The sequence below is a fragment of the Vigna unguiculata genome, chromosome 9, assembly GCF_037176805.1.
Source record: "Vigna unguiculata cultivar grain cowpea cultivar isolate G323 ecotype 2 chromosome 9, ASM3717680v1, whole genome shotgun sequence".
Taxonomy (NCBI): Eukaryota; Viridiplantae; Streptophyta; class Magnoliopsida; order Fabales; family Fabaceae; genus Vigna; species Vigna unguiculata.
Window position 1 is genome coordinate 41,577,135 of NC_140800.1, and position 63,039 is coordinate 41,640,173.

The 63,039-nt window shown below is 29.6% G+C and overlaps 5 protein-coding genes and 1 long non-coding RNA gene across 6 annotated transcripts in view; 3 read left to right on the forward strand and 3 right to left on the reverse strand.

Moving 5' to 3' along the window:
• Positions 1-4,349, reverse strand: part of LOC114162384 (Phox (PX) domain-containing protein) — a 10,176-nt gene extending 5,827 nt beyond the window's left edge. Inside the window, exon 1 of the mRNA XM_028046253.2 lies at positions 3,928-4,349. Coding sequence (XP_027902054.1) covers positions 3,928-4,017 — 90 coding nt within the window. The 5' untranslated portion in view covers positions 4,018-4,349. The remainder of the gene's footprint in view (positions 1-3,927) is intronic.
• A 10,118-nt stretch (positions 4,350-14,467) lies between these two features.
• On the reverse strand, positions 14,468-15,296 carry LOC114162610 (uncharacterized). The gene has a single exon (XM_028046554.2). It carries the CDS (start codon positions 15,246-15,248, stop codon positions 14,694-14,696), a length of 555 nt encoding a protein of 184 aa, XP_027902355.1. The 5' UTR covers positions 15,249-15,296; the 3' UTR covers positions 14,468-14,693.
• A 7,527-nt stretch (positions 15,297-22,823) lies between these two features.
• On the reverse strand, positions 22,824-27,192 carry LOC146883978 (uncharacterized). Its single transcript, XR_014984389.1, has 2 exons — positions 26,835-27,192; positions 22,824-25,641 (listed from the first exon to the last, which is right to left on the reverse strand). It is a non-coding gene; the product is annotated as an uncharacterized LOC146883978 (long non-coding RNA).
• A 5,157-nt stretch (positions 27,193-32,349) lies between these two features.
• On the forward strand, positions 32,350-41,197 carry LOC114163879 (TRAF-like family protein). Its single transcript, XM_028048254.2, has 10 exons — positions 32,350-33,849; positions 34,258-34,728; positions 34,843-35,144; positions 35,804-36,526; positions 36,610-36,888; positions 37,063-37,224; positions 37,493-38,431; positions 38,524-38,739; positions 40,125-40,385; positions 40,514-41,197. The coding sequence occupies exons 1-10, from the start codon at positions 32,520-32,522 to the stop codon at positions 40,856-40,858; spliced, it is 5,028 nt and encodes a 1,675-aa protein (XP_027904055.1). The 5' UTR covers positions 32,350-32,519; the 3' UTR covers positions 40,859-41,197.
• Positions 41,198-50,115: 8,918 nt separating this feature from the next.
• LOC114164128 (synaptotagmin-4-like) lies at positions 50,116-56,160 on the forward strand. Its single transcript, XM_085667004.1, has 13 exons — positions 50,116-50,408; positions 50,552-50,654; positions 50,747-50,799; positions 50,886-51,006; positions 51,241-51,368; positions 52,002-52,103; positions 52,448-52,522; positions 53,214-53,293; positions 54,065-54,215; positions 54,325-54,555; positions 54,897-55,181; positions 55,378-55,491; positions 55,829-56,160. Exons 1-13 carry the CDS (start codon positions 50,304-50,306, stop codon positions 55,973-55,975), a joined length of 1,695 nt encoding a protein of 564 aa, XP_085523130.1. The 5' UTR covers positions 50,116-50,303; the 3' UTR covers positions 55,976-56,160.
• Positions 56,161-56,778: 618 nt separating this feature from the next.
• Positions 56,779-59,043, forward strand: LOC114164129 (uncharacterized). Its single transcript, XM_028048663.2, has one exon. It carries the CDS (start codon positions 57,770-57,772, stop codon positions 58,883-58,885), a length of 1,116 nt encoding a protein of 371 aa, XP_027904464.1. The 5' UTR covers positions 56,779-57,769; the 3' UTR covers positions 58,886-59,043.
• Positions 59,044-63,039: the final 3,996 nt, after the last annotated feature.

Here is a 63,039-nt window from a genome sequence, read left to right on the forward strand (position 1 = left end):
TATATAGATGATATAGGTGGAACATATGAAAGAAACAAAAAGGAGAAAGAAACAGAAAGACGGAGAAAGAGGAGATAATAAAAACAGAATAGGGATGTTTTAGGTAAAGAGGAGAGAATAGAGGTCAAAGAATATGCGTACTGCTTTTCTGTTGTTAACATTCAATCCAGATTCAGCTGTCTAGAATACAACAAGCCACCTTATTTATGGGTAGCTAAGAAACACCTATGAGCTAGCAATAGCTGACTAACTAGCTAGCTATAAACTAACAATAGCTGACTAAATAGCCAACTAACATCCTTGTCTTATTTCAATTTACATATCAATACCCCACCCCCAAAAGAAGATCCTCCTCCTCAAGGGTCTTGCATTTCAAATGTAAGGACTTGTTGAAACTTCATATAAGAAACCTAGTTAGCCTCTTTGTCAGGAAAATCACGCCACTGCACCAAGATTTCATATTGTTAAAGTTTTTTATACATCCCTTATGCATTTGTTGAGAATCCCTTTAGGAAACATAGTACATGGTATAGCTGAACAGTCAATGGGAGGATGTATTTGCTTAATAGAGGGTTATGGGTACAACTTTTCAGAATCTTATAGGTCCATACCTAGTAGCAAGTTTTTGAAGCATCTTGTTGCTGCAGAAGCTTTAAGAACACCCACTGTCCAATCTGTAAATCCTTATAAAGCCTTCTCGAATCTGTTTTTTGCTTAATCACATTACAACAATATGTAGGTGATGTTTAAGAACTCCTCTTACTGATTCTCTTACTGCAAATATTCTGTCAAGTGCATCCACCACAAAATTACTTATGCAATGGTTCTTTCATGTATTCTGTCAATCTGATTCATGAAATACTAAGGAAGTGTTGCATGTGAAAGGAAAACAGGATGAGCATACTTTCTCATACAATCCATAATAACCCAAATGGTATCCATGCCACTGAATTTGGAAAGGCCCTCGATAAAATTCATTATAATACTCTACCAAATCTGACTATCAATAGGATGAGGCAGAAAAAGTCCAAGGGCAGTAAATATCTCATATATACATTGTACACATGTATCATAGTGTTCAATAAAATACTAGACCTCTTCAACCATCTTTTTCCACAAAAGAGGAATTTCTAGCATTGATATGTTGCTTGCACTCCTAAATCACCCCTTGGGAGCAGGAATTTAAGCCTAATTCAATCTTACAAAACCAGCTTGTAAGGTGAGGTTTACCCCACTTATATACCGTACAATAGTCCTACCTCTGGTCGATGTAAGACTTCCAACACACACCCTCATGCCAAGACATATACATCTCTAATATGGGACTAGGCATTGTTGGGTGGTCCAATAGCGCGTAGCAAAATAGATCCAACAAACAACACATAAGCTCTAACTTGGCTCTGATACCATGTTAAGAAGTGGACTTTAAGCCTAACTCAACCTTACAAAACCGGCTTGTAAGGTGAGGTTTGCACCCACTTATATATTACAAATTGGCCTTATCCCTAGTCAACATGAGATTTCCAACACCATTATGAGAAATGTTGCCAATTACCTTTGGAACTCCAATACTCAACAACAAACATCACACCTAGTCTAGAATGTTCCTATTAAACCTCTCAGTTAGGCCTATTCTCCTTACAGAAATTGTTGAACAATTCCAAACAAAATTCAAGACAATTATCTGTTATGAACTACTTCACCGTCATGTTTTGGTTCCCTATTAGAAGATTGATACTGTGGGGCCAGTGCTTCACCAAAAAATGCCAAAGGTTTCCCCTGTTGCAAAAGTACGGCGTCATAACCATCTTCACAAGCATCAGTTCTCACTACAAAATCCTTTGAAAAATACTGGGACTGTTAAAACCGGTGCTGAAACTAGCACATTTTTCACTATTTAAAAGACTTGTGATGCTGACTTTGACTAATTAAACCCTTTTTTTCTTGAGTGAACTAGTCAATGATTGGGCCAGAGCTCCTTAATTCTTGATGAAGTGCCCATAAGACAACCAAAGGAAAGCTCCCTGCTGCTTCATATTTATGTATGATTCAGTCTTCTAAGAGTAGTCAGCACAAATCTTTCCTTCACTAATGATATGCCCTAAATACTTCACCTTGGTGGCTGCAAATGTGCACTTCTCTTCACCAAAAAAAAATCTCTCAAGATTTGCATCACCATGTCATACATGCAAATCCTTAAATCAAAGGTTAAATTTTCATCATGCAAATTTTCCTTTCAAAATGCTTCCGCATTGCATACGCCTTCAATCTTCCTCCCTCTAGCTTCCTCCACTGCAAATAGTTCGGCCCCATTCTCCTTCCATCCCAACCTCTTGTCTAAATCATATTCCATGAAATAACAATTGTTATCAATGAGGATTTTCAGTGTTTTCCATATAATTTGCGCTTGTATTCTCATTAAGGTAGTCAAACTCAAGATTATGGTTGAGATAGTGAAAGACTCACAAGATCATAAATCGTTGGATCATAAAATGGATACTAGATTCTACTTTACATAAATATAACACATATAACCATGCAAATAACATGAAAAAATAAAATAGATTAGTCACATAGTTGAACTTTAAAAACACTCAATCAAACTTAAGTTCACCATAACCATAAGAAAGAATGTCAATCAAGTCATAACTATGAAAAACAGAGGACCAACAAGAAGATGTATTGTCAAGGTGGTGGTTTCCACACCTAATTTCAGGACAAAGGAAGATTTAGTACTTAGAGTAGAAGACGTTTCAGATTTTGGGTATAACACATCATTCATGCATGATTCATTGAGAAGACAACTATGTCGTTCAAGTTTTAATGATTTTTGGACACTGGATTTTAAAATAACTTGTGTTGGGTGTTTGGCTTTTATGTTTTAACATTCCAGAAGTCCCAAAAAGAGAAAAAATATCAATTTTAACCATGAAATAATTGATTCAGCTGTCTAGAATACAATAACCTCCCTTGTTTATAGGCAGCTACCAAACAGCTATGAACTATCTATGGCTGACTAACTAAGGAACATCCTTGCTTTTTTTTTATTTATTTACACACCAATAAACTGCACCACATTAACAGAGACAATCTGTGTGGGATTTTGCATGGAAGGAAACTGTGGAAGTCGTAGAGAGCACGTCCACCAAAGCACACAAGCAACTTAATTCTAGGCTTCAAAAACATGTTGTATTTTACCTTAAAACTAATTGACATTAAATAAAATTGCACAATAGGTATGTAAACTGCATCCAAGTAATTGAACACACCAGGCTGGACTTTCCATGGAAGGAAACTACAAAAACTATGGAAACATTGGAGATCTCCTCCACAGACCATAGAAACAAAGAAAATGAGTTATAGGCTTTGATGTCATGTTAGATTTCTTCTTATAACCGATTAGCATTAGTGAATTTCCACAATAGACATATAAATTGAATCTCAGGAAATAAGACATGCATATAAGACTTTCCACTGGCCCAAGTGAATTTGAGACAATTTTCCTCCCTTTTATGCGAAGTTATAGTATGGCCTAGGACGGTAATATATACCGTATAATCCTGTCAATGTCCATTTGACATTTGACATACAGCTGCTATTTTTTCAATTTAAGAAAAAGAGTTTATTATCTCAGCCAAGCTTCACATGGAGATTGGTAAGCACCATTGGCACATGGTAAACAGAAAAATGGCACACCCTACTGGCTGAATAAAATTCACACTTACTATGCTTGCAAATACAGTCATCAAGATCACACGCATAAATCAAATCTCGACAATAGAGACCTAGGGAGCAACAATTAACTCTTTGATCGTCGATGATAACAGTGAGAAAAGTATTAACAAGGAGGTTGATTGATGAAAACAGAACTCCTTCATTCGATCGCGGATAAAACTAAAAATAAATTAGAAGAATAAGACAACTAACCCATTTACGAGGCGCGGGACTCCAATCCATGCCGAGAGGCAGCGGCGAAGTTCCATCGTGTCTGTGCTTTGGAGGACTTCGTCTCTGCATCTTATCCGACGTCGACAAAAGTCAAAAATTGGTTCTCTGTTTCTACAATTTGAAGATCATAATATGATATTCCGAGTTCAACGATGAGAGAATCGGAATTTTGATGCAAAGTGAAAGTAAGGGAATCACTGAGAGCTAGGGTTCGGACGATCGGATCGGACAAAATGGAATTCCTTCCGTCGTGGGTACGGTGGAGGTGGCGCACGTTAAGAGTAAAAGCGGCAACGTGGCTAAGAAAAGCCGCGAGCGCAGTGCGTGTGTTTTATGAATTGTGTACACGTGTTTAGTCCAATGGAGATAGTCTAGTGCTTTTGCTTTGGGGCACAAATGGCGACAAAAATTAAGAGCCTATTTCATCTCTACATCAACTTTTCTTTTTGCAGTTTTATCACCTGAGTTATATTTTAGAATTAATAACTATATTTCTAAATCTGTTATAGATAATATAAAAATACATTTTTGATTGCATAATTTATCATAAATCTCTAAATCTTTAAAATTAAAAATATATTTTAGATTTATAAATTATATAATTTAAAACATGTTTTTAAATTGCTTACCTTTAAAATATGTTTTAAATTAGATAAATTATGCAGGAAGGAAATTACAGTAAAAAAAAAAAAAAAAAAACACCACACCTAACTGTCTTCTTCCATCACCCAGAAGAAAACCAAACCGAAATGGGCTGGGCTTGAATTAAGTATGCATGACAACAGTTTTCTTGTTACACCTCAACATCCCAAAATCTATTTGCTGCACAGAATTGCATTTTAAATTCTTTTTGAAACATTTAAGAAAATATTATCACAAATATATTAAAATATTTAGAAGAAAATCCCAGATTTGAAAAATAAATTATATTTATCTATACCAAAGAAAGATTGTACACAATTTTATTTTTTAGTTTTATTTTTCTTAATAATTGTTTTCTTAAATTTAACTAATTATTCATCAAAAATACCTATTTAATAAATAAATTTTTATATCTATCCATATCTATCTATAACTATATATAAAGGGGATTCCCTCTTTTGTGTCCACATTTCATAATTCCAATTTTACCCTTTACAATTTAATTATTTATTAAATTTTTAAAAATTAACGGTTAATTTTACAAGTTTTTATAAAACTATTTATTTATCTCCTTTTTCTTTTTTCTCATACTATTCATCAACAATTATTTTTTTCATATTTTCTCCATACATTTCACTTTAATTTTTATAAATATACTTTTATTTTGTTCATTAACTTAATAACATTACAATATCATCAATTATAAATATAATTCGAAAAATGTGTACACGCAGGCGCGATAGCGCCTGTGTTTACACTAGTGTATAATAAAGGAAATTTATCATTTTGGTGTCTACATTTATTTTCCAATTTTATATTTTAAATAAAAAAAATTAATATTTTTTTAAATTAAAATAATTATTTTATCAATTTTTATTTTTAAATTACTATTTATTTAAATTTAACCAATTATTTCACTTTGACATTTTTTTAACCTAATACTTTTTTAATTATCAAAGTAACCAATAAATAAATAAAAAATATTTACAATAAAATAAAAAATATTATTTATAATTAATTTTATAATTATAACAACATACAATGATTATAAGTAATAATTATTATTTTTTTGTTATTATAAAAAACAATAACATGTGCATAGCATAAATATTTTCACTATTCAATGACAAAATGTTTTTTATTTATTGTGTATATATTTTTTTTTCTTAGTTTTACTCTTTTAATAACTGTTTTTTAAATTTAAATAAGTACAATTTTTAAAAATGAATAGAAAATATCTTTTGGTTTACACATAATTGTCCTTTTTAGTAATCATTTTCTTAAATTTAACTAACTATTCATAAAAAAAAACTACTTATATAATAAATATATTACATATAATAAATTTACAAAAAAAATTATACTTATTTTTTATAATTTTTTTAATAATTATTTATAATAAAAAATATTAAACACGCTTGAACATGGGCAATTTTTATACAACATGCTTAAATGACAGTTGAATTATTTATGCTTAAAATTGATGTTTTCAAATTTAGTTAAAATATTGTACTTACCATTCAATAATTTATTATTATCAATAAAATAATTAATAATTATATAAAAAGGAAATTTACATTCAATTTAACTGTAAAAATAAAATAGTTAGATATTATATATAATTAATTATTTAGCTTATAGATATTATAATTATATTTTATTATAATAATAATAATAATAATATATAATAAAATTAAATCTATTTTTAATTCTTATACCTGAACAGAAAATTAAAATTCATCAATATTTAAAACTTTTATATGTTTTGGTATTTTCAGTTTTAAAAATAAATAAATACAGTCATCAATAATTCAGTTGCGCTTATTTTGTTGTGTCAAATGTTGTTTTGGAATTGATGTTAAAGTTGTTTATATCTTTTACTCATTGGATCTCAAATGTTAATTTAAAAGACAGTTTAATACGTAAAATGTTAAAGTTTTAACACCAAACTATATCAAAATTTTAGACATTAACAATTTCACTTTCCTATTAAGTTTTTTGAACTACAATAATATTTAATCCTATATAATATTAATTTATATTTAGAGATATTAAAATTTTCAATAACATATATTGTTTTTTCTGTTTGTAACTAAATATACCTTTTGACAGGTATGCTTCCTATAGTCTAGTTATTAATTTTATATTTTCAATTATATTGTATGATAAATTTGTCATATTTTACTTTACCATGTTTATAATTAATTTGGCCATTAAATGAAAATATTATAATTTATTCTTATTATCTATTATGAATTAATGTTATGTTAACTTAACATTTACCTATGTACTAATAAAAAATACATATCAAGTTTTGGTTTATTTTATTTTTATCTACATGTTTTATTTTCTTTAAAAGAATTTATTTAAGTTCGATTATTTATAAAAAATGACAAATGCCGCCATAACACATAATAAATAATAAGTATTTTATAATTTTTTTTTAAGGAATTTGTGCAAATCTAAGACAATTTTTTAATTCACGACTAAATTAGATACAAAGTTCACAAAATTTTTAAGAAATTTTTTTTTATCAAACAGTTGGTGTGCAACAACAAATTAACATAGTATATTTACAATTTATCAATATTAGACTTCAATCACTTTACTCTCATATATTCTAAATTATCTCGATTTCATATTCATGTTAAAATCAACTCAATACTCAAATTCTATTCCTAAAGTCTTTGAGCCTATGATTACTCGTCAAGTTTCAATGCCTTGAATCCTTAATAAGTGAACTCATGCATTAGTTTTAATAGTCAAAGATTATTAATGAACCAAGTTCTCTTCTTAAATACAAGCATCCATTTGGTATTCAATTTCAAGTCTATATCCTAAAGATATTTCCTAACACCTCAACAATCATAAGCATGGAACAATCCACATTTAGAATGAAACATGGAAATCAAACACTAACTTTAATTGGAAAAGCATGGAAATCAAACACTAACTTTTAACAACGCAATTTTACATTAAAATTCAGTATTTTATATATAATCTCAACAAATAGGAATTATTCTCCATGGCGGATAACCTGGACTTTTACAAAATTGAAAAAATTGAAACTATAAAGTAGAAGCAATCATTGTCCCAAAGTTCTCGACAACTGCTTAATGCTGCAATTGCGCCCAATGAGTCAGCCTAGCGCCCAATGGTGATTTTTTGGCCTTCTGGAGTGGTTAAAGGCAATATATACTTGTAGGTGAGTCATTTTTCCATATTTGCAATGTTGGGTGCGATTCTAGTGTCCCTCAAAACATAGGTATTTATCTTAAAATTATTCTCTTTTTTTTTTTCAATCATGCTTCCTTGAGTTCTAGTTTGTTTTCCTCCACCATAATTGCTTCCTATTAACTTTTTCCACACACTCAAGATAGATATTAGAGGTAAACAAGCTTAAACATACTAAAATATAAAACAATGCAAAAACAAGATAAATTTGGAGATTAAACAAAATAAAAGTTACGAAGATGTTGATTTTATTCCCAAAACTTAACAACAATAAAAGGTAGAAAATAACATTATCAATTATACATTAACATGTTACAATAAATAAAAATTTCATCTGCTAAAAGTTATAATATTTTTTATCAAAATTATCGATGAATAAAATATATTAGTAATCACCAACATTTATTGATAAAATTAAAATTATCGACGACTCATTGATAAAATAAAATGCATCTATAAAATGTTAGTTAACTTTGACTGATGGATAGAAAAATATGTCAATAATTATTTGTCACAATTATCAACAACCAAAATTCATCAATAATTACTAACAAATTTTGATCATCGGTAAATATCAACTTGGTCTTCTTGTTTCTCCTTCTCCTTTTTTTTTTCTTTTTCTTCATTCTTATATTCTTTCTCCTCCATCACTAGTCATTATTGTCCCCGTTTGCCTCCATGGTTATACTTTTTGCTATTACCGCCATCACCCCAACAATTGTCACTGTCACTGTCACATACTCTTCCTTCTTTTCTTCCTAGTCCTCCTTCTTCTCTACTTATTTTCACCAACTTTTAATTATTTTATAACAAATATTTGTTGTGGTTTGACTGCAAAATTAGTGTCCATTTTATTGACATATTTATCAATGGAATTACCAACAAATTTAGTGACGAAACTTACAAAAATTGAATTACCAATGTGTTTTCAAAAATTTCAGTTAGACAAATTTACCAATGTATTTTAAAAAAATCCATTACCGATAAATTTACCAAAAAATTTAAAAAAAAAATTCAATTACCGTCAAATTTACAAACAAATTTTACCATGACATGGTTAAAGACTAAAGCAAAAATTTTGGTGTCCATTTTACCGATGAAAATATTCGTCAATAACAAACACTATAAATTACTAATGGAAGTTATTGACAAATATATTATTAACTGTTATATTTTTGTTAGTAATTAAAATTAGAATTTACTAACAAATTTATTAGTGACGAATATTTTTGTCGGTAATTAAAAATTTAAAATATGTCGATAAAATTTGTTTATAAACTATGTTTTGTCGACAATTTTTTTTTTGTGTGTAATGTCGGTAATTTAGGATTTCTCTGTAGTGTCATTTTGGATTTTCTTGTAGTTAAGACATTCTTTAGGACAAGGAGTTGCAACCAAGAAAAATTATTTAAATTTCTAACAGACCTTGGGATAAAATATCTAGGTGCAAATGTCACTTTGTTAATCGATTTAGGGATTATGGTTGGTTAAAAATACGTTTGAATGCTCGAACTTAAATGATGAATTTTTTTTTATAAGTGATTGTTTGAAATATTTTGAATTGGATACTCTTATGAATATGTTGATTTAGAGACTAAATTAAGCAAGTTAATTATAGAATTTTCTTGACTCTAGTTTTAATTTTTTTTCCTTATGATAGTTTATAAAATTTATATGAGAATAAATAATCATAATTTGAGTTAATGGAACAAAGTTTAATTGATATGAACAAAAGATGACGCTTAAACAAACTAGGGTTTAGATTGATCATTTGAATTGTTTAGAAGTAGTATTATTGAAGTGTTTTTGAAAATATATTAATTAATTTGGTTTAATTCTACAATTGAGGTTAATTTCTCCTATATTTTCATTGAAGTGGAGGATTTTTTCACTCCAAAGAAATAGAGCGGATACTCAAACCTTAATCTCTGACATATTTTCATTCAAGCAAAAGACTTTTCACTCAAGAGAAAATAAAGTCTAAAGTAACCTTAGTTTCAACCTTATATTCGCTCAAGCAAAAATATTACCATAGCTCAATCCAACTTTTGTCTAGTTTTCATAAATTAAGAAAAAACTTTATTTCCGTCTCTTTAAATGATTGAATACGTATTATATATGTACAAAAAAAAATATTTGATTGATTTGTAGTTTTGTTTGAAATAGTTATATTGTACTATAATAAAAATATTCAAGTTCCCATGGATAACTACCCACGAAATTTAGTGTACCCGGTGACATCCATACATAATGTCATTACCTACTAAAAAGAAACTAACGTGTGTTGAGAAAAAAATTCTTACATATGGATATAGGTTGGGGAAAAACAAAAAAGCATGAGTAACATTATTAAATCTATCGATAAAATTAAAAAAAAATATATATATATATATAGAAAAAAGTAATCCGAAATACCCAACATCCAAACTAAATCTCTCGATGCATTTAAACTTCATTTAGAAATCCAAAATATTGAATTCCAATTCTTCAAACCAAAGTATGAATGCTTAATAAGATTAATGAAACTTGTATGAATTTGAGTTCATACATTTGGATGATTCATGAACCATTGTTCGAGTTGTCGATTAAGTATTAATATCTAACTTGTAACAGATATCTCCTAGATTCACTTATGTTATGAGTCACACGAACTAAAATATCAGGTTGTAAGAAGCTAAGGGAAGAGTTCTTATATATCATTTTGGTAGATGTATGGACTAGGATTGTGATTATTTTTCCTCATGATTAGTGGATTTGCTTGTAAATCCACATTTTGGATTAAATAAGATGTTAGTCTATCGTAATATGTAATCCATAAGGTGTGAATCAATACGTCGCTTGTTGAATATTTGTTATAAATAAGATCTATGTGATCTTTATAATTTTGGAATATTGACATTTTGATGAAATTGAGTTATTTTTTGTTATCTAATTACAATATTTTCTTTAAACACTATTGGAAGTCCCACATCGATTAGAGATAAGACAATTTCAATATATAAGTGAGGTGCAAACCTCACCTTACAAGTTGATTTTGTAGGGTTGAGTTAGGCTTAAAATCCTTTTCTTCCAAACACATTTTCATAAGTAAAAAATTATTTTAATAATTCAGTCATGGTTTTTTTATTTTGGTAAACTGGGAGGACTATACACGGGTAGATACTAGTACAAAATTGAGAAAATAATCCTTAAAAACGAATTGAGATTTTTTTTTACAGATATTTATGTTTATATTTATTTATAGTATAGATAATCTAAGTTTTAGGGCGTCACATAATATCTTCATTTAAAATTAACATAAATAAATAAAATGAATTTATTTATACAAATATCCTTTAAATATAAAAAACAGTAGATAGTTATACAATCTTTAAACTTATTGGACCATTTCAAGAGTGGTGGGCCTGCTCATTATTATTCACACATCGGAAAAACGTTGAAGACCGACATTCATTGGTAGTGGCTTACTCTTAAGTCACTCCAACAACGTAAGTTAAACTAAACTACCAATCAAATACAAAATTTTCTGACACGAAAATATAAATTAGACATCTTAACTAAAGTTGAATAGTAATTTTTTTTTCTTAAGCTAATAACAATTTGAAAATTTCAACCGTTTTTTGTTATTTGTATACTTTGATGAAACCAATAATGATGTGAAATAAGAAGAATTGATTAAAATAACTTGTTTAAGAAAAAAAACGAATGTAAATTTAAAGAAAACTAACAATAAAATACAAAAGAATTGCAGAAATTCAAAGCCAGACAAAGGTTTGATTTTCAACATCACAATCTTCACAACTCCACCACAGAACATGTCTCCTCCAATTAAGGTACACACATTCATCAAAATTAATGCAATTCAACTTTCAAACACACAGCGTTTACTCTGATTTTCTATACATTTTTTTTACCTAACATGTGTTAAACAGAGCCACAATTTTGCATCTTCATCTTCAAAGATGATGGGACATGTTCTTGATTCCAAACTGGGCCCTTCAACGATACTTGAGAAAGAGCCGAAAAAACCAAAACGCAAAAGACATTGGATCTTAAAGAAGGAGATTTATTGCCTTGTATAACTCCAAGGGTAAAGTTTATCTTCTTCTTGGGAGCAAATGAGAGACGCCAATAACACAAGAAACTAGTGATGAACAACCTTTGGTTGAAAGAGAGAAAAAGAAGAATGAATTAGGATAGTGATGAAGCAGATGATTCATTGATTTTTCACAGCTTTCTTGAACTTTTCTTGAACCGTGAATTACACGGTTTAAGAAAGTCGTGAAAGATCGTGAAGAAAACCATTGACAAAAGACATCACTTTCTTAATTAGCTTTTTCTCATAGTTTATGTGAACCACACATGAGGAATCTCAGGAGTTCTGGTTTTGGTGCGTTATTTCGTGTATGGATTTAAAACCAGATTAAGGTACGAGATATATGTTCAACTTTTTTTCGTTTGGAATTTTGACATTGAGAATAAGTGAATATTTATTTATCAATGAAAAAAAGGAACATGCTAACGTAAAGTAACTTGTATATGTATTCTTTCATTTTTCTTTTTTTTTAATTAATAATTCCTTTGTAAACAATAAACCTATGTGCTTGAAAAAAATCTTTTATAGAAATTATTAATGGGACCTAATCAGTTTGTTATCAGTTTTTTTTTTTTCTTTCAATTTATGATTAAATCACTTGTATAAATATAAAAATACTTTCATTTTATAAGTAAGTATTATTTTGATAAGTTTGAAAGTCTCAAATCACTTCCCACTTAGACTCAATAATATTTTTTTTACTGCATCATCCGAAAGAAAAAACTAGGATACTATTCCGGGTTAAAGTATATATAATAAGTAGATTTGGTGTGGTTGTTAGTAATCACAATGTTATTTCAATAAATTTAAAATTATTAAATATTATTGGCGTTTGTCGAAATTAATTAATGATAATTTATATATTTTTATAAATGTAAGTTTATAATAATTATAATAAGATATATTTTTAGAAAATTATGTAAAATATTTTTCTTTTAAATATTCGGCTATATAAATTTAAAATTTTCAGAACATACATTGAAGCATTTATGAAATAAAATTTATTTTTAATTAAAAATCGAAGCAAGTAAATTCTAGAATTTATTAGGTCGAAATGTCGGGATATCCATCCAAAAGTAGTGAAAATTGCATTTTGTCTTATAGGATTGTCAATAATCGAAAACGACGGTTAATTTCATACCTTAGGTTGATTTTAGTTGTTTCTTTATTTTTTTATTTTAGCGTGACTATAAGTTTTTTTTATTAAGTTTAGGCACTTTATTTGTTAAAATAAAAATATAAAAGCTTTAGTTTTTTTTATTAATTAGAATAAATAGTGAAATATAGGAAAATGGATTTTATTATAATAAATTTTTGTCATATTAAATAAGGGGACAAATGAAATTTTGTATAAAAATGTTGAAATCCAACAAAAAGAATTGCAAACTTAAGCAACAGTCTAAAAAATTTAGCGAAATAAGTTGGATTAACAAATAATTTTTTAAATTAATGAAAAAGTTATAAATTAACTAAAAAACATACCTATATGCAAAATTTATTTATATATTAATTATAAATTTTAATATTAAATTTATGAAATCAAACATGATCCAATTTTAAATATTTAATAAATTATAAAAAATATTGTTAGAGAATACTCAGAGATCATTTTGTGATATGTCTTAATTTAACCTTTTTAAGCTTCATCGGGTCACATCAAATCAAGTTTAAGTCATTTTTGGTAATTTTCACTTTATTTCAAGGGTCGTATAAGATCACACTCACAATAATGTTTGATTTGGTTGTTGATAAAAATATATATTTCCAAGACTAGAAAAATACTTAATCTTAGTCTTATGATGAATGTATGAGCTCATGAATGAAAATGTTCCTAAGTGATATTTAATAAAAATAATATAATTATTATCACATTTACATATCAATATTGATATAGAGAATAGAAACAAAGGAGAGAAGAAAGATGGTAGAGACGTTCTTCTCAAACAAGTATATACCAGAATACCATATTAAGTAACATGGAGAAGGAAGAGTTAAAGTGAGTGTTATCAACTCAACTAAATATATTTTTTTTAATATATAGATGACTTGAGTAGTTGTGTGTGGTATGAAAATTTACTACTTTTTATCTTGAGAAGATGTATGAAAAAAAAATTGTAATTTTCTTATGACCAAAACTGCATGTAGGGTTTGAATTGTTTAACGAAATAGTTAAAATGGAATGAAGAGAAGAGACGGAAAAAAGGAAGAAAAATACTTTCTTCAATTATTATTGGAAGGAAAATTTTTTAGCAAACAACTTATAATTGTCATTTTCAATAAAAGGAAAATTACCTTTTTGTCCATAGGTGAATTAACTAGTGAACAAAAATATTTTGATAACTAAATATTGACAACTAAAATTTAATTGTTAGAAACTATTTTCCTTAACTAATTTTCCATTTCATAATTGATTGAATTATCTCTTGTACACTTTAAGATAGATTTGCAAAGATAACCACATCCCAATATATCTTCTGAGACAAAGTTAATGTAAAGTTAAACTCTAGATAATCCACATTCAAAGAAGTACGAATATGGACATAATGATGAAATAAGACAACATTTCATTATACATAGGAGCTAGGAGACAAAGGCAACCAGGCTTGCCCTGTCGGTAATTCCACCTTAGAAAACTGATGCAACAAACATTAATTAACAACAATAGTACACTATACGAAGAACACGGCGATTAAAACAACAACAATTGCGAAATAAATGCGTATACAAGCAGTACATGAATCGTATAAAGTGCATGGTATATATAAGAAGTGACCTAGGGACACTGGAAGCCAGGAGGAACAGTTTTCTGACACGCACTAAGGATCGCGCTGAGCGTGACTGGAACATTGAGGTTGATTCCAAGCACATTGGCCTTAATGGCAGTGCAGAGACAAAGCGCAGCTTCCAAATCCGCCAAGTCTTTGATCAAAGCGCAACAGTCACTCGTAGGAGGAGTTCCAATAATAACGTTCACGAGTCCTAAGACCTTAGCACAAACACCTAGCTTTAGGGTATCTTTAGGGCAGGTTGGTGATGCAGATGGAGGAGGAGGGCAACTGGGCTTTGGGGTGGGTGGCGTGGGCTTCGGGGTGGGTGTGGGTGCGGGTTTTGGAGTGGGTGGTGTGGGCTTCGGGGTGGGTGTGGGTGCGGGCTTTGGAGTGGGTGGTGTGGGCTTCGGGGTGGGTGTGGGTGCGGGCTTTGGCGTGGGCTTTGGAGTGGGTGTGGGCGCGGGCTTTGGAGTGGGTGGGCAATCGGCTTGAGATTGAGAGAATGAAGAGTAAGAAATGAGAGAAAGCAGGAAAATGGTGAGGAGTTTGTGGGAAGCCATGGCATGCAATGTGTTGATGTTGAATGGGAATGGGAATGGGAAGGGACGTGAAGGTATTTAAAGAGAAAATGGTACGAAGCGTGTGAGTGAAAAATTTGATGGTTGAGTGGAAGCGAATGAAGAATGTGATAATGGTTCCAGTTGTAGGTTTTTGTAAGCTTGTGAACCAGTGGTTCATTATTATTATTATTATTATTATTATTATTATTAATAAAATTATATTAAGAATTCTATTATTTAATTCCTGATGTTATTTAATGTGAATTATCGATTTATTTAAAAAAAATTGTGATATATTAATTAATTGTCTATGTTAATAAAAAATAATAATTATAATATTATTGTACTTATTATTATGATTGGGCCTTAGATATTATCTCTCTTAATTCTTACCCTACTGAGAAACTTAGGCCATATATCAAACAAGGAAATGGTTTCATAATGTTTGTGGACTATGTTTATTTTCATGCAAAGTACAAGTGAGAACATCAGAATCACAAATTCAAAATTTCACATGGGTGGTTTGTGTGCATTGTGGAAGAAGTAAAAATGGATCCAATAATTTCCATCTCAATAAAAACAAAGTTGCATGATAAACAATTTTTTTAAGCATGTATATTGAGATATAAAAATTTATAATAATATATCTATCGTGACGGTAGAAAGAAGAAAATTGAATACAGAATTAAATGAAGGATGCAGTCATTTCCTGTTATCACACATTTTAGGAAAAAAATGATATCTTTGACAATATTTTGCATGCCTCCACCTTCTTTGAGTGGTTGCAATCAGGTATTGAAAGAGTCCAAATGAAACTAGAATCACCCAAGATATTTAATGAAAATAGATAAATTCTCTTAATTACAATGTTGTATTGCTAGTTTTTTTTTCTAATTTAATCCTTATTATTGGAAAAGTATTAAACTGTGTGTTATATTTTTAAACCTCTAATTTTGCAAATATATATTTTTATCTGGATATAGACTCAATTTTATGAGAAGTGGTTTGAATAAAATGATGCAGAAAAAATTAAAGAAATTGTAAAGGAAAAGAATAAAAGGACAAAAGGGATATTTGCTTGTTTCTTTAGCTATTTCCAGGCTGGAAGTAACGAGCAAGGGAAATTTTTTGAGAAAGATAGTCTCCGATAAAGAAAGAATTGAAAAAGAGAGAGGTTGATATGATATTTAAGATAAAAAGATGACAACAAAAGAGCGATAACTTATATACGTTGATATGTTATTTACAGTATGTTTAATTATAATTGTTCCTCAAATTGTTGGAACAAAGTAAAAAGAGAAATTCCTTAGTGTTATATTTTCTTGGTGGGTTAAATATATTTTTAATCTTTTAATTTCAGTGAAAATTAAAATTAGTGCTTTTAAAAAAAAATAATTCATTTTAATCTCAAAACTTTTTAAATATGCAAATTTAGTTACCTGAATCAAATTTTGTTAAATTTATTTTAGATTTCAAACGTGTTTTATGATAGTATATGAGTTGTTTACCTGTATTATCATGAAACGTTCTTGAAATGTTTAGTGAGCTTAATAAAATTTGATTAAAATAACTAAATTCATATATTTTTAATATTTAAAAACTAAATTGGGCTCAGGTTTAGGAGAGGATTAATTCCAATTTTCAGCAAAAGTTTTCGGACAAAAGCATAATTAACCTAATTTTTTAAAAGACAATACAATGAAAAGGAAAAAAAAATTAAATTGAAAAACAAGTAAAAAAATTGTATTAGATGTCATTAATGTAATAAAATAAATTTTAGTGTATATTTAAAAAACAAGTTGTAAAATAAGTTCTTAAAAATAATTTTTAAAATATGAATTAGAGTTCAAATACATTTTAAATGAAAATAAAAAGTTAGTATCAAACCAAAAATTACATTTAAAAATATAATATATTAAAATAAATTATGTTATTAATTGTTTAAATATTTTTATTTTATTATTACATAAAAACATCTATTAATAAATTAATTAATCAATTAACTTTATTTTAATTTCAAATAAACTTTAGTGTTTATGTTTTATCATATAACAATGTATATTAATAAGATATTGAATTATATCTATAAGAATTAAATATATTGTTGTTCCTCACACTATTTTCAGAATTAGAATTTCATCCCCATATTACTGTATTGCATTTAATGAAAATGATATAAGTTATCTTCTTGATAAACAAATACGTTTTTTATATAATAAATGAAATTTGGCGATAGAGTATAATATAACATTCACATCAAAGAAAATATTTTACATAACTTTGTAGACAGACACAAATTAGTTATACGTTTTAGTTTTAGTTTTAGTTTAAAAAGAAATACAATTTTTTAAATAATTGAAAACTAAAAAACATATTTAACTTTATTTATAAACTATTTAATTATATAATAATAATATAATATTTACAAATATAATTGATTATATTTTTTAATTATAAATTTTTCTCTAATTTTTTATTAATTTATTTTTTTTATTTTTGATTTTTTGAACAGGACTTATCAAGACATATATAAAACTAAATATATGCTTAGAATGTTGATCCCTTTTACTTGATAAATGAAATATTTTCATATAAATATTAATCAGTGAAATTAAGACTTATGTCGATTTTAACAAAATGCATTAGCATCTAATTAATTAAATCGAATATTAGTTACAGAACACACAAATACATCTTCACTGATTAAATTATGAGACTGGGTATCACGATTTATCGTCGTTAATAACACCACACACACGTCTCGTTGCCGTCAATTATTTACACGTAGTAGCATAATGGATAACGGAACGAGGTCACATCACATTCCGACGGAAACTCTACACTATACGGTCCCCACCTTGCAAAAATGGCATTTTCGTCACAAACATTATAACCCATTCTTATCAAACTTTCTTTTTCTTGTTTTTGTCTTATGATTCTTTAAGTAACAAAAATTGTAAAATGCAATTTATAAATTAGAAGAACAAAAAATTAAATTGCGAAAGTAATTTAAATTTATTATAAAAATCTGCGTAAAAATATCTAACGTTAGGTTTAGATAAAAAAAATCAAAATCTTCGACAAATTAAAATATCAAATTTAAATTTCCTTTACATAATATTTTATCTTACTTTTAAATTCAGGTATAGATAAATTAACGTTGATTTTTGAATTCTTAGTTTACACGAGGCATTTTAAACTCTATTATTAAAAAGTTAAATTTTATAAAAATAAACATTACATGTAAGACAATGTTTCTTCATGTGTCCAATTTATTCAAAGAATCAATTCACCAAATCAAAATTTATCATTGTTAAATGATAAAAAAGACATGACTATAAACGTGTGAGAAAAGTATGGATTAATTAATAGTTATTGGGATAATGATTTTTTGGTATTTGGATTCTCTATTTGATGTTGGTGTGTTGTTCTGGATTGTGTTTTCATAATATAACAATTACTACTAATTTTGACATTTAAAAATATAATAAAAAAATATTTAAAATATTAAAACAATGTATTTTTAATGTTTTACTGAGAACATCACCAAAAAGATCAGTAGAAGATCTGATCTCGATTTTTGTAGACTTTGATGATTATCTCATGCATGAATCAGAATAATGATGTCTCAATAAATATATTTTACATAACGTTTATTTAATAAAATAAAAGTCCATAACTAACATTTCTTAAAACATAGTTAATCAACTTTCAAAATCTTTTGAAGCTCAGTATGAGAACTTAAGGTAAGTTTAAACTTATTCTCATTCTTATATCCTTTTTACATATTTTATAAATTATTGAAGATCAAATTTCATAAATATTTAGGTTATGAACACATTATTTTCAAGTGTTCAACAAAAGAACCATAATATTGAAAGAAATAAAAAATAATAATAAATTCTTCTTCTTTTTCACCGTCTTCTAATGATAATGAATGTTTTGTACCATAAAAATTAACTTATTAATAATTTAGAAATATTATTAGACATGTCTATAACGATTCTAGTGTATCATAAAGACATTTTTTCCATAAAAAAATGTTCAATATAAACTATGCATATTAGTTATTGTTGGAGGTACTGTACAAATATACTGGCCAAGACAAAATATAAACTCTCGATACGATATGACAATTATTTTGTTTCCATTTTTAGATATTATAGATTTCCTTCTAAACTTATAGTGTTTTACTCATATTTTCCGTCTCTTAGCATTTATGATAAAGAAATAGAGAAAGACCGAAAAGAAATAAATAAATAAAAAGAAAAATAATAGAAAAAGATAAATATAGAAAAGAAAGACCACAAAGAAAAAGAATACGAAAAACTTTAAACTTTAATTTTTTTTGTAAAATTCAAAATCTTTCAACTTTAAGGATTCAAAATATCCTTTATTTCAAATTTATAATTTATTTTATAAATTTTCTAAATAAATAAATTGTCTCACTACATAACATCTTCGACTCTCAAAATAAAGTATTGGCTAAAATTCAATTATTTCCAAATTTTTGTTTAAACATTGCAATTAGATCTGTACCAACGAAATTATGTTACGTGTGAGTTGGTAGTTTTATTTTGTTTTTATTTTATTTTTTTATTATTTAAAAATAAATTAAGTTTTTTTTTTCACACGTTAAATGTGTGTCATATCATATGATGAAGTCGTGTGTGTATCATTATTTTATATTCAATCTAATTTTTATATTTATTTTTTATTTTTGTAAATGAGTCTTCTCCAAATTATAGTTTAATTCTATTTATTTACAAATAAAAATAAATGAATTACAAAACTTATTTTATTATTATAAACATTGTTTAATTTATAAAATTAATTAAAACACTTTCACTACATGGTATTGAATAAAAAACAATCGTTATAAAATAATAGAATATTAAAAAAATTAATATTAATTGGTTAGTTTTGAATCCTAAGTAAAAATACTATATTAATATAATAGTGAAATTTGTAATTTACATACAAAGACTAAAATAAGTAAAACACACACAAAAAGGAAATCACCAACAACACTATATATTGGGCAAATTGACTATAACCAACTAAAACTAAATTTGACTAATTTAAACCCCTAAATAAATAAATAAAAACTAGATGTAAGATAATAGCTGCCTTTACATAAAGGTATTTTTTTATAAATAAATAAATAAAATAAAATAAAATTATATATATATATATATATATATATATATATATATATATATATATATATATATATATATATATATATATAAAATCCAAAAACGTCTAAACAGATTGATAAAACTCTCAAAAACTTCAACACCTTCTTTTCTTTACATTACTTCAACATTGGTAATTGTCAATTGACTTTTATAATTTTTTTCTTCTTCTACCCGCTCTTTCAGCCTACCAACCCAACCTTATAATACTAAGAAAAATAAAGAAAAAATTGAATCAATAATAAAGGAAATAAGATCTTACCTTTTTGAAAAAAATTATTGGTCATTCTTAATCTGTTATTGTTTGTGTAACCTATTTGTAAAATTGATGATTAGTCTATTAACAATGTTAAAGAAAATGTTTATAAGATTGAACTACTTACATATACAAAATCCTGAAGTGAAGAATAAATGAATCACTTTTAATTTATTTACATTTAAAAAAAATCATTCTTTATTTACCTTAATATGATATTTATGATATAAATAAACCAAGTGTTAAAAGAAATCAAAATAATATTTTAAAATTAAAAACTAAAATCTAAAAATAAAAATAAAAATACTTGAAATATATAAATAAAATGTTAAAAATACTTTATTAGTCTTCATATTTGTTCAAAAATTTTAATTCAATCATCACATTTTGATTGGTTTCAATTAGAATATTTTTTTAAATATATAACAATTAGATTATTTCTAATAGTGGTATACTAATCGTATTAAATATATAATAACATCGATTTAATTTCAATCTAGTCTTTATATTTATTATTTAATCTCAATTTAGTTATTATATTTTATTGACTTAATCTCTATTTGGTCTTAATTTTGTTAAATGAACCAATTTTATTGTATATAAAATTATTTAAAATATTCTTTTTAAATAAATTTAAATTTATAATTTTAAAGAAAATTTTAAATAAAGTTTAATATAATATATAAATTTAAATAAACTTAATATTGTCAACGATTATTTTAAATAGAGTTAGTTTGAAAATAATTCCAGAAATATCAAGTTTAATAAAAATATGAATATAAAATTTTCATAAAAATTATATTTGTTATCGAGAGTGACGAAATTTGTTAATTTCAACAAAAATTGAGACTAAATTGATATTAAAATAATGACAAATAGGATGATTAAATTGAGATTAATAACAGATATAGAAACTAAATTGAGATTAAGTTAATGACATGATGTTATATCACATTAACAATATCATGTGACATAATACTGATTTAACATGTGACAATTAAAAAAAAAACTAAAAGAAAAATCATAAATTAATATGTAAGACATATTTAACCTTATTAGCATTGTATTAAGAGGAATTAAGATGAAAATCAAATTCAAATTTTAAAAAAAATATGAGAATTACGGAGTATTTTAATCTAAATAAAAATAATATTTAAATATATTTATAAGTAAGTTAAAAGAAAAAAATATATATAAAAAATTAAAGAAATTATGTTAATATTCTAAAGTAGACGATTGCAGAATTTTTTTTTTCAATGTTTACTTCTATCTAAGAAAGTGACTGATAGTTTAGCTAATTATGACAGCTAGCATGTTAACGAGTAATGTGAGTTAGCTTATACCCTGTGATAAATCCCAAGTTATCTGTTTCGCTTTCCAATACAGCGATTGAATATAACATTCTTATTATTATTATGACGATGATGGGGATTAATCATCTTTATTTAAATAAAAGAAACGCTGAACAAGACAGAAATTGACATAGAGGATTCAGAAAATAAAAAGAAATTGACAGAAAAGCAGAGCAGATGCAGGACAAGATATTGCCAAAAAATTTCATACTGTAAATTCCAATATCAAACATAAGTTTTAAAAAGGCTTCGGTTAAAAAAAACCAGTCTCATTTAGAACTTCATAATGTACTATGGAGTTGTAACGTAGAAATCAAATTATAAGGTTCTATACTATCTCAAGAACACACTAATTCAACTATTTATGCGTAGTGTCTCATTTTGCAACTCATAATGTTGCACATCTTGTAAGCCCCAATTGCTAGCGTTAAGAAACACCAAGTTATGGTTTAAAGCTATTATTATAGTGTTTCTTTGTTAGAGTAAGATATCATTATATCTTAAACCCACTAAATAATCAAAATACTTGGGTTCTACTAGATTTCAATATCTTATTTACCCATCTTCTATTAATACTTTATTTACAGTTTCACTGATCAAACTAAAAAAAAAAAACTCAACCATTGGGTTCATAAATATCAAAGACATTATGACACCGGTTTTCATGTCAAGATGTGTCACTTCTGTTAAAGATTTCAAAGTTTAAAATAATTCTAAATCTGATGATAAGTTACTGTGCCATTTTAGCAGAAATATAAATCTACTTGGCTATTCTACAAAACATTCTATTTTCACGAGGAGAATGTAGAAATACAATATACAACTTGTAAAATCTAACCTAACCCCATTCTTCCCTTTGTATATAACAGGTATAAAAAACGCCCTCTCACCCCTGCAAAATGGAAGACCGGATCCTCTCGATCAGCCTTGAGAAATTAAAAGCTAAAAAAAAAATTGCAAGTTTGGCAACACATTTGAGCATTACTGTTCTTGGTATATATATGGTTTATCACTATTTCATGGCGTGACAGGAACCAAATGTATGAACTGTTTCGTGAAACTGAACTTCTGCCTCAGTCCACTTTTCCAATTGCAGTTTGCCTCTCTCACTTACTCTTCCAAATGATAACACTGCATGACCAGAGATCGATCTCTGCACTCAATTCAAAATCTTCACGATACTTTATGCACTCTATCACCATACACCAAGAAATTCTCCACATTTAAGTTTCTATGTCAAGCACCTCTACCGTGAGAGTAATCTCTAATCCACAACATATAAGCTGCTGAAAATATTTCTTGCTTCAGGTTCAGTTAGTCATCAAACAGTTCCCGACTTGGAATGATGTTAAACAAATGTCTATGATCATGCATTTCAGCAAGCCCGCTAATTTGGAATGAAAGTGGCAAAATTCACAGAAGCAGTGTGGTAAATAATTGAAATCCATCTATTCTAGGATTATTACACTAACCATTCATGAACATTATCGTACTTATTACAGGGGTTGAATAATGTCACCGTGAAAACATGATACCAAATGAATTCAACCACATCTATAACACTGAGGGTATCATTCTTGCATAATTCTGGCTTCGTACCAATTCAAACAAAAATTGATTGTTTTGCTCTTCTGATATCCATATGATAGAGCAACTAGTGTTGGAGATTGATATTGATACCGTAAACATGAACTCTTTCCATATTTTAGTTAGTAGTAAGTCTTGATTTTATGTATAACTTTTTACAGAAAATGTTGATATGTTATTATTATAATTTTATCCAGAATTCTAATTTTGTAGAAAATTATAATAGTTATTGTAATGTCTCTAACTATATAACTTAAATAAAACCTAAAACCTGAATCTAAATATATATATACCAAAAGGATTTATAAAATATCCAGAAAGATTAGTTTCCAAAAATAATTATTATATAAAGTATTTCTAATATAAAGTAATGTGCAGTATAACACCTAAGTCCACGTTTGTGGCAGTCATCATCGTCATTATCTGTGCACATGTTAAAACACATTCATCACTATAGCTAAACTATAATATAACAAAGAGAATAAGTTAACAAAAAAGAAATAAGACATACACTTTATTTAATTTAATAAGTAAATATTATATAGAGGTACGACAACATCATCCATAACACCAAACACATTCTCTACCTCAACAAAGACCACCAAAGAATAACATCCCTAGTTATTACCTCACCAAAGGTCCACAACCACATTATTCGTCTACTAAAAATCCACATCCAACTCTATATTTCCACAAAGGCATCACAAATATATTTACAAAAAAAAAAATCCAAAACTGGACGACTTTCGAAAGGCAATAATTGAAATAAGTCCTCCTAAAACTATACTTGACTTATGACTAAAGTCTATCGGACATCCACAACAACTCACAATCAGGGAAGCTCCTGGCACACACTCTATCAAACATTGCAAGAACCTTCATCGGCTTCTATCTAACTAACAGATATCTTAATCTACATGACTTGTTAGTTCTGAATATTTTATTCTTGTGAGAGTTCCATAACTCAATAATCACACTGTACTCAAACTAAACCATATTAATACCTAGGTAACTAACATTCACACAATCATATCATATATTTCATCTCAAACATTTTTCAAACACATTAAATTCATCAATTACTCACTTTTATTCAATTATAACAATAAAATAAAATCACACAACAACCACCTTATTATAATAGAATCAAATTATAAACATTATCATTTAAGAATTATCTACAAACAAGTCAAAACATCTTTAAAATAGGAGAATATCACTTGAAGGAGGTTTGAGCGATATTCTATAACACAATAGAGGTTGCATTCAGTCCTTTCTTTACTTAAATGACAAATTGTCATCGCTTGTGCAATACTCTCTCACATGAGCAAGGAGCTCCAAAACTGGAAGTCGAGCATTCAACCTCTATCTCGCTTGAACAAGATATGCAAATGACAGCAACTCAATCTACATAACAACTATCTAAAAGATCTTGCACTTACCAAAATAATGTGGAAGCATTATTACAAGTTTAAAAACTGAAACGAATCAAAATCTTAATCAATTCAATCTATCACGTGACCCTCACTTAAATGGCCAAACCAATCAAAACTAGGTGATCTAATTCAATTTCATCATTAATTCAAATTCTATGACTATCTCTTCTTTGTTTCACACATGTCAAACTAAACTTGAAATAAAGCAATTACATTTTACAATAACATTCTAACTCTCCCTTATTATCATATAAGAATTATCAATTCTGAACATTTCCACATTGGCAATTCAATAATTTCTCAAGTATCTAAAATATATCGTTTACATCTTTAACAAATCAATACCATTAAATCACCCAAGTATTTCAGTTCAAATAATTTAAATACAATTACTAACTTCCCTTACCTCAACCTTCATTGTGCTCTCAAAAAACTATTCATTGACATAAACTCTTGCATGCAACTATAAGTAAAAGAAATAAAGAAAACTATCCAAGCTAAAATTCACCAGATTTGATGTTTAGACTCTTGTTTCTACCAATTTGGAGGCTTCAACGTCATACACTGGGAAAAATTAGAACTGTATTGGAAGGAGGTAGGAGAAGGAGAAGAAATTGGATGTTGAGAGAAAAAGAGAATAACGAAGCAGAGAATAGCTTACGGTGTTGTTAATGAACAGGAAAAAACTTAACTCTTTTCTTCGATTACAAAACCCCTTCTTTTATAAGCTCACTTCTCTCATTTAATTATTTCTAATTTTCTATCCATCTTACTTAAACAATCTAAAGCTTACAAGTTCTAGCCAAACTAAATTCTACAATTTACTTTCATTTTAAATTTCTTTACTAATCACACCACTCCATACATTTAAACATATATAGTATATACTGCTATACAAATATTATGATTGAATTAAGATTTAACCACATTAACTTTTAAGTAATACATAAAACTCTATTCTTGTCGTTATTGGTAAATATTTTCTCATCATGTATAGCTTTGATAAGTTTATATTTTTTTCTTTTTAGGAATCTTATTGTATCCCTTCTCACTACCTCCTTTAAGTAATACATAACTAAAACTCTATTCTTATCGTTATTGGTAAATATTTTCTCATTATGTATAGCTTTGATAAGTTTATAATTTTTCTTTTTTTAGGAATCCTATTGTATTCCTTCTCAATGAAAACGATGCGAGGAATGGACCATTTTTTCGCCAAGCAGTAGCTCTAAATGGGGCTGTGTTGCGAGTGCACCAACTTCAGCTCAACAATTCCAAACAGGACTAAAATAGTTTCATTTTTCCTTCTGTAACCTCCTATACTCTTGAAAACCTGCAAACAAAACAATTTCCCAACATTTCTGTTTTCTTGCATAACTTCACCTCCTCGCGTATTTCACTTTACCTCCTCACATATTTCAATCCATATTCCTTACCACAGTACTTTAGTTGGAATCTTCCAAACCAACACTAGTTAACGTACAAATTTTGTCTAGATACTGTTACCTTATATATTCTAGTATCGTTAGTACTCTTCAAATGGCAACTACTCATTCTCTGCTTAGATGTTTCGCTTATAACAAATCTCGGAAGTGAAAATGAACAGAAAAATCCAAAGTTCAAACACATCAGTCCATTGAGAAAAAATAATCAATGCTGTAAATATTAAATAATGATATGAAGAGAGAAAAACTTTTACAAGTACATCAAGAAATTAAAACAGTGGAAGAAATAAAAGAATGGCAAAATGAACGTACCACGGTTCGTATTATAAGACCCAAGTCTTTCTAGTCTCGTCGATCTTTCCCCTTCAGGTGCGTGCGCGCGCGCCATTTTTTTCTGCAAATCTTGTTTTTCTCAACCTTCAGGTAAATCTCACTACACAACACTGGAATTTGAGTGCTGATTTTAGTTTTTAGTGGAGCGAAGGTTTTAATTGAAACACAACGCTGAAGCATTGTGGAAAGGAACAGAGACAACTCATTTTTCCTCAGAAGATAAGAGACTATGGGAAGAGAAGAGACACCCTCGAGATGGTGTTTAACAGATCGGAAAGAAACTAAAGAGAATAAATAATTGGAAAAGAAAAAAATATGAAAACAAGAGACAGGAAAAAAAAAAAAAATCACCAACGTTTCTGATCAATGTAGCTATTCAAACAAATCTTATACAAATTTTCGCTTTTCTTTAATTCTAACGTATAAACAGAACAATAAAAATTACACACACACACACATATATATATATATATATATATATATATATATATATATATATATATATAATTTTAATATTATTTTAAATTAACACCTCAATTTATTTAATTAACCTATAGATACACTTCAATTCTTTGCATAGATATAATAATATTTTAAAGATAAAATATATTTTTGTTTTTTAATAAAAATTAAAATTAGTCTCAACTAATAATTGATAAAAATGTGATAAATAATCTAAATTAATCAAATATTATCATAAAATAAATTTGAAATGTTAAATAGACTAAATAAATTGATCAATATTTTAAAATAAATTTAATTTCAATTTTTTATTAAAATTAAAAAATCAAAAATATATTTAATCTATATTTCAATTATAAAATTTGAATCCAAACTTAGAGCGATGAAATTCTCTTTATTATTACACCAACACGAATAAAATGATAAAAACATTTATTACTTGTATATTCACTACGTATATAAACGAATGTCTCTTTAAAAAAATCTTACTAATAAAATTTAAAGAAAAAAAAATACATATGCTAATTAAATATAATTACACAGTAATTATTTTAAAAATTAATTATAATAACGTTGTAATTAAATATATTTAAATGTATTTATTTATAAAATTGATATAATGACATTTTAATTGTTACAATCTTGAATAGAAAGAATTGCATCCTAATTATTAGATAATTTTTTATTCAGTGGTAAAAGCTCAATCCAACCATTTGTATTGAGCTAGAGTCACAATTTTACTTTAGACAACATTTTCAAGTTGTTGTTAAATTAAAAAATGGTGTAATTAACCCTTTAAGGTATATGATTTTTTTTATATTATTCTAATTGTAAATGTAATTTTGTTATTGCATTTAAAATTTTCAACAATGTACATATTAATATATATACATATTAATATATATATATATATATATATATATATATATATACTTTATTTTAGTAGTTTATGTCATCAAAATGTGATGTCACAAAAACAATTAATTTATTAATAGATATAGATAATTTACAATACAAAATGCAAGAATCAACTATTTTTTTTTCCAAATATTCACAATTCTAAGCTAAGTTATACAAATAAAGACCGCATGTAATAAATAACTACATATTTGTATACTAAACAACAAATATATCCACATATATATTTTTAGATAATAAAACACACTAATAACAACAAATTGTGTTTGATTCACAATATAATATTACAGAAAAATTCAATTTTGTCTCATTGACATTAGAATAATTTGTCATACTCAATGTCTTTTAAAAAATACATATGAAGTATGTCTTACGTGTTTCATAAAAAACGATATTGGTAATCTAAGTTTGGCTTCTTATGTCAGGATAACTCCATCGTAGTTTGCAAAACTTGATGTAAGAACCTGGTTAAGTTTCTCAATCTCATATTAATCTATACAATTTATATTATAAAAACTACGATCACAATTGATACTACATCACTAGAGGTGTCCATGCAATATATAACATCATGCATACCCATTCATCATATTTAATCACATGTTCATTTAATATGTATTTAATTCAACCATTTCATATATGTATACACATATCTAAGTAAAAACATATATCTCGATTACAACACCGTAACAAAGTCTTAAGTGATATGACTTCACTAAATGAGCAAATACTTATTATTTTGAAAATATGACAATCTCTAATAAATTTAGGAGTTAATTTTCTTAGTTTGATAACTCTTGAAACACAATTAAAAGGCATGGGTAGAATGATCACTTGTAGAAAACTTAGGAACTTTAATTATGAAATATTTTTTAGTTTCCACTTTCATGATATTAGCTTTTTTACACAACTTCTCATGTGCCTATAAATGGTTTGAGAATTGAAAATTAATGTATTAGGACCCCTAAAATTAATCAATTTATCCCTAAACTTGTGGTGCCAAATGATTTCCTCTTATTTAAGGATTTCTCTATATTTTTATTGCAAATCATCATCCAATGCTCCATCTATGTATGTCATTGGTTTTCCTGAGTTCTACATGGTGTAGCTTTCCTTATTCTTTTCTTACTGAAAGTATTTCTAAACACATTATCATCATAAAATATAGATTTTCTATGTTGATCTTTTGAGTAATATGGTTTATGTGTAAATTTCATGTTGAGTGAAACACCTTTCTATATTGCTCATGTCTAGTCTAAACAAAAAATAAATAAAAATCACGTCTATCTATATTTTCCATACATGTATCATTAAGCATTATCAAAATTGAGTTATTACAAGGATGAATCTAACATAATTTAACAAGATGTGCTTTTGGGAAGAGACGTTTCAATTTCTGGTTAGTGAGAATCATTTATCTATGCTCATTCAATGTAAATTTATTTCCAATCTCACGCATACAACATTTATCAATAACATTTATAAAAGTTGTTGCCTACTCAAATTAAAAGTCACACCTTTTTCTTGATTGACTAACAATTAAAACTACAACGTACAATGACACAAAAGTTCCAAATTTATGTACAAACAAATAGAGAAAAAATAATTTAATTAAAGGCACCAAATATATGCTAGGAGGAAGAATATCAAAGTAAGGAGCATATAAATATTTAATTTATAATAATTACAAAAGGACAAACATATATTGCATGTCAATCAACAAAATATTAAAGTTATTAGTAATATTATAGATTCAGAAGAGCTTATTACACTAATAAAAGAAAGCAAAAGACATAAAATATTTTTATTTGTTTACTTTAGCTTTTAAGTTATATCCAGTTTTCATTTGAAAAACTTTTAAAGGTTTTTTCCTATAATAATTTTTTTTAATCATGTACACAATGTCTCTTCTAGTAAACAAGCGAGTACCCTAAGTCATGATTGGAGATCCCTTCTTGATATCTCACTGAAACTAAGGATTTTAAATATATTTTTACTGTCACCTTTGAGTACAAATAAATAAGATATATAAAGAGAATATGCAATGAATACTTTTGTGCAAATTCAATTAATTTAGGGTATTACATTGTTTTTCTGCGATATATAAAAAAACTAAGACACAAAGATTATATAAGTTTGTAGGCTTTTACGTAAAATATAAAACATATATGTTTGTGCAAGTTTTTTCGTGTATTTATAATATTTGTCTTGTTTTCTTGATTGTAATTTTAATATGACATTTTTCAATCTTAATTCACAAATTTATTGGACTTATTTACGTGATATTGATCATATCATCTTATAAAGGGTATAATTTCATTTTGTCAATGATGTTTAAGATATATTACCACATTTGTATGTTTCTTCATTACTTCTTAAGAGGTAAGCATTCAAATACAACTGAATATATATAGTAATTGTGAATGCTCATTCAAATATAATCATTTCATTTATAAAAAAAAATATGTTTTGTAGTAAAATTTAAATAGATAATTAATTCGAGTAATGTGACAACCATGATGATTATTTTTAATAGTAAATCGTAAGAAAAAATCGGTCATATTGTAACATTTATCTTTATTATTAGTGCTAGAATGGTCAGAGAGTTTGGTTATATTTAGTTATTGATACATGTGTATATATACATATGTACATGAACACTTTAAATATATAAAAAGATAACCATTTAATGTTTAATTAAATTTATCAAATAATATTATTTCCATCAAAAGAATTCACATCTTTTGCTAAGACTTCAAACCAAAAGAGATGATTTTCTTTCCTAGTATGAAATTTCCATGTTTCTTTCCTTTATAGCTCTTGTGCACGTATATTCAAAGTCTTAGAATGCTAATTTTTTTATTGATATAATTGTTAACGTTCTTAGATTAAATTGATATAAAACTCGTATTATATTCCTTAAAATCATTCAAGTTGTTTTTTCTAGAAGGTTGATGCACAATTTTCTTTTAAGTATTTATTTTCATGCTTTATTCCATAAACCAGTGTTCAATATGTTTCAATATATCTCATAACAACTATGATTGCTTCTTTGTGTGTTCATTATATTGTCATGATAATTATTAATTATATGTCCACAAATTTCACATAAAAGACAGCAAATTTGATATTAATCACACCAATAATATGTTTGTTTAGATTTAACTTTGTATTCATTTTTACACACTTTTTGTATCTATCACAAATATACTTTCATAGACTATCTAATCATGACTAAGTATTTGGAAATTTTTTATGGAAAAATCATATTAATTTTACAATTTTATATTTTATAATTTATAAGTTTTAAATAATAATATTTTAATTAAAATACAAAATATTTTAATATTTACTATATTATAAAAAATTAATTAAAAAAATTAAATTTAAAAATAATTTAAAGCTTAATTAAACCTTAATTTTTTTATTTTTCTCTTCATAAGACTAATTTCATAAAGTTTAATTTTGATAAAGTTTAATTTTACCCAAAAAAACAATTTGCATAATGGTATGATTCACATGACATCACATATACCAGCACCCAACAAAAGAAGAGGAAGCAAAAAAGTCAAACCTAATTTCAACCATGATGGTTTAAGGAAAATCAAACGGTGGAAAATCAAACGGTGGAAAATGCGTATCCCAGACTAGGAAATATCGTGGGAATCAATGCGATGCGATCCACCCTATTCGTATACAACTTCGAACCCGAACTTGCCGCATGACGTGGTTGTTGTGGAACAGAAGATCCAGATCCTCCCAGAACCACGTGCACGCACAATGAGCCAAAGCGGAGAGCCACTGATCACATTCATATAGTAATCCAACGGCTAAAGAGAGTCAGCATGAAGAAAAAAACCTAATTTTGCTTGCATTGCAACCTATCCTATGAAAACAGAAAGAAGAAAAAACTACGTGCACTCATAATGGCCCAAGCCGAGAGCCACTGATTACATCAATTGTACTAATCCGACGGATAAAAAGGGTTAGCATGAAGAAAGAAACCTAGTTTTGCTTGCACTGTAACCTACCCTATGAAAACAGAATGAAGAAACAAAGGCGCAAGATTATTATCATACGCCAGGAGGGATGAGGCGATAAAAGAAAGAGGCGCACTGTGCTATCTTGCGCCCACGTTGTCCAAACCTGTTTGTGTGTGCTTTCATTCTCTCGCTTGCACCACATCTCTCTGCCTCCTCTCTCTGCGTCCAAGATTTCAATACTCGTGAGAAAACTACTAACACGAACAAGAAGAACAGGAACGAACAGAAGGAAAACGAAACAATGAAGCAAGCTTCGGCCGAGGCAGTTCCTTCGCTATCTTCCACGCCATCGTTCACGGAGGCGACGACATCGTCGTCATCATCCGCTGCTGCGGCGGAGGACCTGGCGGTAGGGTCACGGGACGGTGGCGGCGGCGCTCAGGAGACGGTGGCGGTGGATCGGCGAGGCGAGTACTCCGCTGTGTGTCGATGGACGGTGCACAATTTCCCGAGAATAAAGGCTAGGGCACTGTGGAGCAAATACTTCGAGGTAGGCGGTTACGATTGTCGGTTGCTAATATATCCCAAGGGTGACTCACAGGCGCTTCCAGGGTACATCTCCATCTACCTCCAAATCATGGACCCTCGCGGTACCTCCTCTTCCAAATGGGACTGTTTCGCGAGTTATAGGTTGGCAATCGTGAACGTCGCCGACGATTCCAAAACCATTCACCGCGATTCCTGGCACCGATTCTCCAGTAAGAAGAAATCGCACGGGTGGTGTGATTTCACACCCTCTTCCACTGTTTTCGACCCCAAATTGGGATACCTGTTCAATACGGATTCCGTTTTGATCACTGCGGATATTCTCATTCTCAATGAGTCCGTTAATTTCACCCGGGACAACAATGAGTTGCAGTCCTCCTCTTCATCCTCGTCCTCGACAAGTTCCTCCGTTGTTGCGGGTCCTGTGTCTGATGTGTTGAGTGGTAAGTTCACTTGGAAAGTGCATAATTTCAGTCTGTTTAAGGAGATGATCAAAACACAGAAGATAATGAGCCCGGTGTTCCCTGCGGGGGAGTGTAATTTGAGAATAAGTGTGTACCAAAGCTCTGTGAATGGGGTCGAGTATTTGTCTATGTGTTTGGAGAGCAAGGACACGGATAAGACTGTGGTGTTATCTGATAGGAGTTGTTGGTGTTTGTTTAGGATGTCTGTGTTGAACCAGAGGCCTGGTTCCAATCACATGCATAGGGATTCTTATGGCCGGTTTGCGGCTGATAATAAGAGCGGTGACAATACCAGCTTGGGATGGAATGATTACATGAAAATGTCAGATTTTATAGGTGTGGATTCGGGGTTTTTGGTGGATGACACCGCAGTTTTTAGCACCTCATTTCATGTGATCAAGGAGTTTAGCAGCTTCTCCAAGAATGGTTCTGTGATTGCCGGGAGAAGTGGGAGTGGTGCTAGGAAGTCTGATGGGCATATTGGAAAGTTCACTTGGAGAATTGAGAATTTTACTAGGTTGAAGGATTTGCTAAAGAAGAGGAAAATCACGGGGCTGTGCATCAAGAGCCGGAGGTTTCAGATTGGTAATAGGGATTGTCGACTTATTGTTTACCCTCGAGGTGTGCAATATTTTCGCTCTGCAAATCTATTTTCATTTTCTGTGAACTACTTTCTTAGGCTTATTAGTTAGCTATTAAATATTTGCGGTGTTTGTGAGTCAAAACTCCATTAGATGTGATCTTGTACGCATTTTAGTGCAATTATTGTCTATATTGGTAGAATTGAAAGGGCATTCTTGCTGCAATTTTATCAGCCTTTCTATCTTTGAAATTTTCATTGAATTTGATATTTCATGCTTGTAGTTGCATATCTACTGATACCACCATTAGCTTAATTGATAATCCAGATATTGGGTTTTGATGTGTGAATATAATAGTTACTCAGTATATTTAAAAACAGAGAATACTTTTAGTTTTTTTTTGAAAAATGGAGTCTGATGAATTTTTATGTGATTTTGATGCTATCAGGGCAGTCTCAGCCACCATGTCACCTTTCAGTGTTTCTTGAAGTTACAGATTCAAGAAATACTTCCAGTGATTGGAGTTGTTTTGTTAGTCATCGTTTATCAGTTGTGAACCAGAAGATGGAGGATAAATCTGTCACCAAGGAATCTCAGAACCGCTACTCAAAAGCTGCAAAGGATTGGGGTTGGCGTGAATTCGTGACTCTCACCAGTCTCTTTGATCAAGATTCAGGGTTTCTTGTCCAGGACACTGTCATATTCTCTGCGGAAGTTCTTATATTGAAGGAGACATCAATAATGCAGGATTTTACTGAGCATGATTCTGAGTTGAGCAGCAGTGGCTCTCCTCTGGATGCTGGCAAAAGAAGTTCATTTACATGGAAAGTTGAGAATTTCCTGTCTTTCAAGGAAATAATGGAGACACGAAAAATCTTCAGTAAATTCTTTCAAGCTGGTGGATGTGAACTTCGAATTGGTAGGTGTTCTTGCAAACATATATTATTTCCTGCATTTTATTCACTGGTAGTAGTAGCAGTAGTAAACTTTTATGTTTTTATTCGTTGATTAAGCTTACTTTTCCATGACCCAGGTGTATACGAGTCGTTTGACACGATATGTATTTATTTAGAGAGTGACCAGGCTGTTGGTAGTGATCCAGATAAAAATTTCTGGGTGAGATACAGGATGGCTGTTGTTAATCAAAAGAACCCAACCAAGACAGTTTGGAAAGAATCTTCTATCTGCACAAAGACGTGGAATAATTCTGTTTTGCAATTCATGAAGGTGTCTGATATGTTAGAAGTGGATGCAGGATTTCTTGTTCGTGACACTGTTGTTTTCGTATGTGAAATATTGGATTGCTGTCCATGGTTTGAGTTTTCCGATTTAGAGGTAAGTCCTTATGGATTGCTTGTCTTCGTGTTACATTGTACTTACAAATATTGTACATACAAATATCATTTAATAGAGGCCAGATATTCTTGCCCCATGTTTTAAGACTTTCCTCCTACCATCTATAGGATGACCTATTCTTGACTTTAGATAAGAGACTACATGTTATCCTGTATTCATAGTTATTGATTTGAACTGGCTCTTCTGCCTCTGACATGTCACTAATTTAACATATAATATCTTTTTTTATGACTCATTTTTAATGTAAGATCGGAACAAGCCAATTAGGAAATATGGCCTCTTCCTTGGAACTTTTGCTTGTGATTAGCCTGATAAGATGCATGGAACAAGCTGATAAGTCACGAGTTACAGAAGTTGATTAATGCTTCAGTTCATAATTTTGCATCCCTTGAACTTCTTATTGTACAATAAAAAATTGTAAGCAGATTTCTATCCCATACCTGAGCCATATGATATATTATGATTATGTCTTGTGTGAAAGATAAAAAATGGTTATATGTATTACATTTTAGCTTCTCACATGTTGTAAAATCGGGATTTTGTTATGGATTTTATAATACCTACTGGTTATATTAAATTTTGGTTGCTCTTATCATACGGTTGCAGACATATCATCTGTTTTTTTCTTCAATATTCAGGTTTTAGCATCAGAGGATGATCAAGATGCATTGACAACTGACCCTGATGAGCTCATTGACTCTGAAGACAGTGAAGGGATAAGTGGAGATGAGGAAGATATTTTCAGAAATCTTCTTTCCAGAGCTGGATTCCATTTAACATACGGAGATAATCCTTCTCAGCCACAAGTTACTTTAAGGGAGAAACTTCTAATGGATGCTGGTGCAATTGCAGGGTTTCTTACTGGTCTCCGAGTCTATCTTGACGATCCTGCAAAAGTGAAGCGCCTGCTTCTACCTACCAAGCTGTCTGGTAGTTGTGATGGGAAGAAGGCCACCAAAGCTGATGAATCTTCCCCAAGTTTGATGAATTTGCTGATGGGAGTTAAAGTTTTGCAGCAAGCTATCATAGATTTACTATTAGATATAATGGTTGAGTGCTGTCAACCTTCTGAAGTAGGCCCTGTTGCTGATTCTGTTGATGCATGTTCTAAACCTTCTCCGGATGGAAGTGGAGCTGCTAGTCCTCTTGAGTGTGAAAGAGAAAGTGGGGCAATGGAGTCTGCACGAGTTCCTGGTAATGAGAGATTGGATTCAGTTGTTGTAGAAAGCAGTAATACATCTGCTGTGCAGAGCTCTGATTTAAAAGGGAATGGTATTCAGGAAAAAGCTGTTCCTGGACATCCCATTTGTCCACCAGAGACATCTGCGACCGCATCAGAAAATGCATCATTTCGCTCAAAGGTACAACTTTTTTTAATGTCCGTTAGAGGTGTATTCTGTTACACATATCTTTGGTTTTGATTTTTGTGAATTTGAAACTTCAGACCAAGTGGCCAGAACAGTCTGAGGAGCTTTTAGGTTTGATTGTAAACTCATTAAGAGCTTTGGATGGGGCTGTTCCTCAAGGCTGTCCAGAACCAAGACGTCGGCCTCAATCTGCACAAAAAATTACTCTTGTATTGGACAAAGCTCCTAAGCATTTGCAAGCTGACCTGGTTGCTTTGGTACCTAAATTGGTTGAGCAGTCAGAACACCCACTTGCTGCCTATGCACTTCTTGAGCGTCTTCAAAAGACAGATGCAGAACCTGCTTTACGAATACCAGTGAGAAACTAATATTTTTTTTCCAAAATACCTTACTTGAATTGTTTAATCACATGCATTAATTAATTCAGGGAGCAATCCTAATTTAGTTACACTTGTGCTGCATTTCCACCTCTGTCAACGCTGAATATGGTTGCATTGGTTTTCTCCTATTGATGCTGTTCTATTTTTCAGGTTTTTGGGGCTCTTAGTCAATTGGAGTGTGGTAGTGAAGTTTGGGAACGCATTCTTTTTCAGTCATTTGAGCTTTTGACTGACTCAAATGATGAACCCCTTGCTACAACGATAGATTTTATATTCAAAGCGGCATCTCAATGTCAACACCTCCCTGAAGCAGTAAGCTTTGAAGATAAATAGTTGGGAATTGCACTATGTTACACTGTTTAGATTTTGATGCACTGTCTATGCAAAATTGTTCTTTACTATCATTCAATAATGCTTTGCTGCATCATTTAATGAGCTTTACATCTTGTGAAATTGTTAGTATTGTCAAAATCATTAAACAGGGTGCCAACTTAAAAATGGATGTTTAGTGTGCAAAAGTTGTAAGCAGACAAGTCATCAAATGTTTCAAGCATTTGTAACATGATTTCCCCTTATGCAGGTTAGGTCTGTTCGTGTCAGGCTGAAAAATCTAGGTCTTGAGGTGTCACCTTGCGTCCTTGATTTTTTGAGTAAGACTATAAATAGTTGGGGGGATGTTGCTGAAACCATACTTAGGGACATTGATTGCGACGATGACTATGGTGACAATTGCTCAGCTCTTCCATGTGGGATTTTCTTATTCGGAGAACATGGCACTTCTCCCAGTGGGCTGCATGTGATTGATGAGCAGGCTTATCAAGCTAGTCGTCATTTTTCTGATATTTATATACTGTTTGAGATGTTATCTATTCCTTGCCTTGTTGCTGAAGCTTCCCAAACATTTGAGAGAGCTGTAGCTCGAGGTGCAATAAGTGCTCAGTCTGTAGCCCTGGTATTGCAAAGCCGTCTTTCCCAAAGATTGAACAATAATGGAAGATATGTTTCTGAAAATTTCCAACATACAGATGGTGCTACAGAAGGAGATGCCTGTGAGCAATTGGGAGCTCAGAGGGATGATTACACTTCTGTTCTTGGCCTTGCTGAAAATTTGGCCCTCTCTAGAGATCCATGCGTGAAAGAATTTGTTAAACTGCTCTACATGATAATGTTTAGATGGTTTGCCAATGAATCTTATAGGGGGAGGATGCTGAAGAGGCTTGTTGACCGTGCCACTAGCAATACTGACAGTGGTCGTGAAGTAGATTTTGATTTGGATATATTGGTTACTTTGGTCTGTGAGGAGCAGGAGTTTATCAGGCCTGTTTTGAGTATGATGCGTGAAGTTGCTGAACTTGCAAATGTTGATAGGGCTGCACTATGGCACCAGTTGTGCGCTAGCGAGGATGAAATTATTCGCGTTCGTGAAGAAAGCAAAACTGAGATTTCTAATATGGCTAAGGAAAAATCTGTTATATCACAAAAGCTAAGTGAATCTGAAGTGACAAACAATCGATTGAAGGTATTTCATGTCTTAGTTGATAACATACTGTGGTTACCTCATGTTAATTGCTAATGGAGAATTTAGGTCTAACGCACTTCATGATTCAACAGTCTGAAATGAGGGCTGAGATGGATCGATTTTCTCGGGAAAAGAAGGAACTAGCTGAACAAGCTCAAGAAGTTGAGAGTCAGCTTGAATGGCTCCGCTCAGAACGAGATGATGAAATTGCAAAGCTCTCTGCGGAGAAAAAAGCTCTTCATGACCGTTTACATGATGCAGAGACGCAACTTTCTCAGTTGAAGTCTCGGAAACGTGATGAATTAAAGGTATTGTTCAAAAAGTTTGATTTTCTACATTGAAAAAAAAAAGATTGTGCAACTATGCTAATTTTAAAAGCTGTGCACTGCACAATAACTTTTATGCTTATGATGATTATTCTTACATTTTTTTGAGTGCATCTTGAAGGAGATACCATTTAAATTTTACTCATAGTTGGTGCATATGCATTTGCACTCTTCAGTATGAAATTGTCTACTTTTTTTGCTTTATCTGACTCTACCTCACCTGTGATTCTTGCTATGTTTCCCCCTCTTTCAGTCCTTCCTATAAACTCTGGTATGGGCGGATGTTATCCATGCTTTGTTATTGCCAATTCACGAAAGATGGTTTTAAGCTATTATTCTACTTAGTTTTTCAGCTGACAGGTTGCTCCTGTGTTAGGAAGGAGTTTGATCCTACCTGGTGCCATACGTCTAATTAAATATTAGTTTCAGTACACAGTCTGCTCTCATACTGTCCAACCTTCAAGGCCAAAGTTGTTTTTGTGTGTAAGGGCGTATTACTGGTATAAGTCATTCCTAGGCTTCCATTAATGGGGCTGGATCTACTCTAGCACCATATCCCTCCAGCTTGCTCCATCCTCTTTATCTGTCTCCTTCTTCATCTCTTTAACCTCACACTTACGCATTCTCTCCTCTCTCTCCCTCTCTCTCTCTCTCTCTCTCTCTCTCTCTCTATTTTTTGCTTGCTACAGAGGGGATCCAACTTGCCAATTAACCACATGAGTTTTTCAAAAGAGTTGGTCCTTGACTTGAATCATGAGCTATAAAGTTCTCTTTAGTCATACTTTATTTCATTTATCAAATTACTTTATAGAAAATATCATGATTAACTATTTTATATTCTCTTTTACTTGGTTGTCGATTATCATCAATAATCTCATTGGTGATATTTATGCATCAACATGTGTTTGAAATAATCCTATGGTGATGATATCCACATTTTTTTTCTGTGGCACTCTTAGAAATGGTGGGCCAGTGAAAGGAGCTTCATTTTGGTTCTGAGTTGATTAGTGTGGTTGTTTGGTTTATAAGATTTTACTTTACTTTTAATTACAAAACGTTACATTTGTTTTCATTTTGGTGCCAGTGAAATGATTTGTTTTCTATTTTCATTTCTGTTGAAAATCAATTGTTTTCATTTAGTGAAAACAACTTTTCATGGTTTTCTATTTTCTTTTTTCAATGTCTACTGTATAAACTTTGGAAAACAAGAAGAAAGTGAAAACAGCGTGGCTTTTTGTAAATTGTATCTAATGTTAAAACAGGAAATGAAAACAAGAAGTTTTATTTTTCAAATTAGATGACCCTTAATTTTTCATTGTGTATGATGGGCTCAAATTGAAAATTAATGCGAATTTTATTACATACAGAAAGTAGTCAAGGAGAAAAATGCCCTTGCTGAGAGATTGAAGAATGCTGAAGCTGCACGCAAGAGATTTGATGAAGAACTGAAAAGATTTGCGACAGAGAATGTGACTCGGGAGGAAATTCGGCAATCCCTTGAAGACGAAGTCCGTAGATTGACTCAAACGGTTGGGCAAACTGAAGGGGAAAAGCGTGAGAAGGAAGAGCAGGTTGCTAGGTGTGAAGCATATATTGATGGCATGGAATCAAAGTTGCAAGCTTGCCAGGTCTGTATTGACATAGAATTTGTACTTTTCTTACTGTTTTTATCTTTTGATAATTGTTTATTGCCTTATATGTTTTCATGTTGAACTTATATGATAGAGTTAATAATGTGTTTGTGTTGGTTGTGCAGCAATATATTCACACACTTGAGGCCTCACTCCAGGAGGAAATGTCAAGACATGCACCTCTATACGGCGCTGGTCTGGAGGCTTTGTCATTGAAAGAGTTGGAAACACTATCACGTATTCATGAAGATGGGCTTAGGCAGATCCATGCCATTCAACAGCGTAAAGGGAGTCCTGGTGGGAGCCCTCTTGTGAGTCCCCATGCTCTCCCTCACACCCATGGATTGTATCCAACTGCCTCCCTCCCTATGGCTGTGGGACTGCCTCCCTCAATCATCCCAAATGGTGTGGGGATCCACAGCAACGGCCATGTCAATGGTGCAGTTGGACCCTGGTTTAACCACTCTTGAATTCTCTCTCGCTCGGGTAATACAATGTTATTCTTTTCGAGTTATTTGTTTGGTATTTTGGCCGATAGAACTGTTGGAGCTGCCTTACAACAACAAATGTTAATCCAGTGGAACTATCAGTTGCAAATGCCGTACTCATTTGCGCCTACGTCTTTTTGAGGGGGAAATTATTACTTACAGGCTTTTTCATCTTTCCATAGTTATAGCTTACTCTTATTACATAGTTTGGCCGTATGGTTGATTCTATTTTTATCCCGGGCCACAGTTTAAGCGCTGTAAGAAGTCTTAACTCACTTTTTAATACGTAATCAACAAAGAAAATCCTTTTTCCTCTGGTTATGCGATTTAGGTATATTTAATTTTTCTTTTCACCAGTTTTGTAGTTACAAGGTATACTTAAATTCATTCCATTATATTGTGAAATGGGAATTTTTTTTTCTCATTCCTGGTATGTTTTGTTTCCAATTCTTGTATGATTTTCCTCAACCTTTTTCTTTATATAAATGTTTATACATGAGTTATACAAGTATAGTAGACAATCTCTATATGCACACTGTAGAAAGGGCTGCATATTCCATAAAATTGGTAAACACCTATCAGCATCTGTTTTTCTTTATGGGTCAGGTGATTCTTTGAAACAGACCTTAAAACTGGATGTTCTCTAACTCTCTATATATTTTGTTAATGGAGTGATAGTATTTTAAGAAAGAATAATTTAGTTAAGTACACCTTTATGGTCAAAACAAAGTATCTTAAATTTTTAGCAATTACTTGAAACAGAATGTTGTTCATTTTTAGCAACTAATATTGGGCTTAGAAGAAACAGAGGGCATATGAAGTTGGTTACTGGGGGTTATTGCTACTCCTACACTCCCCTCAAAGAAAACCTGAAATGATAAATACACCCAATTTTCCCTGTCAGTTTCTTTTATCACTCCATACTTTTCTGCACCTTCATAGGTGTGAAAAAGATCCAATTTGTTTATGGGCAATAAAATATATATTTAGAATTGCACAGTGTGAACCTGTATTTTGGATGAAATAGATCTAAAATGTATTTTTATATTACAAAATTCAGAAATTTTTTGAATTGTTAGACTACATTTCCGGAAATACATTTGGATTGAATAATTAAGAAATACAAAATATATTTTGAAATATAGAAATTCAAAATAAATTTTCAAATATTAAAATATATATTATATTTAATTTGAAAAATAAATCTGAATTATACAATTTAAAAAATATAATTTTTATTTGAAAATCTATTTTCAATTTGTATACTTTTCCAAACTCTACAATTAAAAAATATATAATGTATGAATATTTTGAAATTTCAAATGTCGATGCAATTGCATAAAGAAGTCAGAAGAGTGGAGAAAGAAATATGGTCTCTACTAATGGTTGTTGTTGCTACTATTCGTTTTGTTGTTGTTGGTGAGTCGTCAAAACTTGTGTTAGTTTTCTTTAGCTTTCTGACCGATTAAATTAAAAATATTATGACCTAAATTAAACTAGGTTAATTTTATCCTATCTATTTAATTCACTATTTAAATAAATTTAAGTCAACGCCTTATTAATTAAATAATAACAATATTTTAAAAACATTAAAAATATTTTATTAAAACAAATACTTACATTATAATTTATACATTTTTATATTTAAAACTAACATTAATTTCATATAATATTTTGACCCGTTAGTTTGATATAACATCGGAACAAGAAGTATAACATATTTAAAATGCCACCTAATTGGATAAACACAAATCTGACGACAATGATGGTAACGAGCAGCACCTCATGACTTTGCTGTGTCAGAAGAAAAATTGTTTAACAGTTTTGGACATTAGTGAGTCTTTGGACCTGAGTACATGTGAATAAAGTTAACGAATTTGATTATAAGTTACAAAAATTTATTTTTATTGTTTACATTATATGGATTAAAAAAATTGAAAAAGAAATAGGTCAAATAAGATCTTAATCTAAGTGGAGAACAATGAACAAATGAGTGGAAAACTGTATATTAGTTTTTGTACATTTTTTTTAAATACACTAATCAATTGTTATCCAATGATATATATATATATATATATATATATATATATATATATATATATATATATATTATATTTTATGTACCACGAATTTATTTACAAGTCACAAAAGAATGGGGAGCTGCTTATTATTTTTCGTACAAATTTTTAAAATTTATTATTTAATCTTTTTTTAGATGTACCACGAATTTGATTATAAGTTATCAAAGTCTACCCTTGTTGTTTGCACTAGGTAGCTAGCTGGCTTGAAGAAAAAAACAAATCAAATCAGATCTCAATCTAAGTGGGGAACAATGAACAAATGAGTGGAGAATTGCATTTTAATCTTTTTACAATCTATTTAAATATATCAATCAATTTTTTGTTTGTTATCCAATGAAATATATTTCTTATGTACCACAAATTTGTTTACAAGTCACAAAAATTATGAGGTCGTATTATTTTTCGTACAAATTTTTAAAATTTACTATTTAATCTTTTCGTTATCATCCTATGAGATAAACATGTCATGTACCACGAATTTGATTATAGGTTATAAAAATTTACCCTTATTGTTTCCCCTAGGTGGCTGGCTTGAAGAAAAAAACAGGTCAAATCATATCTTACTCTAAAAGTGGAAAACAATCAACAAATGATTAGGGAACTGCATATTACTTTTTGTACATTTTTTATAAATATACTAATCAATCTTTTATTTGTTATCCAATGACATATATCTCTTATGTATATGAATTTGCTTACAAGTCGTAAAAACCATGGGGATCACCGTATTATTTTTTCGTACAAATTTTAAAATGTACTATGTAATCTTATTTTTATCATCATATGGGATAAACATGTTATGTACCACAAATTTGATTATAGGTTATAAAAATCTACCCTTATTGTTTCCACAAGGTGGCTGACTTGAAGAAAAAAACAGGCCAAGTCATATCTTACTCTAAGTGGGAAACAATGAACAAATTATTGGGGAACTGCATATTACTTTTTTGTACATTTTTTTAAAATATACTAATCAATATTTTGTTAGTTATCCAATGACATATATATCTTATGTACACGAATTTCCTTACAAGTCGTAAAAACCATGGGGAGCTTCGTATTACTTTTCGTACAAATTTTTAAAATGTACTATTTAATCTTTTTTTATCATCCTATTGGATAAACATGTTATGTATAACAAATTTGATTATAGGTTATAAAAATCTACTCATATTATTTTCACAAGGTAGCTGACTTGAAGAAAAAACAGGTAAAATCATATCTTACTCTAAGTGGGAAACAATGAACAAATGATTGGAAACTGCATATTACTTTTTGTGCATTTTTTTAAATATACTAATCAATCTTTTGTTTGTTATCCAATGACATATATCTCTTATGTACACGAATTTGCTTACCAGTCATAAAAATCATGGGGAGCTCCGTATTATATTTTCGTACAAATTCTTAAAATGTATTATGTAATCTTATTTTTATCATCCTATGAGATAAACATGTTATGGACCAGAAATTTCATGATAGGTTATAAAAATCTACCTTTATTATTTTCACATTGTGGCTGGCTAGAAGAAAAGAACAGGCCAAATCAAATCTTAAGCTTTGTGGGGTATAATGAACAAAGAAGTGGGGAACTACATATTACTTTTTGTACCTTTTTTTTTTTAAAATATACTAATTAATCATTTGTTTGTTTTCCAATGACATATATCTCGTATGTACACGAATTTGCTCACAAATCATAAAAATCATGGAGAACTCCGTATTATTTTTTCGTATTATTTTTCGTACAAATTTTTAAAATGTACTATTTAATTTTATTTTTATCATCGTATGGGTTAAACATGTTATGTACCTAAAATTTGATTATAGGTTATAAAGATCTACTCTTATTATTTCCACAAGGTGGGTGGCTTGAAGAAAAAAACAGGCTAAATCATATCTTACTCTAAGTGGGAAACAATGAACAAATGATTGGGGAACTACATATTACTTTTTGTAAATTTTTGTAAATATACTAATCAATCTTTTATTTGTTATCAAATGACATAAATTTACATATTACTTTTTGTAAATTTTTTTAAATATACTAATCAATCTTTTATTTGTTATCAAATGACATACATATCTTATGTACACGAATTTGTTTACAAATTATAAAAATCACGGGGAGCTCCGTATTATTTTTTGTACAAATTTTTAAAATGTACTATTTAATTTTATTTTTATCATCCTATGATATAAACATGTTATGTACTACAAATTTGATTATAGGTTATAAAAATCTACCCTTATTATTTCCAGTAGGTGGTTGGCTTCAAGAAAAAAAAAATAGGCCCAATCGTATCTTACTCTAAGTGGGATACAATGAACAAATGATTGAGTAACTGCATATTACTTTTTGTACATTTATTTTAAATATACTAATCAATCTTTTGTTTGTTATCCAATGACATATATCTCTTATGTACAAGAATTTACTTACAAGTCATAAAAACTATGGGGAGCTCCGTATTATTTTTCGTACAAATTTTTAAAATGTACTATTTAATTTTATTTTTATCATCCTATGAGATAAACATGTTATGTACCACAAATTTTACCATTCGACTATATCCGCGTTTTCATTGTACTTGATATGCGATTCTATTTGTACAGAGATGGGCCTGATATTCTATTAGGGATAATGAAAAAGAAATTTAGATAATAGATATTGTCTATTGTCTCCCAAATAAAATATTTTCTATTACTATTCATTTTGTACATTTTGTACATTTTTTAAATATACTAATCAATCTTTTGTTTGTTATTCAATGGCATATATCTCCTATGTACACAAATTTCCTTACAAGTCATAAAAACCAGGGAGCTTCGTATTATTTTTTCGTATAGATTGTTAAAATGTACTATTTAATCTTATTTTTATCATCAACATGTTATGTACACCCAGAGGCCAATGTTTAAAGGGGCAGGGAGGGGCCATGGCCCCCCTCCAAATTTTGAATTTTTTTAAATTATATATATATATATATATATATATATATATATATATATATAATATTAAAATTTTATTAAATTTTTTAAATCATAGGTAATATATTTTAGGAATTGATGAAAATTAAATGATGTATTTAATGTTAATAGATAATAAAGAATAAAAATATTTAGGTTTAATTTCTCATTTGGTTTCTATTTTTGTCAATAAATTGACATTAAGATTATATTAATCACATTAACAAACCAAATCATTCATATTAAGAGTTTCAATTTTAATGAAAGAATCATCTACCCATTTCAAGAAATTTAAGTAAAAGACTAAATTGCATAATTTTTTCAAAATTTTAGGACCAAATTGAGACTAAAAAGATTAGAGGACCAACTTAACATTTTTAAACGAAACATAAATCAATACTTAAACCAAATATTTATTATTATAATTTTTATTTTCCTTCTTATTCTCTTTTTAGTTTTTTCACAAATTATAATAATCTCTTATCTCATATATTTTCTTTTTGTATTTTAAGAAAAAAAAGTTAGACACAAAATTATTTTTGCTTTCATTTCTTATTTATCCTCTTCTTTTCTTGTCTCTTGTCTCACTTGATAATGAAAACATTATTTTTTATCTCATTAGCTTTTTGTTTATTCATTTTTCATGAATATAGAAAAAAAATGTATCATGTATTTTTTTATAATTGATTTTTAATTGTGACTTAACTATAATATATTTTTCTTTTAATAATTATGTGTCCCAATTTTTTATTAAATTATGATAAATTGTTTTTTAATATTATGTACAAAAAATATATATTGATAAAGAATAAAAAAATAAATTCATTATTAAAAAATGATTAAAAAAGGAAACTATTGATGAAAACAAGATAAATTATACTTCTTCACATATTTTGAAACATTATAATCAAATTGTTTAGTAGAGAAGCAATTTTTTAAACCTTTATACTAATGACCAAATATAATGATCTCAAAATTATATTTAGGGATGTCAACGGGGCGGGTAGGGTACGGATAGTAGCTCCCCCGTACCCTACCCGCTGGATAAATATTCGCCCCGTACCCGTATCCATATCCGTCGGGTATCCGTTATGCGGGTACCCGCCTATTTTTTTCATACCCGCGGGTATCCACGGGTACCCACGGATATTTACAAAATTATTTAAAAAATAAATATTTAATCATAAATTCAAATAAAACGAAATAAAATACATCTGTGTCATAAATTTTAAAAAAAGTTCAAATAAATTAAAGTCTATACAAGTCCAAATAATTATAAAAGTAATTATAAAATGACTTTCAACACAATAAAATTTTTTTAATTAGTGTTTTTATAAAAAAAAGTCCATTTTCTCCAATTGATTCCTAAAAAATAAACAAAATAAACAAATAATAAACCTCAATTGCCACATGTGAAGTATTCTTATTTTGATTCCATCATTTGACAACAAGCATACCATAAACATCATTGTCTATATAGGATTTCATGTATATGCCCAATTTCAAATAAAGGAAAGAGAAGAATGTCAAGGGATGTACTTAGAAGAAGACAACATACCAATACTTAAAGTTTGAAGAATGAAGATAGAAGACAAGATGTGCAACTTAAACAAAATTAAGCCAACTAATATATATATATATATATATATATATATATATATATATATATATATATATATATATATATATATATATATATATATGTGTGTGTGTGTGTGTGTGTCCATTTTTAATATCTGTTTCCTACCCGTTGCGGGTTTTATCCGTGGATACCCGCGGGTACGGATTTTTTTGACATCCCTAATTATATTACTTTGGTCCCTTCAACATTTTTAGTCAAGATCCGCCACTGTGTACCACGAAATTGATTATAGGTTATAAAATTCTACCTTTGTTATTTCCACTAGATGACTGGCTTGAACAAAAAAACAGGTCAAATCAGATCTTAATCTTTGTGGGGAATTATGATGAAAGGAGTGGGCAACTGTATATTACTTTTTATACATTTTTTTGTAAAATATACTAATCAGTCTTTTGTTTGTTATCCAATGACATATATCCCTTATGTACACGAATTTGCTTACAAGTCATAAAAATCATGGGGAGCTCCGTATTACTTTTCGTACAAATTTTTAAAATGTAATATTTAATCTTATTTTGATCATCCTATGGGATAAACATGTTATGTATCACGAATTTGATTATAGGTTATAAAAGTCTATCCTTATTGTTTTTTTAAATATACTAATCAATCTTATGTTTGTTATCCAATGACATATATCTCTTATGTACACGAATTTGCTTACAAACCATAAGAACAATTGTTCGTACAAATTTTTAAAATGTACTATTTTATTTTATTTTTATCATGGATAAACATGTTATGTACCACAAATTTGATTATAGGTTATAAAAATATACCCTTATTATTTCCACAAGCTGGCTAGCTTGAAGAAAAAAACAGGCCAAATCATATCTTACTCTAAGTGGGAAACAATGAACAAATGATTGGGGAACCACATATTTACATTTTTTTTAAATATACTAATCATTCTTTTGTTTGTTATCCTTTGAGATATATTATGTACACGAATTTGCTTTACAAGTCATTAAAACCATGGGGAGTTCCGTGTTATTTTTTCTTACAAATTTTTAAAATGTACTATTTAATCTTATTTTTATCATCCTATGGGATAAACATGTTATATACCACGAATTTGACTATAGGTTATAAAAATCTACCCTTATTGTTTTCATGTGGTTGGCTTCAAGAAAAAAAAAAGGCCAAATCAGATCTTAAGCTAAGTGGAAAAAATGAACAAATGATTGGGAACTGCATATTATTTTTTGTACATTTTTTTTAAATATACTAATCATCTTTTTTTGTTATCCTTTGACATATATCACTTATGTACACGAATTTGCTTACAAGTCATAAAAATCATGGGAACTCCATATTATTTTTTCTTACAAATCTTTAAAATGTACTATTTAATCTTATTTTTATCATCCTATAGGATAAACATGTTATGTACTACGAATTTGATTATAGGTTATAAAAATCTATCCTTATTCTTTTCACTATGTGGCTGGCTTCAAGAAAAAAAAAAAGCAGATCTTAATCTCTGTGGGTATATTAAATAAAGAAGTAGGGAATTGCATATTACTTTTTGTACATTTTTTTTTAAATATGCTAATCAATCTTTTTTTTGTTATCCAATGACATATATCTCTTATGTACACAAATTTGCTTACAAGTCGTAAATACTATGGGTAGCTTTGTATTATTTTTGATACAAATTTTTAAAATGTACTATTTAATCTTATTCTTATCAGATAAACATGTTATGTCCCACATCATATCTTACTCTAGGTGGGAAACAATGAACAAATGATTGGGCAACTGCATATTACTTTTTGTACTTTTTTTTAAATATACTAATTAATGTTTTGTTTGTTATCCAATGACATATATCTCTTAATAATTATTTATATAAGTTTGTGTTAATGTTAATCATCATTTAATAAATTTTATTAATTTTTCTCTCAAATAATTATATCCGGTTAAACCATTGTGTTACAGGCTATATGTTTTATACGAAACTAATGAGACATTACAAGAAAGAAAAACCATGCCTATAATTCCTTGAAAAAGAAGCAAGTGCCATAATTTTTTTAGTATGTATGGTCATATAACTTTGTGAGCGGATCCTGTTGTATCTTTCGTTTATTTTTCTAAAAAAAAAAATTGTGTCCCTTTCGAATTAATATTTCAAGATAGTCGTCATAAATACAAACTTTACCATACTCATAACTTGGACCGCACAGCAAAATATGATATGATTATTATTTTGTGCAACTACGAAATTATTTGGTTACCTTTTTGTTTCTTTTAGCATATGAAGGAGACAAGGTTAAAAAACATGTTACGCTATAAAGAAGTCGAATAAAAAAACAATAGGACGAAAGCAAAAGAAAATAAAAGAAAAAGAACATATTTCTTTCTTCATTAATTGGACAATACTCATCATCTCAGTTGAGCAGGGGTACATGGATTACTTTCTCAATAATCAATGAATGTTCACATCTCATTTGTATTTTTTTTATTATAATAATAATAATAACACAAATTTGGTTGATTAATAAATTAACATCTAGTTCTCGCTTCATTACCCGCGTTTCATATATGTAACTAACTAATCAACAATAGACACATGATTTTTCTCTTTTTTCTTCACAATCACATTGTTCCAACAAACATGGTCTGAAAAGTGAAAACCATGCTTCAGCTAAACAACATTGGGAATAAAAGCGAAGCAGTTTCAAGATTTGCGATTAGCGTTTGCCATAGAGATTAATTAATTTATCTTGCGAAAATGGGATTCTTCAGCGGCATGATTCTCGGTATCGCCATTGGTATCGTGATGATCATCGGTTTCGCTCGTCACGAGAGCGTTCGATCCAAACGTCGCTCCGATTTGGTATATCCGCATTCATTTCATCTTAACTGTTTCTTCCATTCCAGTTCATAAAATAATAAGAAGAATAATAAAAATAATACGAATCTTTTGAAGTCGTTTTCAATTGTTCTTGTTGCGGGTTAATTTTCGTGAATCTGTTTTAGGCGAAGACGATAGCAGTGTTTGCGAGAATGACAGTGGAAGATTCCAGAAAACTTTTGCCTCCTAAGTTCTATCCATCATGGGTGGTCTTCACACAGAGACAGAAGTTGAGTTCATTTACACATACACTTTTACTTGCTACATCAACTTTCAGTATTTTTTATCTGGGTTCTGATATTAATTTGTTCATTATCTGCAGTTAAATTGGCTTAATGTCCAACTCACGAGGATTTGGCCATATGTTGATGAGGTACTTTACTTTTGTTATAGTTTTCATTTATCAACTTTATTGTTATGTATATTCGTGGTGAAAATGCAATGTGGAAATGTATATAGGCAGTGTCAGAGTTGATAAGAACCAGTGTGGAACCAATTCTTGAACAATATACACCGGTTGTTTTGGCTTCTCTCACCTTCTCCAAGTTGACCCTTGGCACTGTGGCTCCACAATTTACAGGTTTGCTGCATTATTATTATTATTATACATTTGAAATATGAATATGGTAATTAATTTTGTGACTAATGGATGGAGCTTTTGTTTTGTACTTGCAATTGCGTGCTCTATTTCATCATTTTCATGCTCATTACCAGTTTGAACAAAGTGAAGCGAGCCCGACTGGTCTTCACTTGATTAAATTGTTGGTTCTGTTCATCCTTGTAATAGCAAACGTGTTCTTCTTGAAATTTCTAGGAGTTACTATTCTTGAAGAGGATAGTGGGCCTGATGGTGTGACTATGGATATTGAGATGCAATGGGATGGTAACCCGAATATCGTTCTTGACATCAAAACCCGAGTTGGTGTCGTACTTCCTGTACAGGTGATACACAAACCATTGCCCACCTATCACATTTTTGCATGCTGATATAATATTTACATTCACCAATATTATACTTTAATATTAGGCAGTCCATATATCTGTTTCTCTTTGATTCCTTTTATTGTCGAGGATAAGATGCCTCTACGAAGTTGTAAATTTTATGCAGCTGATTATCTCATCATCCATGCTAGTTATCAACCACAAAGGATGCTGAATAAATTGCCTCATCGGATTATTATCTAAATGTTGTCTCATAAAAAATAATCGTACATTACACATTTTTTGAAAGGAATACAAAGAAAATTGTATTTGTATTTCGCAAATTAATGGAAGTCTGTCATGCTAGTTCTGGTAAATATTGTCAACTTTCAACTTCATTATTTATCCACACAAGTTTGTCTCCATATAGGCTTTAAGCAATGTATATTTAAGTGCATGTTATTCTGTTTTCTAATACAGACAGATTAGACTTCTATCTTTATCAGAGTATTTGTATACTTTTCATGATGAATTAAGTGGACTGTGCAACTCAATCTGTTAGTGACATAATTAATGAGTCGATATATGTTGACACTTATTGAAGTTATTCTTATCATTCTATTCTTTCTCTTTCCTGGTAACTTGTGTATATAGGTAAAAGATATTGGATTCACTGGGGTTTTCAGGTTGATCTTCAAACCACTAGTGAATGAGTTTCCGGGTTTCGGAGCTGTTTGTTTTTCCTTGAAAGAAAAGGTGAGTTACAATGTCTTGTAACATTTGCTTTTACCGGTAAGATTAAAAAAAAAAAGAACATTTCAAAATTTATTTGGTCCAAGAAATATTCAACAATTTGAAGGAAGGATAATTCATACGAGATTATATAATGGAATATCCTCTCTTTGATCAAGTAACTGCAAACGTGCATGGGTTCAGGGCAGGGCAAGATATCAGTAACAAGATGCAGATTCGTACTTGGGATAAATAGCTTTTTTATGTCATTTCTGTGATGTCACAATGTGGCTTGTTCAAATATGCGTAATCTACAAAATCAAGCTGTTTCTAAAATTCCTTCCTATTTTTCTTTGTTCTGGCAACAGAAAGATCTGGATTTTACTCTGAAGGTTATTGGTGGTGATTTATCAGCCTTACCGGGAGTATCTGATGCAATAGAGGTACGAAGTAAATCACATGTTTACGGTACTTTTGTTTTTCCTTTGATTTTTTTTACGTTAGATCGCCGAAGGTATATTACAAAATAAGTAAGTCATGTATCTCTAATCTTCAGGTGTTGGATCTCCTAGTTATGCGATAAAATAATAATCAGGCATTATAGTTTTCAATGATGTTGATATTACTTTATCAATAACATATATTAATGTTAGTTTTACAGTATCATCCCTTTACGAATTATTAAGTACTGTGAGTAGTTTACTAACTTTTACAACAATATTCATGTATACGTAAGATTGGGGTTAGCGAGTTTCAATTGTCGAACTTATCTAAACAAAGAAGGTGGTGTATTTAGAAGATTAAATGCACTTAAAAATATTGATCAGTAAAATGGTTAAAAATTATAATAGAAGAAGTAAATATATGTTTAACACAGCTAATGATAATCACAATTATTAATATTTATTATTATACTTTATTCTGAGAAGGGTATTATATTCCATTTAGATTTTAGCCAAATTATTTATAAAGGTAAGGATATATGGAGCAATGCAATTCAAATGCATTGTAATTCATAACGTGGAGAAAGTATAATCACTTACTACAATTAGGCTTTATTATCAATTCGCATTGCATTGTCCATTTTCATTCCGCACTCTAACTAGGTAATAAACACTTCTGTCATTTATCAAGGAAACGATTAGAGATGCGATTGAAGACTCTATAACTTGGCCTGTGCGCCAAATTATACCCATTTTACCTGGAGATTACAGGTACGCAAAAGTTCATTCTCTCTTTCTTCCAAAAGTAGAAAAATATTTTTTTATTACCTTATCTTCGAGCACTTAAAAAAATAGAAAATGATATTTTGACAAATATCCTACCTACTTTTAGGGATAATGCTACTAATAAAAACAAAAAATTATAATCCAAAAGAAAAATAGAAAAAAAATAGATATTAAATAATTGCATAAATTTCTTGTGTTATCAAATTAATGATAATTTTATAATAACAACGTATAAAAGTGAGTTAATTGAGTTCATGCAAATCGAACTCGAAACAAATAGAGTAAGTACCTAAGAATCCATTAAATTGCGCACCAACCCACTTTTCACCAATCAACAACTGAGAATGAAGAAATGTCTAGGACTGAACTTTTTTCTTAAAATATCAACTCGAAACAAATAAGAGTCAACCTTTTATTGAAGCTGTCTAGTGACTCATCTAAAAACACTTTATATTCTTTTTTCTTCATCTTATTCTAAACTTTTTCTTAATTATTGAAGCCAAACTTGCTTTTGATAAGATGTTAAGAATGCAAATGCAATATATACTACGAAGAACAAAGAAAAATAGTGCTAGGCACTTGCTCTAAGGCCTATAAGAAATATTGGATCAGTGATGTAACCCAACCATCACGTAAGATTTAGCGAAAGTTTAGAAACTAAAGGGATTCATCACCTGTAACATGAGTATATGTGTTTGATAATATTTCAATATCCTTCTCTTAATTTGAGTGCGTGTTTGTTTCTTTCTCTTCCAGTAATCTAGAGTTGAAACCGGTTGGAATACTGGAAGTTAAACTTGTGCAAGCAAGGAACTTAACAAATAAAGATTTGATTGGGAAGTCCGATCCCTATGCTGTCCTTTTTGTACGCCCGCTTCGTGCCAGAACCAAAAGCAGTAAAGTAGTGGTAAGACAACTTTTTTTTCCAATGGAAGCTTCATTTACATTTTTCTTTGATTATTTATTGAATTATTATTGTGTGTGATTGTAATCCAACTGCGCCCGGGCTTGTTCAGAACAACCAGTTGAGTCCAATATGGAATGAACACTTTGAATTCACTATTGAAGATGCGGCAACGCAGCACTTGACCATAAGAATTTTCGATGATGAAGGCATTCAGGCTTCTGAACTTATTGGCTGTGCCAAAGTTTCACTGCAGGAGCTCGAACCTGGTAAAGTCAAGGATGTATGGCTTAAGCTGGTTAAGGATTTGGAGATCCAAAGAGATAACAAATACAGGGGTGAGGTAAGAACGTATATTCTTTAGCGTCTTCGTAACATTCATCTACCATTCTATCTAATTGATCAATGCCAATAGCAATTTTTTACAGAAATTCCCCGGTGGCATGGGTAGAATAACCAAAGTGCTTTCAAGTTTATTAATTTATAGACTCTCCCTATACTATAGGCATCGAATCTGGCCTTTTCTTCAATGCTTGCAGTTTAGTTTTCTTGTCTTATACTCATAATGAGAAGGGGGAGTAATATTGTACTCGTTCAAATTCGATTTTTGTAAAAAGCCAAATTCGTATTAGGTGAGTCGATAATTGTTATTCCGACACATAAATATATACCCTATATATGTAGGTGCATTTGGAGCTCTTGTACTGCCCAATTGGAGTGGAAAGCGCCATCAAGAACCCTTTTGACCCTGATTTCTCATTAACCTCGTTGGAGAAGACCCTCAAGAGTGGTGAGGGAGAGGATGAAGATCCTACAGGGTCACGTAAGAGAAGCAACGTGATCGTAAGAGGGGTTCTATCTGTCACGGTGATTTCAGCTGAAGACTTACCAGTAGTGGACTTAATGGGCAAGGCTGATCCATTTGTTGTCCTTAGTTTGAGAAAAACAGAAAAAAAACTCAAGACCAGAGTAAGATTTTCGACATTTTTTGCATAATGCTTTTGCTACGTTAGTTTTTTTAATTCGTTATAATTGGGTGAATAGCGAGATGAATTCAAATGATTAAATAGATTAGAATTGTGAGATAGTTAAAATAAAAGGTATCAGAATTTTTTGTTTTGAATTTACTTGACGAACAGATAATGAATCTTTCTTGTATTCCCAGGTTGTAAATGAATCCCTAAACCCAGTTTGGAATCAAACATTTGATTTTGTTGTGGAGGATGGCTTACACGAAATGTTAATTCTGGAAGTCTACGATCATGATACGTTTGGCAAGGTGATACTTCCTGAATTTGTTTTGTTCCTTCTGAGTACTGCTTGAATTTGAAACATTTAATAACCTCCTCTGACAAATAAATTTATGTTGCCATAATCTTTATATACCCACCTTTCTTCTGCTCCTACAGAGCGGTTTAGGGAGCTTATGCTCGTGGTTTTATAAATTGAACAAATCATTGCTTAAATGAAAAAGCAAGAAAAAAAAGGTGCCTATAGGGCGCTTGGTGCATGTTTGGAAACTCCTTTTATCATCTACATCTCCATCTCATCATATCCTTCTGCGTTCTTAAATCAGTATCGATTGGAGTGTTATGGTAAAAGCATGATTATTTCAGGAAAAAATTGGAAGAGTGATCTTAACACTGACTAAGGTCATCTTAGAAGGAGAATACAATGAAACTTATCCTCTAGATGGAGCTAAATCCGGAAACATTTCTTTATATTTGAAGTGGACTCCGCAGCACAAATTCCGGGATACTTAGAGCCCTAATTTACGTATTTATTCTAGTTCATATTTTTAATGTATTATTGTTATTTATTATTATTTTGATCATTTAGATTCGACAAACTCTTTCGGTTTTTGGTTGATCGTCGAAGAAGCCTCCTATAATTCTAGGAGAAAATGAGAATGGTATCTACAAAGCAAAGTATTACATTTTTGTGTAAATATAGGCTATTTATATCATATTACTATAATTTTATTTTCTTGAAGTGTTTTATTTTGGTGAAAGAGGCTTTATCGGATTATTATGAATTACGTATGTATAAAGTGTTCTTGAAATATTTATCTCCATTTATGCATAGATTATAATATTTATGATTGAGCACCCAAAATAATTGTGGCCAGTACGCATTCTAGATTTGATTTTGACACAATAGAAATTATGTAGTACAGTCTTTAACTACTGTCAATTTATCAAACAGCCTAGAATTCAGGATATGTGTCACGATGTCAAGTATGCTCTGATTTATTCTGATACTTATATTGAAATTTAACTTCACAATAATTTTTCATCTATCTATTTACTAGTATGTTTCGGACGTACTATAATAATGTATTTTTAAATTGTGTTTTAATTATTTTACAAATATTTTATACTACACTCAAAACAAAATATATTTATCTAATAAGAGGTAAAGATGTCACTATATTCAAATCTATAAAAATAAAAAAAAAAAGTTACAATCAAATATTTATCATCAACACAATTTATCTCATTACAAAAAATATATTAAATATTCCTTCCGCATTGTAAAACAAAATCATCTCATTTCAACAACAAAACGATATTCTTTCTTGTTTTCACTGTTTCTCGACAAGTTCGAATATAGGTCTTGTTTAGGTTGGGATTAGGTGAAAAGGGAAAAAAAATATAATATAACACTTAAAAAGAAGTATATTATTTAAGACACTTATTACAATATTTTACAATTTATTTTTATTTAATACAATTTTTAAGAATTCCTATCAATTATACTGAAAGCATTCATTACTACTATTAGTTTAAAAAAATTAATTACACTCCATATCTAGAATCTACAACAACAATCATAATATTTCTAGTTTTGGAGTAATAATTCCTTAAGGCTCTGTGCATGGTTAAAAAAGTTTTATAATTTTGAAAAAAAAATATCTATTTAAAGATATTATATATGTGCCCTTTTATTTCCTTTGACAGAAAATAACAAAAATAAAGATAAATCAGTAGATAATCGCTCCCTTTTTCCAAAATAAAAACAATTACACTAAATAACCTTCTAAAACATTATAAGAAAACCATTGTTCTTTCAAAAGAGATCAATTATGAAATACATAGAATGGTGAATTTCATCCTTCAAAATGTATAGAGATCGAATCTAGTAATAAAATTTAAATAAATCAATACAACATTTTTGAAAATAATTTTCCTCTTTTATACTATGTTTTTTACTTCAGATGAAATTCACAGTAATGTATAAAGATATATTGAAAAATATATACATTTCCGGACATTAAACATATAATGTAAAAATGCAAAAGCAAACAAAATTTGAATGAAGATAAAAGGAATATAGAATTAGTGAATTCATACCTAAGAGGAATGGTTGCTGGTTTGTGTTGATGATTTGGACTGATAGTTGCCATCAGTCACCATCTGATCTTCCATTCTTGTCTTTTTCAATTTCTGTTTTTTCTTCTTTCCCTTTCTTTCTCCTCTCTTCTACTTCCTTCCACACTCCAAAACGCACACACAAATCAGATCAACTGAATTTCCTTCAGTCTCTGTCTGTCTCTCATGGATGATCCTCCCAAACACCGCCTCCTAACTCTCCTAAACGCTCTCAAAGAAGCTTCCAAAGCACTTCACACCAACTCCAACCCTTTCTCCTTCCTCTTCCCAACAGATTCCAGCGCCGCCATTGACACGCTCCTCGACCTCGAAGCCAAGGCCCACGCCGCCTTCTCCTCCGACCCGAACCTCAGCAATCTCTCCCGCATCCTCTCCTCCCTGCCCACCCTAATCGATAAACTCCACAAGCATCGCGGCTACTTCCCACGATCCCTCCTCCAACGTCACCTCACCAAATGCAAGATATCCCACCTCGCCAGCGCCATCCAGTCCGAAATCCAAAAGTACATCGACCGCGTCGCCGTTCGCGATCTCGTCGACGCGCTGCAGGAGCCGCCGTTGCGGCACGACGAAGAACAGCGCCAGCTCAAGGCTCTCGCCGAGTTCCGCCAGAGACTCTCCCAGGGCTTCGATTTAGAGTTCCAGGACCTGGTTCTGCGCGCGAAGGTGTTCACGCTCTTGGAGTGCGTGCTGTTCGAGAAGTCGAATTCGAGTTCGAAGCGCGTGAAAGAGGAAGCTGCCATGACCATAGCAGCGCTGGTGAAGTTCAACAAGAACGTGTTCGTCGGGCTGGTGCTGATGGGCCCCACCATCAAGGCCTTGATAGCGATGGCTTCCGAGTGCTCCGTTCGCGTTCTGTCGTCGCTGATTAATTTCATTCGAAGCCCTTTGGTTGATGAGATTCTGTGCAGCGGAGAGATCCCCAAAATTATAGGGTTTCTGCGTTCGATGGAATTAGGGCTTCGCGTTGCGGCGTTGGAGTGCGTTTTGGAATTGGGATATATAGGGAGAAGGGAAGTGGTGGAAGCGATGGTGAAAGAGGGAGTGGTTGAAATTCTAATGGACTTGCAAAGAGAGGGGTGTAGTGAGTGTGATTGTGATTTGGCGTTTGGGAATTGTGTTTCGAGGTTTGCGATTCAAGTGGAAGTAGGCGAGGGTTTAAGCGCGGAAGAGAAAAGAGAGGTTAAATCAGAAATACTGAGGATTGTGAAGGAAGTTTCGGCGACTGAGGCAGAGTTTGCGACTGTTAGCGCTGAAATTCTGTGGGGTTCTTCGCCTTAAATTGTCCACCTTTTCTATTCAACGTGTTGGTCTGAACTCTAAGTTTGGTTGAGAATTTATTCGTGTGTATATCAGAACAATAAAACCAAGGTGGATTTTTGAGGTTGTGCTAGATTCACTAGTATTCATATAAAATCAGCACATTTCACCTTTTTGTATCTCCTACAAAGTCCCAGATATTTCAATCAATTGCAGTGATCCAATCAAACTGGCTTCTTATAATTCATAACTAAAACTAGAAAAATAAAAGAATTCGACTACAATAATAAAAGTGAAAGTACCATTATACTAATCAGAGTAGAAGTGTCAATATGTGTTTAAATTTATGAATTACTTCGACTCGTTGTGACTTTAAGTTAGACTGAATTAGAAAAAATTATGCTGCCACTTCCTGCACTTTCCCTTTTTCCTTTTTTCTTCATGCACTTTCATAAATTATAATATTCTTATTTTATTCTTTAGTAAAAAAAACAAAAATTATAATTACAAGCTGCAAAATGCTTTGCACCTCCTTCTTTTGGAATAGCAATTATAGTTTGCATAACACAAAGGATGCACATTTACATACACGCCAAGCCAATGCCATCGCCCTCTACGTCTTCCACCTACTATGAGAAATGAAGGATGGAAGCACAGATGATATTTGACAAAAATATCCAGGGGAAATAAGTTGTTAGGGTTATTTAAAAAAAAAATGAGTGTTTCAAAGAGTATTTATATTTCAAAATAAATGTTTCGAAAGGTTTGTCTTCCAATATTTTTTTTCATATTCCAGATCCAAAAATACCTTCTGGAATAATAATTTTAAAATATGAACAAAATTTTCATAACTACATTTTTTAAAAATATTTTTCAAAATATTCATTTTAAAATGTATTTTTACATTTTTCATATTGAATATTTTGAAATATATTTTCGACTCTGGAAATACTTTCTAAAATATTCAAACCGAAAAATATTAAAGAAATAAAAGTATAAAGATTTTCATTATAAAAAAAAGGGTATTTTGGTAATTTCATATTTTGTGATACAAGGAGAAAAAATAGAAGTGCAAGAAGAAAAAAATTAATTTCCCTAAAAGTGAGTGAAAGTAAAGCAAAAAAAATTATAAGTTAAATGGGTTAAATTAAATGAATTTGAATTGTGTTGAAAGTAAGTTCACAGGTAATTCACTAATAATATCTTTTATTATAATTTTTTACTATGTATAGCTATATATGTTAATAATTTAATATTTTTAAATATTATAAGTTATTCAATAATATTTAAATACTTAAAATATTTGTTTACTTAATCATATAGTTTTTCTCTTTATTTTTTTAATAATTATATATATTTTATTAGATGTTAAATTACTATTTTGGTCAAATTAGTCCTACAATTTTATTTTGTCTCAATTTGGTAATTGTTGTCGATTTTTACAAAATGATGTAAGAGTCAATGTCATATGTTAAATTATGTTTTTTTGAATTTTTTTATACATGTCACCTCATAGTTGTGTCATGTGTCAAAATGATTCAATTTGGTTTCTGTATTTTATTTATAGTTTCAATTTTTGTAAAAAAAAAAGAATAATATTGTTCATTCTTAAATTAAGACTTAATTTACTTTTTGTATAAATTTATGATATTCTTACTAAAATTGAAATTTGTAGAAATGTTTTTAAACAATTTTTTTGTTTTTTGTTTTATTATTAAAAAAAGTTAAACTCCAATCTCTCTCCCTCTTTCTCTCCCCCCTTCTCTCTCTCTATATATATATTTGTAATTAACTCTTGAAAGTTTTTGTTATATTAAATATCAATATTTTTATATTAGTCAATGGTTGACATAAATTAACTCTTGAAAGTTTTTGTTATATTAAATATCAATATTTTAATATTTTAAAATTAGTCAATGGTTGACATATTTGTTATTTACATTTACTTATAGACTTTAATGTGTAAACCTAATTTAGTTAAGTTTTAAATCTCATAAATTCAAATATTTGTAATTAAGTTTAAATGAAAAAAACATTTATTTTATTAAATGTTCAAAATGTTTACTACTAAATCGTTATTGTAAATTTGAGTGATGTGACCTATTATTAAAAAGTATTAAATTTTTTATTATTAAATAAAAATTAATTAAAAATATTCAACTTTATAAAAAGCTTAAATAAAAACTTAAATTTTTATTATTTTTTTCTTAATTTTTTATATAAAGATTTGTTGTGTTTATCTTTCGTTATTTCAGTTTTATAATTAATTATTATTTTAAAAATATTTTTTTTATAAATAATTTATGAGTTAAATATGTTTTTGGTTCCTTAACTTTGAGTAAATTTTAGAATTAGTCTATTTCGAAACTTTGAACCAATTTAGTCATTGGTCTTTCGAAATGCGTGAATTTAGTCATTTTAATCAAATTTTGGTAAGTTTATTTGATGGTTCGTATGCATTTTAGGATTATATTTAAGTTGTTTATACTGTTTGACACATTTTTACTTTAATGTTAAGCCAAATACTATCATGAAACACACTTGAAATGTCAAATAAATATAACATAATTTAATTAAAAGGACTAAACCTACATATTTCAAAAGATGAATGACTAAATTAGTCTAAAGTTTCGAAATGAAATAATTCCAAAATTCATTGAAAGTTAAGGGACCAAAAACATATTTATCCCATAATTTATCTTTAACCTTTGCTCTAAACATTTATTTTGTCTTTAACTATTATTAAAAAAAATTGTATACATATTTTATTTTTTAAATTTTTTATTTAGCAACTATTTTAAAAATTAATTATATATTTTTTATTGATTTTAATTCAAATTTATGTGAAACATTAAAAATTAAACATATATATATATATAATATAATTTCTCAATGGATAGCAAAGCAAATGTTTTTAACAGATAATGCAATCCACTAAAATTACTTATAAACTTAAAATTTAATTATGTACTTATCTCGAATTTGGACATACAGTTACGATGCAGATTAAAGGCCCCACCATTTTCTTTATTTACATGTTTATATTCGTCTGTATCCGTGTACATTTTACTATTTATGTGTCACCATGCTTATTTGATTTCAACCTAACAGGTTGTCGGCAATATGAAAACGGAAAATAAAAATCCTCGGCGTATATTCAAACGTGACATATAAGATATAACAGCAATTAGCTTTAAAGTATTGTTATTTTCAGGGTTAGTAAATTATTCTTTTTCGAATAAAGAATATTTTATATCTATCTACAAATAAAATGATTTAACTATGTATTTTACGCTTAATCATTAGAAATCAATTTCATCCATAAGTGGTAACGTGAGATTCTTTACTTATAAAATTTTATTATTAAGGCTTTACCTGATTAGAAATGTTTAGTTTTACTGACTTTATGTGCTTACATCTAAGTTACACTAAAAAAAATTGGAAGTAAGAAGTTTATAAAATCATTTTTCTTTATACAAATATTATTTTTCATCAATCAAAATATCATTTTATTATTATTCGGTAAGATAATGTTCATAAATCATAATCAATCAAATGAGATATCAATTTCACCTTTCCGGGTTCATCAATACCAACGGAACTGTCACAGCTAAACTATTTTTTGACGATGATTACAATTTAATTTATATCTATAGTTTTAATAATCCATATCTAATTTTTATAATATTTAATTATTTAAAATTGGACCTCTTTCATTACACTTCATCTAATAATAAACATGGTACGGTAATAATCTATTATCAATTTATAAACAAAAAATATTAGACTATAGTACGCAATGTGATTGTTATACTTTATTTATTTTAACGTTTTTCGTTAATTTCAAATTAATATCACATCGCGTTTTCATTACGTATTATTAGACAAAACACGAGAGAGTTAATTTTAGCAGTTAAAAATTATAACGATTAAATATGAATATTTAAAACCAAGAGACCAATTCTAATAAATTGTAATAAAATTGAATACTTTTATTAAAAAACAACTGTAAAATATATTAAAATTACAATAAAAATATCATAATGACTTGGCACATTTTTAAACCTGTAATTTGTGGATTAATAAAATTTTCTTTTCAGAGCACTAATTTGTTGTCCTTTTGTAAATTAAAGTATACTAATTTCTGTAATTGGGAAAGATGTGGTTGTGTTACT

Coding starts and splice junctions, on each gene's coding strand:
- LOC114162610 (XM_028046554.2), bottom strand. CDS start 15,248: ATGGCTTCCCACAAACTCCTCACCATTTTCCTGCTTTCTCTCATTTCT.
- LOC114164129 (XM_028048663.2), top strand. CDS start 57,770: ATGGATGATCCTCCCAAACACCGCCTCCTAACTCTCCTAAACGCTCTC.
- LOC114164128 (XM_085667004.1), top strand. CDS start 50,304: ATGGGATTCTTCAGCGGCATGATTCTCGGTATCGCCATTGGTATCGTG. Junction 50,409..50,551: donor CCAAACGTCGCTCCGATTTG/GTATATCCGCAT, acceptor AATCTGTTTTAG/GCGAAGACGATAGCAGTGTT. Junction 52,104..52,447: donor GTTTTTCCTTGAAAGAAAAG/GTGAGTTACAAT, acceptor TTCTGGCAACAG/AAAGATCTGGATTTTACTCT.
- LOC114163879 (XM_028048254.2), top strand. CDS start 32,520: ATGAAGCAAGCTTCGGCCGAGGCAGTTCCTTCGCTATCTTCCACGCCA. Junction 34,729..34,842: donor TGGATGTGAACTTCGAATTG/GTAGGTGTTCTT, acceptor TCCATGACCCAG/GTGTATACGAGTCGTTTGAC. Junction 40,386..40,513: donor CAAAGTTGCAAGCTTGCCAG/GTCTGTATTGAC, acceptor TTGGTTGTGCAG/CAATATATTCACACACTTGA.